The sequence below is a fragment of the Hibiscus syriacus genome, unplaced genomic scaffold (assembly GCF_006381635.1).
Source record: "Hibiscus syriacus cultivar Baekdansim isolate YM2019G1 unplaced genomic scaffold, ASM638163v2 tig00110828_pilon, whole genome shotgun sequence".
Classification (NCBI taxonomy): Eukaryota; Viridiplantae; Streptophyta; class Magnoliopsida; order Malvales; family Malvaceae; genus Hibiscus; species Hibiscus syriacus.
Window position 1 is genome coordinate 980,735 of NW_024062880.1, and position 60,948 is coordinate 1,041,682.

Below are 60,948 nucleotides of genomic sequence, written 5' to 3' on the forward strand. Positions count from 1 at the left end.
CCCAGTAATCATAGAGTGATGCTCCATCTTTTTGTTTAATTCCCAAAATATTTATTTATTCGTAGTTAGCTTGCCTATGCTACTGGGAAATATTTGTCAAGAAAAATTCGTGTTAAATCATTCCAAGTATGAACAGAATTCAGCGTAAGTAGAATAAGCATTCTTTAGTAATGTCAGATAAAGAAAAAGAAAAAGCTCTTAATTTAATTTGGTCATCGGAAACTCCCTGAGATTTCATGCTTGAGCAGACCAAATGAAATTATGACAAATGTTTGTGCAATCTTTCATTGGAATGACCATTGAAAGTGGGAAGAAGATGAATTAGCCTGGTTTTTAGTTGAAACGGAGTTTCACCTTGAGGGAAGGCGATGAAGAGAGGTTCTTGAACCGCGAGTGTTGCGACTAACTGACGAATAGTTCGATTTGTCATCGATTCCGGCGTTTATGCGTCGATTTCGGCTTCAGGTAGTGTAGAGTTTGATTCGGCTTGTGATGCTTCGGGATCCATCGATTCTTCTTGTGTGGCATCAATTTCATTTGATCGTTCGAGATTTGATTGTTCATTTTGTCATCTTCTTTTCTCTCAAATCGTTTGTTCATAGATTCGTCTAGCTCGTGCTTCAATTTTTGAATCAAATTCTTCCAAAGTACTCGGATTTTAAATGGTCATAAAAAAACAAAATATCAGTAATTTGTCGTATTCCCCGGTAACAGTGCCAATTTGACAACGTATCATTTCAGTGTCAAATAAATTTATCTTAATCTCAAATAAAAGAAATAGAAAAAGATAGCACAAAGATAGTAAGGGTTGATCCGCAAGGAATATCATAATTACTGATAAATTGATTTTGTTTCAGGACAAGACGATCTTGCGAAGAAAAATAAGAAAAAAAAGGGTTGTTATTTATAGAGTAATTGAAAGTAAAAATGGAAGAAAGTAATTGAAATAAAATCAAATAATAAAATCAGCCTTGGGCTTTCGCTTTTCCTCGAATTACAATCAATCCTTGAATAGGATTTTACTTCGGTTAAATGTCGGTGTGAGTCCACAAGGTCAATCCTTGTAGCTCAATTTTCCCTTAAGTGATTGATTTTTCTCAAATCTATTTTGGAGTCCTCAAACTTTGTTCAGATTAACCGCGACAATCGAAGTTATATCAAAATAATTCAAGCACTTTTAGAAATTTCTCAACTCGAATTATGCTTCCTCTATGAAAGTCAAACTCATTCTCAATCTCCCCTTAGCGTCTATCGCTAAGTGTGTTCTAGGGAATTCAAATCAATTGATTTTATAATCCCAACGATAAGTCTTAACAACATCCAATTCAAAAATCTATTTTTGAAGTGAATGCGTCATGATCTTAAGAAAGACGATATGTCAATCTAGTTTTTAGAAAATTGATAAAGTTAACCCGAAGGGTATAAGGTGTTTTTCAATTCTTATGATAAGAATTGAATTATCGCTTCAGCGTATAGCCACGAAAAACTTAGATGAGCATAATAGAAATCATAGTCAGTATTTTAAAAATAGGAAGGCTTAAAGAAAAATAAAGAGCGAAAGTAAAAAAGAAAAATATTTTAATAAACTAAAGAGAGAAAAAATATAAGAAATGTTTGATGAACAATAGATGATTTTTCAAGCTTACCTCGATGGGGTATTTATAGTATCTGAAAAATTCTATAATTACATTCAAAATCATAAAAGATAATTTCTTAAAATCAAATCCTAACAAATAAAAATATAATTCTAGAAACTTCAAATTCAAATGCATCGGCTATCCGTCCTCTTTCTAGAATTATTGACTGGAACTTTTGAAAGCTGTTGATTGAACTTTCTAGAAGCAGCTGACGAACTGTCATGTTAGACTTTTCATGCCCAGATTCATACTTATTGTTCCAGTCTTTATTCCAAAATGAAGTTTTCAAGCCTTTTAAGCATATTTTTAAAAATCATTATCATGCACAGAAATCATATAAAAATACCCAAATCATCAATAATAATGAACAATCGATGAATATTTAAACAAAAAATATAACACAAAATAAACTCTACTTAGTGCAACATGTTCAAACCCAGTAGATTGAACCATAAAAACCTTCTCATGCAACTCACCATTCAAAAAATCGTTATGTACGTCCACTTGACGTAGCTTCCAGCCATTACAAACAGCTAAAGACAACACAACACTTACTGTTGTAGACTTTATCACAGGACTGAACGTATTAATAAAGTCTCGTCCCGGCACCTACGAGTAACCCCGAGCAACAAACCTTGCCTTATGCCGAGAAACAGATACATCGGCATTACGTTTCACTTTAAACAACCAACAGCACCCAATTACAGTCCGTCCAACTGGTAACGGGACCAACTGCCATGTCATTTCTCAAGAGCACCTCGTACTCAGCATGAATTGCCTTTCTCCATTTAGGTCTTGACAACGCCTGACCAATCGACACAGGCGCAACAACGTCCATATCCTCGGTTGTAAGAGCAAGCCAAGCTTGAGGTTTAAAAACACCAAGCTTGTTTCTTGTTACCATAGAATGAGAGTTACAAGGAGCACTAACATATGTTGAATGAGAGTTACCCTGTATTACCCCAGGTATCATACTATCACCACATGGGTTCTCATGTAAAGAACGTGAATTATCCACACGTGACTCTTCATGCAGTACATCAAGCTGACAGTCATCATTAGGTAAGACGGCTACAGGCTGTTTGACCTATATCTCTCTTTTTAGCACCGTTTTACGACACTATTTAATCGAATATCTCCTTTTTTTAATATCGTTTGACTTATATTTATTGAAATGACATCTTTTCGGTTGAGGTGACGAAAGGCGCATCCCCGGGAACGTGTTTTACTTGGTTTTATGTTGAGTTTGATGACACGTGTGAAAGGCGCATCCCCGGGGACACGCCTTCATGGGGTTTTGCTGATTCGGTTGCCACGGTGATATTTTTTTTAATAATAAAAATTTTATTTTTATTGTTATTATAAATTAATAATATATTATTTAAATTTTTTCGGTTATAATTTAATAATAATTGAATGTATTTTTTTAATGTGTGTTAAATGTGGTGTGTATTATCTACATTAATTGAATAGAACGATAGCTGAAAACTAGTTTTTATTTTATTGTAGTTATATAAAAAATGTATAAAATTATTATATTACACGTATGATTATATTATTATTTTTTATTTTGATTATCGATCTATTAATTTTATCACATAATTATTTAAATATTATCAATCTAGTCATATGTTATTATTATTTAACCAAAATATTGATGCATAAGTTAATAAAATTAGTTCAAGTTGGCATTTAATCTGTTATTATTATTATACATTGAGAAATTATAGAAAATGCAATTACATTTAAATATTAGAAACAAAAACATTCATTTAAATAGAATATTATGTTACATAAGGGTTAAAGGTTATGTGATGATAATAGAGCTGAACATTTTTTTCCTATTGTGTTCGATGTTTCTACAATGCCCACATTGTTTTTGTTTTGTTGACTTCTCCCGAATATCCATATCACAATGTATTCTAGTAGATTTTGGACGGCCTGAGTCCCTCAATAGCAATGGATCTGGTACAATTGTAAGCCAAGTTTGAATCTCATCTGGGTCTCTTTCGTTTCCTATGGGCGGAAACTCAAATTCGTATACCTTGAATAATTGTGAAAGTTGGTAAACGGGATCAACATAATTTTTGTAGTCCAAATGCGAATGTGAGCAAGCTGCAATGACATGAGAGCATGGATATTTGAGTGCTTGAAAGAAACCACAATCGCACCACCTCTCATACAGATTAACTCTGAAAGAGTTAGCTTCAATCCCTTGCAACGAACGTCGCATTTCAGTTACACGAAACAATTCACGGGTGCGAGAAAAATTTGTAACCAACATCCCATTTGATGCAGCCACTTTTTTCTGTAAATCAGTTACTAGTCTTAGGTGGTAAATATGGTCGTTTTGCATCCAAGTAAGAGCTTGTCCACCAAGCTTTGCAAAGAGTTGACCCAAACGAAAATAAGTCGTTTTAACCAACGCCGTGACAGGTAAATGACGCGCTCCCTTTAAGGTTAAATTTATTGCTTCAGCCAAGTTTGTTGTCATATGACCATAACGATACCCCCCGACATATGAATTTGTCCACATTTCTTTGCTGATGTCCATAATGTACTCGCATCCCTTCTTATTTTTGCCAAACAACTCTTGTAGCATCGACTCAAACCTTTGAGGTAAGAGTTCGTAACCTAAGTCATTAGGAATATATAATAGTTAATATGAAGTATAAATAAGTAATACGAAAATGATTGAAAAATTGGGGAAAAGTAACATACCCATCCGTACGACTAATTGACGTTCATCGTACTTCTTGTATTTTCCGTAATAGTTTGCAGCGATATGACGGACACAATAACGATGTTGAACATGTGGAGGTCTATACATTGTACCCAAAGAGTCCATTGTTGCTTTTATCCCGGCTCCTCGGTCTGAAATAATGCATACTCGTTCCCTGGTGACAACATGTAAACGTAAATTTTTAAGGAAAAAAGCCCAAGACTCAGTGTCTTCTCCTTGAACGAGGGAAAACGCAACGGGAAGAATATTGCGGTTTCCATCTTGGACCACAGTCAATAATAAAACTTGCTTGTATTTCCCATACAAGAAAGTACCATCAACTTGGACAACTGGTTTACAGTACTTGACTGCATTAATACACTGAGGGTAAGTCCAAAAGACACGGTAGAATTGGCAGCGATCGCGAACCACTCGATCATTCACGTAATGATGTTGAGTTTCAAACTCAACAATTGTCTCGGGATTAAGTCTTTGCACAACATGAAACCAACTGGGCAGCTCATTGTAAGATGAATCCCATTTGCCATGAAGTTTGCAAATGGCATTCTGTTTTGCCAACCAAGCTTTTTTATATGAGACGGTGTACCCATATTGTGACTATATAGCAGAAATCAACACTGCAACAGCTATATGAGAGCTTTGCTTCACAATGGGCATGATTGCTTGGCAAATAATGTTGGAGTCCAAGTTGGGATGATCCTGGTTTATACCTCTTGCACAACACGTATGAGGACTGTTGTATCTGGTTAGTTCCCATAAGTTGTTCTTTCTCTTCCTCTTTGATACACGAACCATCCATTGACATCCGTTGTCACATTGGACGCAGTAGCATACATATTTCTCTGTGTTAGATCGATCAACTCGAGACTGAATTGAGTTACGAATATTGTAACTCTTTATTTCCATCATTATTTCCTCCTTCGATGCAAACTCTATTCCAATATGTAAATCACTGTCATTGATTGTTGATTGAAGTCCATAGTTGCCAACATCAGGAATATCCAGAAATTCAGGCTCATACATTGCATCATAATCAGCCCCATACATATGTGTAGGAAGTTCGACTGGTGTTGTATTTATCGGAACGCCATCCTCGTCATCATCAGAATGTACGTTAAACTGTGGTGAGTCAAGTTCAACGAATAATCCCGTTTCAGTACCTGGCTCCCGAAGAGGTTCTTTTGGTGGAGATTAGGGTTCCTCTCATAATCCAATGTTGAGGTCAAATAAGTTCCTACTTGTGTATCCTCCCCTTTAACTTGAGGTCATTGTATCATGTGGGATGTGAATAGATTGTCGTCTCGTTGGCATTTCCATATGTAAGTCGAAAACATTGGCAGATGAATGTCTTCCCCTTGAAGTAGAAGAGATATTGCCATATGGATTATTGGTGAAACCACGTGGGTTAAGATCATAAGCAGTTGCAGATAAATGCCTTCCTATTGAACTTGATAGCGTGGCATCTGGTGTTGGATCTGCCATTAATGATGTGAAATCATTACAAATCAGTTCTGTCAGGCTATCAACTTGATCAGCTTGGTATACAATGCCAAAGTGAGAGGAATATGAGAGACCACGAGAAGCACGAACCTCAATAAAAGTGGCATACATTTCAATAAGAGATTGTGAACTTCCCATATGAGCATCAACCATCATAGAAACATCATCATCGTTTGAAAGCTGAAATGATGTATACGTGAGCGGAAAAAGTTCAGTAGGAAATCTATACTGAAGTGAAGATAGTCTTCTCCGACCTGCTACACACGAAATTTTTGTGATTAACTCCTTAAGAGTGATATTTCTCTTCAAGGTTAAGGGGATATAATGATCTGACTAAAAAAACAATCCCCTCTTCAGCTTCTTTAATTTCTCCATCATACAAAACAATAGGAGAAAGACGACTCATTTTCAGAGAATAGAGGATTGAGATTTTTGAGAAATTTAGAGTTTGAGAATTTGAAAGCTTGTGAACTAAAGTTTGTTTTGAAAGTTTATAATACGTTGCATATAATAGTGTCTGTAACCGGGGTACTATTCACGTGAAAGTGTGTTCCTAGGGGCGCGCCTTCCATTATTTTGTCAGAGAATATATTATCATTGCCCTATTATGTCACTTATGTCCCCCGGGAACTATTCATTTCAATACCTATTATTTCTTAGGGGACCGTGAAGGCGCGTTCCCGGGGGTGCGCCTTCTATTATTTTGTCAGAGAATATGTTATCATTGCCCTATTATGTCACTTATGTCCCCCGGGAACTATTCATATCAATATCTATTATTTCTTAGGGAACCGTGAAAGCGCGTTCTCGGGGGGAGCCTTCCATTATTTTGTCAGAGAATATGTTATCATTGCCCTATTATGTCACTTATGTCCCCCAGGAACTATTTATATCAATACCTATTATTTCTTAGGGGACCGTGAAGGCGCGTTCCCGGGGGTGCGCCTTTCATTATTTTGTCAGAGAATATGTTATCATTGCCCTATTATGTCACTTATGTCCCTCGGGAACTATTCATGTCAATATCTATTATTCCTTAGGGGACCGTGAAGGCGCGTTCCCGGGGGGGCGCCTTCCATTTTTTGTCAAAGAATATGATATCATTGCTCTATTATGTCACTTATGTCCCCCCAGGAACTATTCATGTCAATACCTATTATTACTTAGGGGAATTTAAAGCGCGTTCCCGGGGAACTATAGATGGATGATGAAATCAGGTAAATTATAACCAAAATTTAACTTCTTTTGGAAGTTCAACAAGTTAAGGATAAAATTATACATATAGATAAATTTAAGTTCATAACATAAATTAAAACGTTATGTGAAGTTTGAATAAATTAGATAAAATTGTATGAATAAATTGAATAAATATGAAGTGATAAGTTGACTGTAACATTAAAATTGTATGGAATGAGCATCGACATATTTTTACGAATAAATCATATGTATACGTTTTAATATATATGTTAATGATAAAATCATATGTATGGATAAATTTAATTTCAATTGAAGTACTGTGAACTATAATTTGAATATAACTTTTAATTTCGAATACAATTGGAATATTAAGTTGAATTTAGTATTAAATTTTGAATATTATAATTTATATTTAAATTTTAAATTTTGAATAATATTTTTTGAATACTATAATTTATATTTTAAAAATATTTATTAAACATTTAATGTTAAATTTGAATAAAAAATAACATTAAAAATATTGGCAGTAACAACCATGAAACATTTAAATAACATAACCAACTTACATAAATTTCTGAAATATAACTATTTAAATAACATTAAAATACAACTGGATCACCGATGTCGTCTTCTCGAATGAGTTCCACATGGCGGTGGTTGTCTATTTCGCGGAGGATTTCTTCGTGGAACTTGTTCTTCAGACTCCTTATCTTCACTATCATCATCATCGGCATTTTCTTCATTTGGCGTAGATGACGCTGAAGGGGCTGAAGGGCCTGTATAAAATAACGACACTGGAGGAGTGTTAGTAACAATCCCACCGCTCCCCGGGAACTGTGGAAACATTGGCATCGATGTCTATGATCCAGATGGAGATTGAGGTGTCTGTGGAGAAACACCACCAGCAAAATAAGATGCATATGAACCATATGCTGAATCATTAAACATAGCCGTATATGCACTTCCATATGGTATAAAACCCTACGGGCTAGGCATGTAACCTGGCGGACTAGGAATATAACCCTACGGAGATGGCATATAAACTGGTGGGCTTGGCATATACCCCTGATGAGATGTCATCTGAAGTGGAGGGATGGGCATGTACCCCTGTGGCATCGGTGGATAAGGATGTTGTGGTGGGACTGATGCAGAACCGGTAGCACATTCTCTCTGTCCACGCATCGGGGGCCGATGATATTGAGACGGTTGACGTCTTTCTCGGCGCCTAGGAATGCTAACCCCTCGTGTTTCCGTCGAAAGTAGAAACGACTTCCCATTTTCATTAAACCAGTCCATATAGTTATCCGTAACCATATGACCAGTTTCAGCGTAATATTGTGGAGGGGCCAACTGTGTATACCAGTTCTCCCAAAGCGCAATCCAATCTATGTGTCTCACCACCCAGTTAACCTCTTTCTTTCCTCGTCTATTTATGTTATGTACGTCGTCTAAATTCCTAGGTGCTCCAGGAATATATTGCGTACAACCATACTGACAGAGCACGCGATCAACTAGATGCCACTCAATAATAGCATAACATATAAGAGGTATAACCGACATCCAAACCTCTAATGACCCACTAAGGTGGGGTGGGATGCAAGCCTTCACTTCATCGCTCGCATAAGGTATCCATTGAAACTGAAATATAAATATACAATTCAAATAAATAAAATATTGTAATTATATCTAGCATTTTAAATTAAAATTTTACTATTTAAATAGATGTAAAAACATACCTCGGACCCAGCTTTTGTATTAATAAGTAAACGAATTTCCTCTAACCCAATAGGTATACTTGTATGGTTTTTTCCTTTCATCAACCACTTATGAAATCTAATATAAACTAAATATCACCATATTTAATTAAAAATATTTAAATAAAAATTTAGTTCGAAAATTACCTCAATAATAAGGGAAATATGTATGGTTCATTCACGATTAGGCATAAGAAAGGCATGCGGAACCACGCCCATTATTGCAGAAGTAGAAGACATCCACCGATAGCAGTTTTCTTATAATTCGTCGCCCGACACATTTCTCTAAAGAGAAATGCCAAAACTGCAGCGTCCCAACTATATCTTCCAGCTTCATCAAAATCAATCAGATGCCGCAACCACATATAATGCACCTTGTTGCGAGATTTGTCGGGCATCAATATTCCTCCAATTATTCGTAGAATATATGCCCGAGCAAATGCCTTTGCTTGATCCTCTGAAGCATTTTCATTTAAAACCTCAAAATTAGCTTTCAACCAAAATAAAGATATTCTACCTCCATTAAACTCTGGCGGAGCAGCTCCAAGATAATCCATGCACATTGGCTGCCAATCACCATCCGCCATACCACACATCATATTTCTGTCGATGGGAAGCCCCAATATATAGAGACATCCTCCAATGTAATTGTAGCCTCTCCACATGGAAGGTGAAAAGTGTGTGTCTCGGGGCCTCCACCTCTCAATCAATGCAGAAATTATGACAGGTTCGAGTTTGCAACCGCCAATAATTGTTGCAATATATCCAAACCTGGCAGAAGGCAAATATGACAAAATACGTTCCGGTGTCGGTATACGTGGATTTTTAATAAATGTCTCTAACATAAGATCAGTATCCTAAATAATATGTATTATAAAAAATTAAAATTAATATAAATTAATAATAAATTTAAATTAAACATAATAATAAATATTAAAATTAATTATAAAAAAATATTATCATATCGCTAAAATGTCTGGAGATATGGTCAGCATTCAATCGCAGCAGCATTTCACTTTCCATTATAACTGTAGACAAAAAAAATAATTAGCACAAAAAATAATTAATTAATAAATTTAAATAAATAATAATTATATAAATATTATTTTAATAAAAAAATATTTATATAATTATATTAATATAAAATATAATAATTATTTTAAAAAAATATTAACTTAAAAATAAATTTCTTACCACTAATAAGAAATTTAAAACTCAAAGATTTGGAGAATTTGAGTTATATAAGAGAGGAGAAGATGATTTTGGTGTGAAAAATGAGGGGGTTGAGGAGGTTTATATAGGGAGAGGAAGAGTAGTAGTTGGAGAAAAATCGGATGGATATTTAAGATATTTAATGAAAGGCGAGTCCCCGAGGATACATCTTTCACACTTGGCATCCAACTCAGCGTAAAACTAAAAAAAACATGTCCCCAAAAATACGCCTTTTGCCACCTTAACCGAAAGAATATCACTTCATGAAATATATGTCAAACGATACTAAAAAAAATATTCGTTAAACAGTATCAGTTTAATCAAATCGCCCTCATATTAACACTCACAGCTTCCTACCTATCTACCACGTCATGCTGGGTCTGAGTACAGTCTACTCAAACACTTGTCACATTTATTGGTAAGTCGCCATTCAAATCTGTACAAGCATCAGACTGAACACCAAGCACATCAGTCCTAGCACACAGTACATTCTGGAAAAAATTACCCCTATACATATGGAATTATTATTTCCCATGAAACCCTTCAGCCTTAGGAACTAATCAAATGTGAGACTGAACCAAAGGATATATGCTAATATAAGAAATATGTTTTTTAATCCTAAACCTTGGCACTTATATTTAAACAAGTGGGCGAATGATGTTCCACCAACTTTAATCAAATACCTTACTATAAAATCATGTCCAAACAAACCAACATTTGTTAATCAGCACATTTTTTTAATCAAATATGAATTTTTGTATTCTTCTGTTTCTAAATTACAAATAATTAAAGAAAAATAAACGTGATGGAAACTAAAAGTTAAGAAAATTAATGACAGCTTATTAAAGAAAGAAATATTAGATTATCTCAAATCCCTCCAATCATATTACGAAGAGAAAATAACCTCAGTGACCAAAAATCCCATATAATATACGATTTTAACCAATTTTTTCCGGATTTGCCAAAATGACCAACAAAATCGCAATGCGATCGCTAATTCGCAACGCGATCTCCATTATCGCAAATTCACGTTGCATTTTCGCAATGCGATAGTTGAAAATCGCGTTGCGATGGTCTACAGTATCGTTGCGATTTTCCCAATTCGCAATGCGAATAAGTAAATCGCAACGCGAATTGGGAAAATCGCAATGCGAAAAAGTAAATCGCAACGCGAATTGGGAAAATCGCAATGCGATACTTACTATCGCAATGCGATAATAAAAAATCGCAACGAGATACTTACTTTCGCAACGCGATACTGACTTTCGCAACGCGATAATACATAATCGCAATGCGATTTTCAAAGTGCCATTAGTATCCTGGCCAAGTATTTTATTTTTAAATTCCAAACATGAATATTAATATATTGGAACACTGAATTGTCCACAGTATATCCCGTAATCGCAACTCATAACCTAAAACCTAAAATCACAACTCAGTCCCATCTCCATCTCTCACTCTCTCACCCATCTCCGACGAAATCCGTCCCCATCTCCGGCGAAATCCGTCTATCTAAATCTCTCAGAGCCACCCTCACAATCAGAAATGGAAAATCAACCAAATCAACCAACGAGGGTTAGTTTTTTTAATTATTTTCTTTTTGAAATTTTTGCATTATTATTAGGTTTTTCATATTGAAATTGATGATAAGTTTACTGGTAATTTCAATAATAGATTAACCATTTCACTTAGATTGCTTATTAAATCAACCAAGAATCGCAACGCGAAATGCAAATCGCAACGCGATTTTAGTTTCGCGTAGCGATTCTCTCGTTGCGATAGTCATTTTCGTGTTGCAATTTTCATTTTCAGAAACTATTATTCTTCTGCAAATTGAAACTTGAATGAATTGCATTACTTCAACCAAAAAACAAAGACAAATACGAAATTCACAGTGTTGCATATTTAAGTTTGAAGAATAAACTACTACTATTTATGTTTATTATTGTTTTTGGTATATCTTCACAGTGTAGTTTTTGGTATATCTAATTTAGTATGTTTATTGTTTTTGTAGAACTTTATTCGGCTCAATTGACCTTGAGAAATAAAGTCAGCCTGGCCAAAACAATTGCGTCGAAGCTTTCACCTGCACAAAGAAAAATGTTTGAGGATACATGCTTCGGCCATGGCTGAAAGTACAACATCCCGGAGATGCGATGTTGACACACCTGTTTCTTCAAACCATGACTAGAGATCTACCAGAGACTATACAACATCGTGATGAAGAGATATGGTTTGATTTTCCACCGGCGTATACGTGTTTTGGGCGGGAGGAGTTTTGCTTAATCACCGGTCTACGCTTCGGACACGATGATGTAGGTCGGTACACTAGACACATTACCCGCCCATCATGGCTATCCCGGGTTTTTCCTGAACTGGAGAGGCCGAGTCTACACGTAGAAGACCTGATAAGATTTTTGAATAATAAAGATGGTTTTACTCGGATGGATGACGTCGACGTTGTCCGAGTATGCCTTCTAATTCTTTTGCATGCCGGCTTTTTAGGCAGAGAGGCCAGACAACCTATTCCAAATGATCTAATCAAATTGGTAGAAGACCTAAATGCGTGGAACCTGTTTCCGTGGGGCTCGTATTTATGGAAAGCTACATGGAATAAGTTATCGTCTGCCTTGGATGATCGAAAAAGTTTGCATGGCGATGGTTCCAAATACACTTTGACAGACTTTATTTGGGCCTTTAAGGTAAGAATTTTTATATAATGTTTCCAAAATTATAAGTAATTATTTAACAATTACTAATGTTTGTTATTATATTGTTTGTAGATTTGGATATTTGAGGCCTTTCCCGCCATGAAGACATATGCAATAAAAACTTCAAATAATATTCCCAGGGCTATTTCCTGGAAGAGGAAACGAACCTTGCAATGGGAAGATTTACTACGGTATACGAACCTTGCAATCGCACTATTGGGGTATACGGAGACTTAATAGCACGTGCACGCCGTCTGATGCGTGAACTCTGTCGTGCAAGAAAAACCCGACGTAAAGCATCCACCTTATCGGTCCGCTAAATAAAAATACAAATATCAGTAAATAAACAGACATGATATTTAAACAGTGAAAACAAAGATAAATATATTTCAAACTTTCAACCAAAAGACAAAACAAAGACAAATACTAACTTCACAGTGTTAAAGTAAAAAGTTTAGCAGTTTTGGCAGCAACCGAATAAATTTACTAAGCAATCTAAGTGAAATGGTTAATTTAAGTGAAATTACGAGAAAATTTATCATCAAGTTAAATATGGAAAATATTAAACTTACCTCGTTGCGTAGAGTATGAACCTCATTCTGCAACGATACTACCATCTCACGTAGAGCGGCAACCTCACCACGTAAAGTAGACACCTCCACACGCCATGCACCATCGTTATCGCGTAGAGTACCGATCTCCTCACGCAAGGCATTGACCTCATCACGTAACTCCCTTGACTCATCCCGTGGAGGTGGAGAACAGGGAGATAGAAGTCGTGGCATCTTTTTCGGTCGCCTATCATGAGGTGATGGTGGAGAAGAGACTCGATGATGTGACGGGATAGGTGATGGCTCTCGTTGTAGAGGTGTATAGTCGGGTCGATCAGGTGATGGCTTTGGGTGAGGTGATGGCTCTCGAAGTGGAGGAAGTGGAGGCTGCTCATCATTCGTGCCATCAAAAAAACGGTGACTAGCTTGCCACCAATCAGTGGCAAGCTCAGCCTCCGTGGGTGTCAGTCTCATTAATGGAGTGTTGGCCTCCTAAAAATATAAAAACTAAAACAAAGTTAAATGTCTACTATTAATAACTTGTTTATATATGATAGTATTTGTGTTAACTTACATTATTTATTGTCGCATATGGTATTAAGTCTTCCCAATCCAACATACGTTTCCTCTTCCAGGAAATAGCCCTAGGAATATCATCTGAGGATTTTAATGCATATGTCCGCATGCTGGGGAAAGCCTCGAATATCCAAATCTACAAACAATATAATAACAAACATTAGTAATTGTTAAATAATTAATTATAATTTTGAAAACATTATATAGAAATTCTTACCTTAAAGGCTCAAACAAAGCCTGACAAAGTGTATTTCGACCCATCGCCCCGCAAACTTTTGCGGTCATCAAAGGCAGACGACAACTTAGTCCAGGTAGCTTTCCATATACGAACCCCACGGAAACAGATTCCATGCATTTAGGTCCTCTACCAATAATATTAGCTCCTGAGGAATAGGTTGTCTGGCCTCTCTGCCTAGAAAGCCGGCATACAAAAGTAGTAGAAGGCATACTCGGACAACATCGACGTCATTCATCCGAGTAAAACCATCTTTCTTATTAAACAATTTCTTCATGTCGTCGACGTGTAAGTTCGGCTTCTCTATTGACTCATCAGGAAAAACCCTGGATAACCATGATGGGCGGGTGATATGACGAGTGTACCGGCCTACATCATCATGTCCGAATCGTAGACCAGTGATTAAGCAGAACTCCTTCCGCCCAAAACAAGTATACGCCGGTGGAAAATGAAACCATATCTCTTCCTCACCACGTTGTATACTGTCGGGTAGATCGCTAGTCATGGTCTGAAGCCACAAATGGGTCAAACTAGCATCTCCACCCGGATACTGTACTCTCAGCCATGGCCCGAAGCAGGTTTCTTCAAACAATTTTCTTTGTGCAGGTGAAAGTTTCGAAGCAATTGTAGTGGCTAGGCTAACTTTATTCCTTAATGTCAATGAAGCCGAAAAAAAATTTCTACAAAAAAACAATAAACATACCAAGTTAGATATACCAAAAATTACACTGTCAAGATATACCAAAAACAAAACAATAAACATAAATAGTAGTTTATTCTTGAAACTAAAATTTGCAACACTGTTTTTGTCTTTTGGTTGAAATGAAAATCGCAACGAGATAATGAGAATCGCAACGCGGAAATGACTATCGCAACGAGAGAATCGCAACGCGAAATGACTATCGCGACCAAACAATCGCAACGCGAAATGAAAATCGCAACCGCGAAATAAAATTCGCAACGTGAAATGAAAATCGCAACGCGAAATGAAAATCGCAACGCGAAATGAAAATCGCAATGCGATTTTGGTTTCGCGTTGCGATTATCTCGTTGCGATAGTTATTTCCGCGTTGCGATTTTCATTCTCGAAACTATTCTTCTTCTGCATTACTTCAACCAAAAGACAAAACAAAGACAAATACTAACTTCACAGGCTAAACAGTTTAGCAGTATTGGCAGCAATCGAATGAATTTAATAAGAAATCTAAGTGAAATGGTTAATCTATTATTGAAATTATTAGTAAACTTATCATCAATCTCAATATGAAAAACCTAAAATAATGCAAAATTTTCAAAAAAAAAAAAAAAAAACTAACCCTCGGAGGTTGATTTTCCATTTCTGAATGATTGTGAGGGATTTTTGACTGTGAATGGTTGTGAGGGATTTCGCCGGCGATGGGGACGGAAATCTTCGGAGATGGGGACGGATTTCGCCGTAGAGAGTGAGAGATGGAGATGGGACTGAGTGTTGTTTTTTTGGGTTTGAGGTTATGAGTTGCGATTACTGTGGACGGTTCATTTTCCGATTTATTAAGAAAAAATACGTGTTTGGAATTTGAAAAAAAAAATACGCGTTAATACGAATGGCGCTATGTAAATCGCGTTGCGAAAGTCAGTATCGCGTTGCGAAAGTAAGTATCTCGTTGCGATTTTTTATTATCGCATTGCGATAGTAAGTATCGCATTGCGATTTTCCCAATTCGCTTTGCGACTTACTTATTCACATTGCGATTTTCCCAATTCGCGTTGCGATTTACTTATTCGCATTGCGAATTGGGAAAATCGCAACGATACTGTAGACCATCGCAACGCGATTTTCAACTATCGCATTGCGAAAATGCAACGCGAATTTGCGACAATGGAGATCGCGTTGCGAATTAGCGATCACATTGCGATTTTGTTGGTCATTTTGGCAAATCCGGAAAAAATTGATTAAAATCGTATATTATATGAGATTTTTGGTCACTGAGGTTATTTTCTCTATTACGAAAGCTCATACATACTCCCAGAGGAAAAGATTCATTAATCGAAAGCTTGATCACACCTGACGTACTCGAACTAAAATCTATAGTTCAAAGTTATCAATAAATTTTAAAAATAAAATACCATATCATTTATGTTTTTGTATTATACGAATGTCATTTTAATGATTAAATTACGAGGGTAATTACTTTTTTTTTTATTTCAAATTCGTCATATTTGAATAGTCTATACAATAAACATTGGCGTGTTTAAAATTAGCATAATAGTAGAAAGGGCCATCAATGTTTGTCACTTCTTTAAACGTGCCAATAAAATTTTTCTTTGACAATTTAGATCATAGAATTTCAATTTTTTCAAATAAGTCATTTTCGATGATCATCTGACGGTCAACAATTTGCTGATGTTGCATGATAACATTAAGGATGAAATTGAAAAGATAAGCAAATATTGAAGGGTTTTTTTTACTATTATGTGTTTTTCCACTCTTTATTTATACTTTTATCTCATCTTTAAATAAAATAGCTAGTAGATCTATAGAATAGTTTTCATCCAGGTCTTAGATGCAACAAAACCTAGTGCTTATTAGTTTTAAACTTGTGCATAATATATTACATTTTGATCAATTATAAGTTCCAAAATATAGTGATATTTAAAAATTAAAATATATTACCAATATAAATAAGATTTAAATAATATTAAAATATCAATCGTAATTTTCTTATTTATAATATCATATTTTTTAGTTTAATACATTTTTCATAGTTCATAACTATTCGAATAACACTACTTATATATATACATACTATTCAATACTCTCCCCGATTTAAAATAAAATTATTAATCAATAGTCATAATAACAGCATTTGTTTTTTTTAATTACACTCTTAACGTTTTCATGCCACTTAAAAAAATATTGACAGTTAATTGACTATTCAATATTTAAATTAGTATGTTCTCTTATTAATTTGAGGATTATAAGTGGTAATATATATTTTAAATATTATGTCTACAAATGAATCAAGCATTCAGCAAACCGTTCGTGAATTGCTTGACGGGAAATTTATTTATGTTTGTTTATTTATTAAACAAATGAACATAAATAATATTTTATGTTCGTTTAATTAAATGAATGAACGAACACAAATAAAAGGCTCATTCGTTCATTTATGTTCGTGAACATTCGGTAATCTGTTCGTTCGTTTATGTTCGTGAACGTTCGGCAATATGTTCGTTCATTTATGCTTGTTCGTTTATATTCAACTTAATCTTAAACTCGTTTAAAATATTAAGACCTAATAAATTTTAGCTTTAAACCTAATAATATTTTAAAACTCAATTAATTTTAAACCCAAAAGAATACCCAAATCAATTAAAGAAAAAATAATCCCTAATTTTTTTTTTACAAAAAAAACTTTACTCAAATGCAAATTCAATTATTTTATTTTCGTTCGTATATGCACATTCGTTTGCGTTTGTTTATCATTTTATCAAATGAACATGAACGAATACGAACAAGCTTCATTCCTTAACGAACAAACACGAATAAGAAATTTCGTTCGTTTAATTGTTTGTGATTGCTTGTTTATTCGACAAAATTAAACGAACGAACATGAGCACAACCCCATTCGTGTTCGTTCGGTTAGTTTACATGCCTAGTAAATACTCTCAACCGTTTGACAATAAACATTCAAATATTCTATAGTCATTGATGCTCGAACCTAGAACCTTTAGGGATAATGAACATTCCTTTAACCATTTGATTTTCTTGTCATTATAACTTTAAAATTAGATTAATATGCCTTAAATATATTTCAAATCATATTTAAATTAATATTTAATATTTAAATAATTATTAAAATGATAAAAAAAACGGTTTATATAATATTGATATTTTAATGATTGAATTAAACCGTATTAAAGATACACATTAACTTAAAATGTGGAAAATAATTTAGGACGTGCACAGCAATTAACCCTTAATTGAATTTCTTTTGGAAATTGGTGACTTGCAAGTTGCAATGAAGGTGCCTGCCTATAATTTCCTTCACATAATTTTTTATAGTTTACCAATGGCTTTCAATGGCTGGGTTTTTGCAAATTTGATTATAGCGTGAAATGAAGCTTGGCTCCTACCATTACGACACGTCGCCACCCTTCCCTTCTCTTTTAAATACCAAACTTTTCCCAGAAAATTTCGCTTCATTCCTTCAACACAAAGAAAAAAGAGTACGGAAATGGAAGGTCTTATTCCTTTTGTTTACAGAGCCATAGTCCAATACATGAACGGAAACGAGGAACATCATGTTTTAGCATCATGGTTCAACGACTCACCCTCAGCTTCTTACACGAGACTCCCCACCGGCGATTCCGGTCGGTTTCAGATGTCCGATGAACGAGTCTTCGAATCCCACAATCAAGGTTCTTCGTCATCTCCCATGTCTTCTTCTTCTTCTACTGCAGCTAAGATTATTCTGTCAGCCGGAGTTCAATATCCCGCCGTCTGCCGTTTGCCGCCTCGCCGCGTCCTTGCATGATATATCACCACCGTCAATGGAAGCTATGAAAAAAAATATTGCCACTGCCATGTCTGAAACAGTCTGTTATGTTCATGTATGTATGGTAGGAAATAAGCGTATGGGAAAACCAAAGGGGGAAGCATATGCTTGAAGATGTTTTGAAGGGTGTAGGGAGGCCAAAGCGGTGGCTCTATGCCGTTTGTGTACTGTAAATAGATTTTGAAGGCCAAAGGGTCTTTGTGTTGATTTATGTTGATTGTCGGTGGAATCAAATGTTGTAAGAATCAGCAGTTTGTGTTATGTTTTGTAGTTTTTGAAGTGTCGTGAAAGTGGGGTTTGTTTTTTTCTAAAGTTACTAGGCATTATTTGGTGAATTTCTCCTCTCTTTCTATCAAATACCAGCAGCAGGTTGCCATGGAAGCATGTTTTTTCTCAGCCTGCAGGAATTTAACATATGCAGATTCCGATGGATGAATTTAACGGATATGGCCGATCGAGATTTTGATTTAGGGTTTATCTCTTAATGAAATCATTCAACACTAAATACTGAATCGTTTAATATTTTGCATGTTTGTTTTATACTTTTGAATGATTCAGTACTGACTGATTCAGTAAAACAGTGTTGAATAATTCAACACAAAAGTACATTCTGAATGATTCAAAGTCATTATCAAATAACATGTCAGAATTATTCAGTGTTTAATCATTTTAAAATAAACAAATAATCCCTTAATTAGTTTCTTTACTTTTATAATAATTGAGAGATTATATGTTTAAGTATATTAATATATAAAATGTTAAATTATGCGTTTAGTAAATTATTAGTTTTAATTCGTTTTTGTACATAAAATTTTAATTTTTTTATAATCATATTTAAAATTTAGTTTTTGTTTCATTTTGGTACTCATGCTTAAAAATTTAACATTAAATTTAAGTACTAAAAATGGAACAAAACTTATAGTTATGTACTAAACGCGTTAAGTTTTAACGACGTGGTACTAAAATAAAACAAAAACTAAATGTTAGATATGATTTAAAAAATATAAAATTTTAGATATTAAATGATCCAAAACTGATAATTTAAATATTAAATGAGTAGTTTACCCTATATAAAATTATCATTAAGTAAAACTAAAAGGTTAAGAATTACATATTTCACACAATTTTAAAATTGTTGAAGAGTGAGAATAGATAAATGAATTTATTTTTATCATTTTTCAGTGAATTTTTATTCGTTTTTTAACTATTATTTATTTTTATTCATCCAACGATCTTAAAAAAATATAAAATTAAAAAATTACAGTTCAACAGTCATTTTCTAAAACATGTGAATTGGTAAATATATTTAGAGAGAAGAGAGGTGTTTGATTGAAGGGATTTCCACCAACAAGCTTAAGATGAAGGTATTTGGAACAGTTCAACAGTCATTTTCTGAGGTATGGATAAGTTCAAAAGAAATCATTAACAAAAACAGGGTTTGAGAAGGACATTTAACTTTGAACCAAATAACGTGAGAATTACCTTTCCCTGAACCACTTGTAGAAATTGGTTACAATTTTATTTTCAATAACAATACATATGAGATATTATTATCAATGTTTCATAAATACATTAGTTTCATTTTAGAATTAAAATAATTTAATATTAATACATCAAATATGAGCTTTAAATATTGCAATAGTTTCTACGGATGATATTAACGCACAATTAAATGAGAGAAATAAATGCTCAACACTTTGATCTTGATATTTGTTAATATGTAGAAAGATATTTATGTTTGAAATAGTCATTCAACAACTCTATGTTATATTCTTAGTTGGACAGAAATAAAGTGAAGTTCATAAAAATAACAATTTGAGTACAAATCTCTATGTTTTCAATCACTCATTCTACCTATATAATCTTTAACTTTCATTTTTCTCATAAGAAATAAATTTCAATATATTGCATATTTTAAAATAAGAGTATTATCATTATTATTTTTAATCAGGAGAATTATCATTATTTTTTGTTTAGGTATGATAGAATCATCTAAAAGATTTGTTACTTTTATAAAATTAAAAAATATATTAAAACAATAATTTTATATGAGAAAATAAAAACCATTTGACTCAGCCCATTTGACCGATGGTTTGACTTCTTCTTCTTCCAACTCAAACCAAGCAAAATCCAAAACCCTTCTTCTTCTCCTCCTCCTCCTTCCAACTCAAACTAAACAAAACCCAAAATCCTTCTTCTTCTTTTTCCAAGTCAAACCCTTAGTCTGATTGGGATGGAAGAATGTTGCCAGTCCAAACTCACCAGTCTTGAGGTTTCCATTACAGTCTATCAAGAGATTTGAGCCCTTAATGTCACGGTGCAAAACACCATGACTATGGCAATGGTTGAGTCCTCGGAGCAGCTGTTGCATATAACACTTTATCTACACAGTAGCACATAAAGATTCAACACTTGAACACCCTTAATAACAGAGTCCCTTGTCTTTTATTTGAGTAAAAAAAAGGCTAAATATAATTCTTCACCATAAAAAATAACACATACAAGAAAGGGTGCAACTTTGACAAAAAAAATTGCTTCCATTTGCACAAGCAGCTAATAACTAAAGAAAGGAGTTTCCACCGAATTTGTTTTCCATTTTGAGTCGTAAATTGTAACAGTTATTTTCTACATGCACAATATGTTCCATCAAAAACCAAGGGAAAGTCACTCACAGTTCCTAATGCCACAGGCTTCTTATGAAATTGTTTTCTTCCATCAAGACTAGACTCCTTTGAAGTCCAGAAAATTATAGGATCACAAATTTTATGCTGATCTAAACAACATTAATCAAATAAATATTGAAGTATGAATATACCTGAGCCTCAGTGAACTTAATCTCAGGTGCTGCTAAAAGCTCTGTAAGACCACGCGCCATGTATTCAAATATAAGGTGTAGGCTTCTAGATGCCCCGGAAGTAATTAGACCTTCAAGCTTCATGGCATTAGGATGATCAAGCCGACGCAAAATAATAATTTACCTTGCCATGAAACAAGTACTTTCAGGGTCCATATTAACAAATCGAACTTTCTTCAAGGAAACTAACTTATTTGAGTCAAGGTCACGAGCTTTGTACATACTGTAATGTGTCACATCTTCAAAAACTAACGGGAGGTAACGGAAGGGATCTTATTGAAAACGAACTAAAAGTTCGATGACTGTATTGCAAGTTTCAAAAGTTGGATGACCAAAATGTAAGCGGGCTAAAGGTTTGGGGACTATTTATATACTTTACCCTTTATTTTATTCTCATAAAATTAATGTAGACACTTATTTTCATTCCAAATTTAATTTTATTTATTTTTGTTATTTATTATGTTATTTATTATTTATTGTTATCAATAATTATTATTAACTGTTATTAATTAGTATTATTATTTATTTATATTGTTTATTCTTATTCTTATTTTTTTTGGATCAGTAATTTATATTCCATCCAAAAAAGAACTGCATCTTAGCTACATTAATACAATGCAAGATTTATCTCTATAGCAGTCCCCAACTTATGCACAGACGCCTATTAACAACATCAATCCTATGTATGCAATGACTATACAATTTGATTTTAACATACTCCCTAATACTATTTACAATACAGTAGATTGAACGAGAAAAATCTCTGAATAGGGTTGGAAATTATCCATGGGTGCGTGGATTATCCACCCACCCGCCCCGAATAAATGGATGAAAACTCGCTGTGAAACGGATGTTTGGCAGGTGATGGATGGATCGGGTGATGGGTCGGGTCGGATATGGATGAAATTTTTTGACCCATCACCCGCATCATCCATCCATTAATATATTCATCCATCCATATATATATATATATATATATATATATATATATATATATTATATTATATGTATATCCGTATTCAGTAGCCAACATCCGTTTGATGGATTTCTCCATTTCACCCACTTTGGTTCCCTGGTGATGGAGGAATATTCCAATTCCTTAGCTTTTTTAATATCATTTGCTAGAGTATATAAACTGTGTTTCATTTTATTTTTGTTTGAATTTGATGTATATGTATATCCGTATTCAGTAGCCAACATCCGTTTGATGGATTTCTCCATTTCACCCACTTTGGTTCCCTGGTGATGGAGGAATATTCCAATTCCTTAGCTTTTTTAATATCATTTGCTAGAGTATATAAACTGTGTTTCATTTTATTTTTGTTTGAATTTGATGAAAATTTATTGTTCATTTTTTTGTTTCTATGAATGTTTGAGTATCAATGTTTGGTTTATATGAATATTAGAAGAATTTGAGCTTAGGATGTAAAAATAGGTTTTGTTCATAGTATCATCCATTTATCACCCGCTCCACCCGCGGATGATGGATGGAGCGGATATGGATGACATTTCTGGCGGGTGATGGATGGTGTGGATGGAGATTTGGACCGCGGGTGATGGGGCAGATGAAGCTCCACCCGACCCATCTCCGATCCATTACCAGCCCTACCTCTGAAGCTTCTATAATTGCGTTCCTCCCAAATATAATACAGGTAGCCCGTCCAAGCAAGTTTGAGGATCCGCACACGGAGGGAGTTGCCCCTCAAGCTATCGATTAGCCAGTTGAGGCGATCATCCCAGGTGAACAAGTCAGATCGCAATCCACAGGGAATAAGAACATCATTCCAAACTTCCTTGGCAAACGAACAATCCGCAAAATGATGGTCACGGGACTCCAAACCAATCCCACACAAAACGCATCCAGTATCCATGGTCAAACCAAACCGAATCAGTCTATTATATGAGTATAGATGTTATTTATTCATTTCTACAGGTTCACATTACAAGAAAGCTCAAATTTAAACTGTTCAAGAAGGGAAAATTTGTTCAGTCAGGTGGGTTAAAAAATTGGGCTATTATGTTATTTCTAAAATTAATTTGAGATAAACAGTATTTGTTATATTGATTTAAAACTCATTGATATAATGAATTTTAATAAAATATATTTTTATTAAAATTTATTATTTTGATGTGATAAAATCTAATAAAAAATAACTTTTATTGAAAATCATCACGCCGACGTGATAAGTTTGAATAAAGAAATATTACTTACGTAAACTCGTCATGTGGACGTGATACATTTATCTTACACTGTAACATTTATCGTAAATCTCAAATTAATCTCGAAGATGATCTAATGATTTAATTTTTTTTATCCACCTTATGGGTCAATTTTACCATTCAAGAAGCACCAATTCATTTGGAATCCAAATTAGAAGCCCAAGTATCAGTTAAGGTTTAGGAATTAACCATCATCGCCGCCCAGGTTAGATCTAGGAAGGATACAACGAACGTTGTTTATCGGATATATTAAAAGATATTTAATAAATTTGGTTTAGCGCTATCTATTATATTGACAGACTAATAATGTTTTAGGTAGAAAACATGAAAAACTATTAAAAAATTTGATAACCGGTAAACTTTGGTTATCGGTAAGTATCGATACATATATATAAGTGGTTATACTTATTTCACTGTGGAAAACATTAATTTAAGGTTATCTTTTGAGTGAGTTTTAAGATATTAATTTAATAATTATACGCGTCTAATGATTTATTTTTATGTTACAGTATATATTATTATTAAATTAAAAATAATAAACATAGATATTACATATTTATTATTATCCTTGGTTAAAATTGTTAAATTTAAATTCTAAATAATATTTTGTAAAATATCTAAACAATTAAATAATATTTTGTGTAAATGAAATTATTAAATTAATATTGTAGGCGGAAAACATGAAGCACTATTAAAAAATTTTAAAATATAAATTACATAACTTTCAACAAAGTATCGATATATTTTTATAAAAAAGATCGATACTTTCAACGTATTAGGTAGCTCTTTACCGGTTTTGTCATAATGAAACTGGTTTTGTCATATTTTTACCTGTTATATTGTAAAGTATCGATACATTTTTATAAAAAGGATCGATACTTTCAACATATCAGGTAGCTCTTTACCAGTTTTGTCATAATGAAACTAGTTTTATCATATTTTTACTTGTTATATTGTAAAGTATCGATATATTTTTATAAAAATAATCGATATTTTCAACATATCAAGTAGCTCTTTACCGATTTTGTCATAATGAAACTAGTTTTGTCATATTTTTACCTGTTATATTGTAAAGTATCGCTATATTTTTATAAAAAGGATCGATACTTTCAACATATCGGGTAGCTCTTTATCGGTTTTGTCATAATGAAACTGAGTTTATCATATTTTTACCTGTTATATTGTAAAGTATCGATACATATAAAAAGGATCGATACTTTCAATATATTATGTAGCTCTTTATCGGTTTTGTCATAATGAAACTGGTTTTGTCATATTTTTACATGTTATATTGTAAAGTATCGATATATTTTTATAAAAATGATCGATACTTTCAACATATTAGGTAGCTCTTTACCGGTTTTGTTATAATAAAACTGGTTTTGTCATATTTTTACCTGTTATATTGTAAAGGATCGATACATTTTTATAAAGTATCGATACTTTATAGGCGTTATTATTGCTTTTCTTTTAAATTCCAAAAGTGTCGATACTTATTTAAATGGAATTAATACTTTCAACATATCCGGTAGGTAGTTTAATGTAATAGGTAGCGCCTATTTTTTTTACCGTTTACATTATTAGCAACATTCAAAAAAATTGGTAGGTATTTTAATGTAATAGGTAACACTATTTTTTTACCGTTTACATTATTAGCAACCTTCAAAAAAATCGGTAGGTATTTTAATGTAATAGGTAACGCCTATTTATTTTACCGTTTACATTATTAACTACTTTCAAAAAAATCGGTAGGTATTTAATGTAATAGGTAGTTTAAATTTTGTTAACATTTATTCATAAGGTAAGTTTATCATAACTGATAACAAATTAAGTAAGTAATTACCTATTTTGTTATATAAGCGCTACCTAATATGTTATTATGCTTGATAATGTTTCTAGTAATTAACTGGTTATGTTATCATTGGTAACATTTTAATCGTTTACCTAATATGTTGTAATAACAAATTAAGTAATTAACATATTTTATTGTATAAGCGCTACCTAATATGTTATTGTGTTCGATAATGTTTACAGTAATTAACCGGTTATGTTATCCTTGGTAACATTTTAAGCGTTTACCTAATATGTTGTAATAACAAATTAAGTAATTAACATATTTTATAATATAAGCGCTACCTATTACGTTATATAAGCGCTACCTAATATGTTATTGTGTTTGATAATGTTTTCAGTAATTAACCGGTTACGTTATCCTTGGTAACATTTTAGGCGTTTACCTAATATGTTGTAATAACAAATTAAATAATTAACATATTTTATTATATAAGCGCTACCTATTACGTTATATAAGCGCTACCTAATATGTTATTGTGTTTGATAATGTTTTTAGTAAATAATCAGTTATGTTATCCTTGGTAACATTTTAGGCGTTTACCTAATATGTTGTAATAACAAATTAAATAATTAATATATTTTATTATATAAGCGCTACCTATTACGTTATATAAGCGCTACCTAATATGTTATTGTGCTTAATAATGTTTCTAGTAAATAACCGATTATGTTATCCTTGGTAACATTTTAGACGTTTACCTAATATGTTGTAATAACAAATTAAGTAATTAACATATTTTATTATATAAACGCTACCTATTACGTTATATAAGCGCTACCTAATATGTTATTGTGCTTGATAATGTTTCTAGTAATTAACATATTTTATTATATAAGCGCTACCTATTACATTATATAAGTGTTACCTAATATGTTATTATATGTGATAATATTTCAGATTAAATGATATAATATAACCGATCTAAATTTTAATCGATCTCTTGTTTAGCCGATCATACCATTTTTTAACTGCCGCACAACGGAACAACTCAAATATTGATGGATGCTTATGGTAAAGAAACCCTAGGTTAAACTAGTGTCACACGAATATATTTTTTATAGGTTAAAACCAAATATTAGTCGTTGGAATCATAATCGGCAGAATCATAACGAATGAAAACCACTCATTGACACTTGAGTTACACGCGCGCCAGCATGTTCGCTTTACGCGTCGATCACCCAACAATTAATAAATAAATAAAAACCACAACTGTAATGATCCATAAATATTTTATTAAGAAGAACATGTATATTAACAACGTATTTTTTAATTAAAAACATATTTTATGTATAACTAAAATTTCAGGATAAAATATAATAAAATAATAAATAGTTATTAGAAGAATATTTAAATTTCATGACGATATCTACTCTCACGTAAAAGTAACTCCAAACTGATTGATTATATATCTAAAGATGGCAATATATTAAGTTAGGTCGAATTTTTTGTTAATTCGATTAGACTTGAAAAGTATATATCTTTTCACCTGAACTTGATTCAAAAATTAAATATTTTTCACTCGACCCAACCCAATTTGAAAATTGTATATCCTTTATATGAATTCGATCCGACCTTAACTTTTAGAGTATAAATCTGACCCGATCGACCTCTTATAAAATAAAGACTTAATTTAAAATAAGTAATAATTTTTTAAAGAAAATACATTGTTATTCTCAAATCATGTCGGGTCAAAGTTTTTTCATCATCCACTCGAACCTAACCCGACCCAACCCTTCTCCCTTGAAAAAGTTGACCCAGCCCGATTGGGTCGGAACAAAATACGTCAATTCCGGATTAAATTATCATCAATGTATCTAACACGTGAAATCTCATCTCCAACACCTCACCGGACCGAGGTTCATGACCCACAATTCCCCTTAACCTTGTATACACAAGACTCCTCATGTTCACCGTCATCCTCCTTTCCTCAACAAGTTGCCGTTCTAAAAATGCAAGAAATTTGTGCTTCATTTGATGGGATTCCATGATATGTTGGGTTTTTTTTTCATGTGAAATATTTGTTTATTATTTCCTTAAAGTACTCTAGAGATCCACGGCTTACATGTAAGCTTCTATGGATTGAAACCCGTAAATTGCAAACTACAAGCTCCTTTTTCTTTTCAATGTTGTGGCAGCAGCAGGCTTTGATAATTTCAATGAAGGGTGAAAGAGAAAATACACAACAAATTTGATTAATTAATTAATTAATGAGACTTTATCTTTATACAGCTAGCATAATATGTCAATTAATTTCCTAATAAATAAATAATAAACAGTCTGTAGTGCAGAGCTTCAATTTCATGTTTTCTTCTTATAACTAAATATTAATTATATACACAAGATTCTTAGTAGGGTACATTGTCCCTATTATATCGGTATATCCTCCAATGGAGAGGATCCTATAAAGTGCATTGGAAGAACAAATTTGTGCTATTTGTCAGGTACGAGATTAATATTGAACAACGATCTGTAAAATAGAACAATATAATAAAAAGCCATATTCAATTCAAGCTTGCTACTATTTCTTTAACCGGAAGTCACTATAGCTTCCTATGAAGAAGAAGAAGATGCCACCTTTTTTTATTCTCAATACATTGGCAATGCTGTTCTCCATTGTCATGGCCTTGAAGGTTTGCCCTCACTGTGGTAGGATTCCGGTGCCTTATCCGCTTAGCACCGGACCTGATTGCGGTGACCCCTGGTACAAAGTCCGGTGTAATGAAGGTACACTCTGGTTGGATGCTTTCAATGGATCATCCTACAATATCAGTTCTGTCAATCCAATGACGCAAACGCTGATCATCGATCCGCCAGGTTTGGCCAAGGATACATGCATGTCGGCCGATTTCGTAACACAAGGGCTTCAACTGGGCGAAAATCTTCCCTTCAACATCACTAGCACCAACACTGTCATGATCATGAATTGTAGCGCCACGGTCCTGCAAGAATATATAGCTCTCAATTGTAGCTCAACGAGTGTTTGTCATGAGTACACCAGGGGCAATCCGGAGGCTAATGCCAATTGTGGGGCATTACCAATTTGCCGTTGGTATGTAACTGGGGGGACTATGCATACTTACAGGATCAGGGTCCGTCCTGAAAAATGTTCAGCTTATCAAAGTTTTGTGAATTTGAATACTAGTTTGCCGGTCAGTGAATGGCCTAAGCCAGGGATGGAGATACAGTGGCTACCGCCACGAGAACCGGAATGTAAGCTCCCGAAAGATTGCATCGGTTTATCGAATTCGATGTGCTTAACGGATCTGGTAAACTCCAGACAGAGAAGATGCTTATGCAAGCCGGGGTTTCAGTGGAACTCCATTTAAGGAATCTGTCAAGGTCAGTACAAAACTTCTGCTATACCTTTTTTAATTTAGAATTTTATGTGCTTGAAGAATAGTTAAAAAACCATAGCATATCTTGAAGATCTTCTTCAAGTATCCAACAATAATATGAAACTGCAAGTTGCTAAGCTGGCCACATGTGCAAATGCCTGCAATCACCCTTTTGTAAAGTAAAAAAGGGTGGGCACTCCAGATGAATTTCAAAGGTTGGTGCATAATTTCAAAGGTTGGCACCGAATGGTGTTTGATTCAATGGATTGGCAATTTTTATTGAAAATAAAAATGAGAAAATTATATTTTAGTCCCTGCACAGTTTATAATATTTACAAAATTAATCCTTAAGCTTAATTATAAATATTCTAGCCCATTTAGCTTCAAAATCATCCCAAATCATTTATTTCTCCCAATACTAGAGAGTTTTCTTGTGAGTTGTGAGTGTTTTGTAAACACCTGTAAATTTTCTCTCTTTAGTAAAAAGATTTGCAGTAGTCCGGAGACGTAGGCAAAATTGGCTGAACTCCGTTATCAATTTCGGATATTATTTTCCGCTTTTATTTCGCATTCTCACTAATCTGGTTATAGGGAAATTACTCGTTCTCGTTTTATTTCCCAACAACTGGTATCAGGGCTTTTGGTTGTGAATTTTGTCATTTTTTTGCGAGGTTACTATTAATTACTATTCATTACTATTCACATAAATAGTAAATTTCGTGAAAAGTAAAAATTTTGTCGTCGATACGAATTTGTCGACGGAGGTGTTCTAATACACGATGGTTCGCAAGAATTGTTAGAAACGATCCAAACGAAGCCAGATTCGAGTGGGAGCGATGGCTGCAGACGAAGGGAATGTGAAAATTGAAAAGTTCGGTGGTGCGGACTTTGGCTTTTGGAAGATGCAGATTGAAGATTTTCTGTACCAGAAAAATCTATATCAATCTCTCTCAGGAAAGCAACCAGAGGGCATGAAGAATGAAGACTGTGCTCTTCTCGACAGATAAGTCCTGGGAGTTATCCGACTGACGTTGTCCTGGAATGTTGCTTTTAACATAGCAAAGGAAAAGACCACGGCAGGTATTATGACGCCTCTCTCTAGTATGTATGAGAAGCCATCAGCCTCAAACAAAGTTCATTTGATGAGGTGATTATTCAATTTGCGGATGGCGAAAGGGGCATCAGTGGCTCAACACCTAAATGAACTCAACACAATCACAACCCAGTTGAGTTCCGTGGAAATTGGATTCGATGATGAAGTTCGAGCTTTAATTCTCTTATCATCTCTACCAGACAGTTGAAATGCTACTGTTACAACAGTCAACAGCTCGTCGGGAAATAGCAAATTAAAATCCGATAATGTTCGAGATCTGGTATTGAGTGAAGAAATTCGACGGAGAGAATCGGGTGAAGCATCAAGCTCCTCAGCCTTGCATACGGAGTCTAGAAGGAGAACTTCAGAAAGAAATTCAAATCGTGGCATATCGAAATCCAGAAGGAGAAAATCAAGAACGGGAAATAAATATTTTACCTATTATAATTGTGGCAGGAATGATCAATTTAAAAGGGATTGTCGAGCACTGAATAAAGATACCGGCGCACAGGAATCTGCCAACATGACAGAGGAGACAGGTGATGCCATAATTCTAAGCGTCAACAGTCCGATTGAATCATGGATCTTGGATTCATGGGCATCTTTCCACTCTACCCCATGCAAAGAAATCATAGAGAACTATGTCAGTTGTGATTTTGGGAAGGTTCATCTAGCTAATGATGAAACCTTGAAGATAGTCGGAAAAGGAGACATCCGACTAAAGTTGCCAAACCAGACCACCTGGAAGCTGACAGAAGTGAGACATATTCATGGCCTTAAAAGAAATTTGATTTCTGTAGGACAGCTTGATGGAGAATGATATAACACAACATTTTTAGGCTGTGAATGGAAGATTACCAAAGGAGAACTCGTTATTTCTCGTGGTAAGAAGATTGGTACTCTCTATGTAACCACAAATTTAGAGAATATCATTGCAGTAGCAGATGCTGATGGAAAATCAAACCTATGGCACCAAAGGCTTGGCCATATGAGCGAGAAAGGGATGAAGACACTTTTGTCAAAAGGGAAGCTGTTAGATCTAAAGAATGTAGATGTCGGACTTTGCGAGGATTGCATCTTTGGCAAACAAAAGAAAGTCTTTTGCAAAGATTGGCAAGACACCCAAGGCAGAAAAGTTAGAGTTGGTTCATACTGATGTATGGGGACCATCTCCAGTTCCATCTCTTGCAGGCTCACTATATTATGTCACCTTCATCGATGATTCTACAAGAAAGGTGTGAGTTTATTTTCTGAAGAAGAAAACATAAGTCTTTGATACTTTCAGAAAATGGAAGGTCATGGTGGAAAATGAGATTGGCTTGAAAGTCAAGCGGTTAAGGTCTGATAATGGAGGAGAGTACATAAATAATAGATTCAGAGATTTCTGCACAAACAATGGGATCAAGATGGAGACAACAGTTTCCATGACACCGCAACAGAATGACGTAGCAGAGCGCATGAACATAACTCTGAATGAACGTGCCAGAAGCATGAGGATACATGCCAGATTGCCCAAATTGCTATGGGTTGAAGCTATCAACACTGCAGCTTACCTGATCAACTGTGGGCCCTTAGTTCCCTTGGATGGCGGAATACCAGAGGAAGTTTGGAGCAAGAAAGAAATAAACCTTTCACACTTGAGAATGTTTGGTTGTATTTCTTATGTACACATAGATTCTGCTGAAAGAAGCAAACTTGATGTCAAGTCCAACAAATGTGTCTTTGTTGGTTATGGTGGTGATGAGTTAGGTTACCGGTTCTGGGAATACGAAAATCGAAAGATCATCAGAAGCAGAGATGTCATTTTCAATGAGAATGTGATGTACAAAGACAGGTCAAGCACAGAATCAAGTAGCTCCAATACCGATACTGAAACAAATGAATTTGCTGAGTTTGAGGAGATTTATGGAAATGATGTTCAGATCAGTCCTGAAGAAGTTCAGAAGAAACAAGCACACCAGAACTGAGATGCTCCTCCAAAATTCCTAAACCAACCCAGCGTTATTCGCCTTCTTTGCACTACTTGTTGCTGACTGATAATGGTGAACTAGAGTTCTATGATGAAGCAATGCAAGTGGAGGATTCAGTCAAGTAGGAGTCTTCCATGAAAGATGAGATGGACTCGCTTATGTCAAATCAGCCGTGGGAATTAGTTGAATTACCACCATACAAGAAAGCGCTCCATAACAAGTGGATTGACAGGATCAAAGAAGAGCACGATGGGAGCAAACGCTACAAAGCAAGATTGGTTGTCAAAGGTTTTCAGCAAAAAAAAGGCATTGACTACAATGAAATTTTCTCTCCAGTAGTGAAACTATCTACAATCAGACTAGTGTTGAAAATTGTAGCTGCAGAGAATCTACATCTTCAGCAGTTAGATGTAAAAACAACTTTCCTTCATAGTGATTTGGAGGAAGAAATCTATATGAGGCAACCAGAAAGCTTCATAAAGGCATATAAAGAAAAACCTGATATACTGGTTGAAGAAGAGCTTGTATGGTTTAAAACAAGCTCATAGACAGTGGTACAAAAAGTTCGATAGTTTCATGGGTAGCAGTGGTTTTACGAGATGTCAAGCAGATCATTGTTGCTACTGTCGAAACGATTTTTAAACGGAGGCGAGGGTGATTTGGAAAACCACGTCATTTTTAATTATTCTCTTTACGATTGAATTTTAATTAAAAAAACAGTGCGATTTTAGAAAACCTCTCGTTTCGAAAAATTGGAAATTCCTTTACGATAAATAAAAATGTAGGTTCGAGGAGTCGCCACCAATCTTTGATTAGGGTGTGATTGGGCACCCAAAAACGTTGTCATTTTAAATAAAAATTAATTTTAATTAAAACGACAAATTTACGGTCTACGTTACCAAAATCCAAGTTCGGGAGTCGATTACGTGTGTGGGGAAGGATTAGCACCCCCACAACGCCCTAAATCGGTACCTAGTCGATTAATTAATTTCTTTGCGACGAATTTCACAAGTTCAAATTTAATTTGATTAATGATCCCTTTAAACAACAAACATGCAAATTTGCAACATTCAAAGCAACAAAATAGATTTAATTTAAAATTACCAAGTCATTAGAAAGATAAAGAATATTCGATTATTTAAAAATATCGAGACCAGATCTTTAGTTCAGTTCTAACGACCTTTTCTCGAAAAGTTTAAATAGTCGAATATTTCCTTTTCTTTCGCTCCCAAATTTTACAAGGATATATCCGAATTTAATTAGGCGTTACTGACGGGATAGCATTTTAATTTAAAATCGTCAAAACAACTTTCCCGTAAGTTAAGAAAAGCCATTATGACAGCTTTAAATTAAAAGGGTATTACCCTTAATCCGATTATGTGCTTAAGTTGAGTCATGCACAAGAGGCCAACATGCGTAAATTAATAGAAATAATCACCCAATCAACAAAAATATATATATATAATATTTCAACAATGCAACACTTTAAAATAGAAATTATGTACATATTTTATTACCACATATTATATCATATATATATATATATATTATATTAATATGAAATGCATAGCTATGACTTAAATGCAACAAATAAAAACATAATAACTAAAATGCAATTCTCAGAAAATAATTATGTTTATTTAAATAAGGACCAAAGCATATTAACCCAAACATTAATGCCGAAAATATAAACAACAATTGGAATGGGCTAACACAAGAATAAACCAAAACACAAAAGCAGGACTAAATAGTAACACACAAGAACTTAAGGCTCAAATGTCTAAAACAGAAAAGATTCGAAAACAACAATACTTTGGACTTAAATTAAATACGGAACAACATGGAGCCAAAATCAGAAATAAGAAAGCAACGATTTAAGGACTAAAACGAAGCATACGAAAATTAAACGTAAAATGTCTAAAAACATGGAAATTAAATACATTACCATAGGACTGAAAATTAACCTTGCGTAAAACATAAAGACCAAATTAGAACATTAAAAACGAATTTAGGACTAAAATGACTTACAAGGAAAACCTAAATGACTCAGAAAATGAATAAACCAAACCCCCAAAACGGGTGCCTAAACCGCTCAAACTACGTCGTTTTGATAATCCAATATATATATGTTATTTAGGTTAAACCAAACCCTAACCCTCATTATACCATCTCCCTCAGCCGCTTCTCTTCTTCTTTCATTCTCTCTCGACGCAGATAGCCCCAACGAGAGCTTCCAAGGGTCTCACGACCTCAACCGGCCACCGCAAGCCGGTGATCAAAACTCACCTCACTGCAAAGCCAAAACCTAAGACAACCTAGACCACCACACAAAACCGAGCCTTCAAACTCAAAACCCCGGACACCAACGACGGCTGAGCAAGCCAAATGACCTCCAACAGTCCCTCAAGTCTTCGATCTACTCTCTATTCCCTGAAACAAGACTTGGCCACCACCCCGACGCCGGCGAGAGTACCCGCTAAACCCGACGAGGGGCTAAACCCCCTAAGGTAAATGACCCTCTTCCTATCCTTTCTATTAACTCATATTTTTTTACTCTAGACACACCCCAAAATGTTATGCGTTGAAAACGAAATATAAACAAAATACCTCCACGATTTTGTATTTTTTTTTGTTGGAAAAAGGGAAAGATCCCTGTTACAATCCTTTTTTAAGGAAAGAATCAAAAACCCCTTTTACAATGCTTTTCCCACTGTATGATTACCGTGCTTTCTCCTTGCTAATGGTTGATCTTCTGGTTTTTGGATGTTGCTGCCTACTGTTGGAGAATCCCTTGCTGTCCGTCCAAAAAACCAAGAAAAATCCCCTTCGAATGGTTGTTGGTTCTCCTTGTAGTCTCTATTGATCCTCGATTCTGGTTGTAGATGATTTTTTTTGGTTCCCCCCTTTTCGTTCTGTTTCGTGGTGTATTTCTCCTCCTCCCTCGCTGTCCGTGACCCTCTGTTCTGTTTTCGTTGATGCCCGTGTTTTGCTTTCCAAGGTACCTCGGTTCTCTCTGCCTCGTTCGTGATGTTGCAGGTCACGGGTGACGACCTCGAGGGACTTTCCGTGGGGTGCTCACGCTGCTCGAGAGGCGTGGATCCTGGATGCTGTCGACTCGTGATCAGGGTACGTGGGGAGCAGACTTCACGTGGGATGCTGCTCGGTTACAGCTGGGAACCGAGCCTCGTCTGCTCGGTTGTAGTGCTGGCAGGACGTGGTTCACGAGCTGCTGTTGGGCACTCCACGTGGGGGACAAAACATGGGAGCATGGGAAGCATGGGGCATTGTGGAGCCAGCTGGTGGCAAGCGTGGACCGCTTGGCATTCACGTGGGCAACTCAGTTGCTGCAACCGGGTCGGATTGGCGCAACCGGGTCGGGTTGATGAAACTGGGCCAAACTTGGGCCTGATCTGCTTTGTGGGCTCCGGATGTAATTGGGTTTCATGTTGTTGTTGGGCTCTGGATTGGGTCGTAATTATTTGTAATCTAATTTGGTCTTGTAAGTGGACTTTAGACTTGATTTGGATTTTGGATTGACTTTGAATTTGTATCTCGATTTCCAAAATGAAAACGTATACGATATCAATCCAATTAAGCACCAAAGTTTCCAACTGCAAGCTTCCACGATTCATCACTTGAATTAATCCTTCATCGAGCACCTTCATATTAATTTGATCATCTTCAAATGGATTCAAATGACCCGGACAAAATTAGGGTATTACAGCTGCCCCTCTTTGCTCGTTGTTGTGAACACAAGAACGTAGCAAAGATAAAAAAAATGACCTAATTTTGTCTGACTGCAGCATCCTCTTCCCTTCTTCAGTCTTCTTCTTGACTTTTGTCTTCATCTCACTTGCACGAACCCTTTTAATGGATTGTTTCGCTTCTTCATATTCGAGAATCTTCGATTTCCTCTCACATCCGATGACCTGATGGCTTGCTCTAACACTATTCTGAAAAAGGCTGAAGGTTTTATGGATGGTTTGCTTCACTGCTGTTTCAGGGTGAGTCTTGAAAAGAATTTTCTAAAAATAAGTTCGCTCCCTATTGCTTCCAAGGAGTATGGAACTCGAATAATCTTTAACAATCGTGTCTGCCCCCTATTTCTTCAGAGAGTATAAGACCCACAATCTTCTTCAATCGCGTCTGCCCCCTATTTCTTCAGAGAGTATAAGACTCGAACAATCTTCAACAATCGTGTCTGCCCCCTATATCTTCAGAGAGTATAAGACCCACAATCTTCATCAATCGTGTCTGCCCCCTATTTTTTCAGAGAGTATAAGACCCACAATCTTCATCAATAGCGTCTGCCCCCTATTTCTTCAGAGAGTATAAGACTCGAGCAATCTTCAACAAATGGGTTCACTCCCTATTTCTCTAGGGAGTATAGAACTCGAACATCTCTTCAAACGGGTTCGCTCCTTCTTTCTTTAAGGAGTATAGAACTCGAACATCTTCAAACGGGTTCGTTCCTTCTTTCTTTAAGGAGTATAGAACTCGAACATCTTCAAACGGGTTCGCTCCCTCTTTCTTTAGGGAGTATAGAACTCGAACATCTCTTCACGGGTTCGCTCCCTCTTTCTCTAGGGAGTATGGAACTCGAACATCTTCAACTTGGTTCGCTCCCTTTTTCTTCAGGGAGTATAGAACTCAAAAATCTTCTTCTTACGGGTTCGCTCCTTCTCTCTTTAAAGAGTATAGAACTCGAACATCTTCAAACGGGTTCGCTCCTTCTTTCTTTAAGGAGTATAGAACTCGAACATATTCAAATGGGTTCGCTCCCTCTTTCTTTAGGGAGTATAGAACTCGAACATCTCTTCACGGGCTCGCTCCCTCTTTCTCTAGGGAGTATGGAACTCGAACATCTTCAACTGGGTTCGCTCCTTCTTTCTTTAAGGAGTATGGAACTCAGACATCTCTTCAAACGGGTTCGCTCCTTCTTTCTTTAGGGAGTATGGAACTCAAATAATCTTCATTTGCTTCACCACTTTATTGTGAAGGCTTGAGTTTGATTTGCTTCAAAGGTCGAACCTGAAAATCAAACATTATCAATCATTAATGTATGCTTGAAGATTCGAAAAACATTATACTCAAAAATTTAGAATTTAAGAGAATCTTTTCGAAATCATTTCTCTTGTGAGAGCTTGTCTCGCCGCAATTGAATACGAGAGTCTTCCTTGACTTGACTGCCATTTGAACCTCTCCCTTTCTGGGACCTTGAATCGGTTAATGACTCCTCGCGCGTGTTTCTTTTTAATCACTTGATCAGCTTCTTTGTACTCGAAAACTTTTTCTTTTTCTCCTACATCTGATGGTCGGATGGTTTGTTCCAACACTCTTCTGAGAAGGCTTAAAATGGATCTGCTTCACTACTTTTGGTGAAGACTTAAGATGCTTTGCTTCACTACTCTCTGGTGAAGACTTATGATGGTTTGCTTCACTATTCTCCGGTGAAGGCTTCAGATTGATTGCTTCACTATTCTCCGGTGAAGGCTTCAGATGGTTTGCTTCACTATTCTCCGGTGAAGGCTTAGGATGGTTTTTCTCCAATCTCATGTGTGCAAGTCTTTCTTCATACATGAAAATCTTCGTTTTTCTTCTACATCTGATGGTCTTCACTTCAAAGCAATGATTCTTCTGTGGATTAGACCTCTCTGTTCTTCAGGGTATGCATTTTTAAATGCAACTCTTTGCATTTGAGGTTTGAAATCTCCCTTTCAATCATCGGGATTTCAACATTCTGCATCTTCTCTCTTCAATGGAAGACCTGTCAAAATCATGTGTTTATGCATAAATCATTAATGCAATTAAATGTATCTGTGTCATGCATTTTCTTTTATGCAGATGATGTTCTCATGAATGCATAAATGTTGAATCAATCTTTGTTTGCCTTCAAATTGGCGAACTCAGTCTTCTTCTACTTGATCATTCTTTCCAGGGTCTGTTTTCTATACTCGTGTAGCAACTCATAGTTCCCAACTTGCATCATTGAAGATCAATTTAATCTTATTCTATATTCTTGTCGTCTTTGTCTTCTTTCTTCATTTCAAAGAAAGTGTTTTCTCTCTCAACTTCTTGCTATGGCCAGAAGCATGATTGTGTTGCCCTATTTTTTTGAGACTATGCATGACTATGCCGGACTCCACAAAGATCAATGGGATAGCAGCACCTATTCTGATTTGACTCTTGCAGCACATCCCAAGGAGGATCTATCCCAATTCTTCATGTCACCACGTCATTTCTCATTTTAACCTTGGAGATGCGTAAGACAACCTTCATCTTGGGTAATGGAAACAACACATGATCACAACATTGATTCAACATCATTTTTACCGGTTCGTAAATCATTTGAAAACATATTCATCTTTTCATGCGGTTTCTGCTCATATCTTTCCACCAGAGAAGCTCTTTGCATAGCGTTCAGTGTTTTTGTATGGTATTACAAGGATACCAAAACTCAATAGAAATTAAGGTGAGATGTTTTGGCTTGCCAACATTAATGCATGTGAAATCACCAGAATGATGCAACTGATGATGGACAAAATGATCATATACTGTAAACCCCAGTGTCACTGTTTCACTATTTTCAGCATTCATACATTTCTATCCCATTGGAAATATTTGTTCATTTCAATGATTTCTCCACAGGCCTTCATTGGCTTTCAAAAATGTCCCACATCAATACCTCTGGCTAAAACAGGCCTTCACTAATGTCGCAACATTATTTTATTCTGGTACGAGCCTTCAAAAATGCCTCAATATCTCAAATTATAAGGCTCATTCTCAATGCCTTCTTGGTCTGAATCTTGTCATTTCAAAATGATGGGGGTTCAATCGTGCCCCAATGTGGGTATTCATGGCTCCCTTCGCACCAAAATCTCTTAACTTCGAATGCTCAAATTCTAGTGCCACCACACAACAGTGCGACCAAATGTCTTGAGGGCTTCTCTTCGCGCCTCCATCGATGCTTAAGGAATGATCAACCTTTCTAACATAATGCCTTGCATTTTGTTACGAGCTGGGATACGTGCATCTCCTGAATGATGAGATCATCTTCTTCTTGATGGGCTACTGACAACGTCACAAGGAAACATTACAAGTTCTATCCATCCACTTTGATATCTTGGACCATCTGCTTCAAGATTGCGGATTGCTTCATGCTCCGACATTGCTTATTCTTCTTCTCAAAAAGAGGCACAATGAGCCTCATCAACTTCAAGGACCTTCCACATTTGAACTGTCCTATTTGAAAATGTTTTTTTCATTTCTCTTATTTTAGGGATCAAAGAATGAAATAATTTTATAAAACATTGCCCCCTAATTCAAGCTCACAATTGAATCAAATCATAACATGAGTTCACAGAATATCAAAAGAATCAATAGCTCTTTAATGTTTTCTGGGTTATAGCTCTTTGACACATATCAAAATTGAGGGGTTGGTTTCAGGTTGGTTTCCTATTTTCTAAGGTTTCGGCCAACAAAATTTCATTTCTTTCTCAATCATTGTGAACATTGCAACATGCCCTTCTTTTTGGCTTGGTATTTTAATCGGATGCGGACAAAATGATGCAACTAGCATAATCGATTACTAAACTTTCTAGAACATTTTTATTTCAGTTCTCTAAAATCTTCCATTTGTTCAAGCTTCGTAGAATCCTCTAGCCAAGGCAGTGCAGAAATATCGATCTAAAAATGAAATTTCTGAGTGCTTGTGTGAAATTGACTATAACAGGTGTTCCTTAACTCCCTTAGTCCATCTTTACCGAAACTCCTTATTTATAAAATTGATTTAATTTGCCATTGTCTGGCTAGCTGAAATCAGCTTTATTGTAATTTGCCTTTACCGGGCTAGCTGAAGGATTCATCTCACCACAAAGTCTTTGACTTGACAATCACAGTGGAGCATACACCGAATTGCCAAGTACCCGATCAAGGTCCTGGTTTGAATATAATCTATTCATAAAGCCAGGGCGTTCGAGTTTCCTCTATAACCAATTGCCTTAGTGGAATAGCTCAACTTTATTGTATACACATATTATATATATATATATATATTTTGGGTATACGGATTCCATTTCTTAAGCTTGTCAAGGAGAACCTGTTATAGTCTAGGTGTTGTTGAAAGTCAGAAAATCTCATCGTTAGAGTTCAATTTCCAAGCAACAAACCTATACTAGATTCACCTACTCGACTATTCCATCCGTAAAGATCATAATCATCATTGAACGTCGTCAACAAAAATGGTCTAGTCAATTTTGTAATGTCATACGCAAAAGATGCCCCATGTTGTCCGCTCCTATGCATACCTGAATACCAAGCCTATGGTTCATTCCCTTATGATAGGAGAAGGCTATATCGGTTCCTGCAAGAAAAGGGTATGGTGTTCGATTGTATCTTCTGGGGGTAAGGTCAAGGTCCTTGTTTTATCGGGTTTCAATCTTGTCATTTTGTCAAAGATTTATAACTCTAATCATTAAAGAGCTTTTAATTCAATTGATATTCAAAGAATTTCAAGTTGAAAATTCGATTCAATGCTCACCATCCTTAAAGTAACATGAATTCATTTAAAATATCCTTACAAACAGAAAGATGAGAAAGTACAAAAAAACATGTTCAAACAAGATGCCGCAAATGAAAAATGCGATTGTGGTGGAGCACAACCTTCACTTGTTCAACCAAAAGGCCCTACTTTCCCTAGAATAGTGGGTGCCCCGTTGGATTAGGGTTTTTACCCTCACTTACTCCCCATTTCTCGATCACTTCTCTTGTCAGGACTCCTTTGTCAACGAGCCTTTCTATCTCTTCCATCAATGGTATACACTTATCAGTGTGATGGCCCAATGCCCCTAGATGAAAATCGCAAGCACTATTCGGGTCATAGCCATAAGCGGATGGGCTAGTCTTCATTCTTAATGGCCTTGGAGTGAGGTATTGATTCTTGATTAAAGGGGATAGCAAGTCAGAAATGGGCACTTGAAAAACCTTGAGGGTCGTATTTTCCCAAGACATCTTCTGCGGCCAGTCTCGGACTACCTCTCCTTTGACTTTTATCTTGTCACTTCCCACTTCTATCTTTTTTTTAGTGTCAGAGAGGTCTCAAGAGTTGGGTAATTTATCTCTGCTTCACATACCTCGATTTCCTTGACTTTGCTCTTCTCTTTTTCAACACTCTCTTCCGTATGTACTTCACTTGTTTTGACCCCGTCAACTCTATTCTGGGGATTGACTTTCAGCTGTTTAGCATCCACCTCTATAACTCCTTGAGCCAAAGATCTCGGACTTGTCGTTTGAAGTTGCTACAATTATCGATGGAGTGTCCTCGGGCTCCCGCATGATATTCACAGGAAATTTTCTCATTATACCAACTCGGATAAGGGGGCAACAAAGGTTTGGCCAGACGTGGAGCAATCAGCTGGGCTTGGAGCAACTTGGGATATATCTGGCTATATGAAAGCTCTTTTGACCCTACTTTCTCCTTGCCGTTATTATGATCATATTGAAGACCCTGTGACTGACCACTGGAACGTTCACTTTGAAGGTTTAACGTTTGACCAACATCTTGGGAGAGACATTGATTTGCATATCTCCCTTCATCGACAAGTTTTGAGCTTCGGGGAGCTTAGGTTTCCATTTTCAAAGCATAACAACCCTTCCGTGATGAAGTTTTGAACTTTATATCTCAGGATCGTACAATCTTCTGTAGAGTGACTAAACTCTTGAGAATGATAACCGCATGATCTTTTGACACCTTGCCAGTCTGGACGCAAATAAGTATTATACCTCGGAGGAAAAGGCTTTAGGAGCCCACTTTCAAAAAGAAAGGGTAACAAGTCTGAATATGAGATCGGAATCGAAATCAGAGACATCCCCTTCTTTTCTATTCTTTTGGCCTTCTTCACTGGCATTTGAACATCCTCTATGCCTCTCTTCTTTGAGTCCGGCTCTACTTTCGCATTAGAAGTTTCACCCTTAACTTCTGCTTTTCCCAGTATGATCTCCGTAGCATCTTCTGGAATCTTACTTGATTTTTGGAGTTGACTTGAATTACCACATCCTCTAACAGGTTCTTGATCATTGCTATCATCAATTGGCTGCAGCGCTAACCTTCAGATTCTCACCGAAGTCTTCATCTTTTCTTGTGTAACAGGGTCATCTGATTATTTCTCCCCATATATCACTGTAATCATCATGCTCATCAACTTGGACATTTGTTCCCTAGATTCAACTTGGAACTTCTTTACTTCATCAATCATTTCTTGTTGGGTCTTTACGAGCCGTTCTTGAATTCTCTCGATCCTACTAACTCGTGCTAATATCTCATTCATTGCTCTCTATCTTTCCAGAAACACGTCTCGGGGTAACTTCAATTTACTTTCAGAGCTTCTGCCACATCATCATTCACGAGTTACTCTCATATTTTCATGATTGATGCATGTAAAAATGCTTAAATTAATACATGCAATGCGAAAATGCAAAATGCAAATGCAAATGCACGAGGTGTTAATCCCAAAAGTGACCGCTTAAGAACAACCGTTCACTTAGACAACAAGAATTTCGTAAGTACACCATGTAGTCAAAATACAACTGCGATTTTTCATCTCTTCATTTCCTTGAGTCGTACTCTTCATGGGATCTGGTATCGCACCTCCAAAGTTGTTGGCGTATTTCATCACCTTTGATGACGTCGAATGTCTTTAAATTGAATCTTGAAATCTCCATTCTCACCTCCAATGTGAAGTGGTCTTCATGTCGTTATGAAGGGTCTTCTCGTCCTTGGTATGACTGTATCTATCCCTTGAGTCAACATCTTGGCTTTTGCAGCTTTAAAGGATTTCTTCAATCAGCTTCAGATCTCTTCGTTCATCGGATGTCCTCCTTCATGGATCGTTTGAACATCTCTGGATCTCCCGGTTTTGACTACATAGTGGAGAATTTCTTACCTCAATATGTTCAGCCTTCTTCTTTGTCAATCACTTGTGAATTAACACCCCTTGATGACATGAGATGCAATGTAATAAAATCAAAATAAAACAGACATAGAACAAAAACGGGTTAGTACACGCAAGATAAACAACAAGATAGTAGATACCGTAAACATCACATAAAACCTATCCTCACATGCTGGCTACCCAATCATGCTTTAGTAAATCCTACCCGACATGATATCTACCCACATGTTTTGTCATTCATAAAAGATCCTAACCGCATGGTATCTAATTCACATGTTTTGTGCGAAAATATAAAACCTAACCGCATGCTTTTCTAGTTCTCATACTTATTGCAAAAATAAATTCGAGGAAAAGGTTAGAATGAGTTTCCCCTTCGTGTCTGCAGACAGAGATTCAACATAAGATGGGCAGAGTTTCAGTATTTCTAAAAGGGTCCTCGAATTGTCCTTTGCTGGTGCCCCCTTGGGCTTGCCAGACCCTCGATTCTCACCCATTATAGGCTTAAAACGAATCAAGTTCAATCCGAGAGGATACATTTCCCTATAACCATGCGAGAAAACTCAATGTTTTTCTCGTAGACATAAAGCATGTACCCCAGAGGTTAATTGCTAAAGCCCATGCGGAGAAAAGTAATTTTCTCACGTAAGCATAGCGTTCACCCCTACCTAACGGGACAGAGCACAGTAAGAAGGCTCTAAATATCAAAATGGTTGTAACGACAGTGAGGGGAAACCCATAGTCCTTTGCCTCGATCCAAGAAAAACAATAGATTAAAACGAAGGTCAGAAAACTGAAACATGTAGATCACACGTTAGTACAACTATTTATTTGTTAATCAAAACGCAAATTAAAATGGAAACAACAATTTAAAACAAATCAGGGATCAAAAACCAAATTAAAGTGAACTTACAACTTTCGTTTGCAAAGACAATTAATTAATCGACTATAGGCCTGACTCTCTAAAAAGTCCCCAGCGGAGTCGCCAAGCTGTCGAAACGATTTTTAAACGGAGGCGAGGGTGATTTGGAAAACCACATCATTTTTAATTATTCTCTTTACGATTGAATTTTAATTAAAAAAAACAGTGCGATTTTAGAAAACCTCTCGTTTCGAAAAATTGGAAATTCCTTTACGATAAATAAAAATGTAGGTTCGAGGAGTCGCCACCAATCTTTGATTAGGGTGTGATTGGGCACCCAAAAACGTTGTCATTTTAAATAAAAATTAATTTTAATTAAAACGACAAATTTACGGTCTACGTTACCAAAATCCAAGTTCGGGAGTCGATTACGTGTGGGGAAGGATTAGCACCCCCACAACGCCCTAAATCGGTACCTAGTCGATTAATTAATTTCTTTGCGACGAATTTCACAAGTTCAAATTTAATTTGATTAATGATCCCTTTAAACAACAAACATGCAAATTTGCAACATTCAAAGCAACAAAATAGATTTAATTTAAAATTACCAAGTCATTAGAAAGATAAAGAATATTCGATTATTTAAAAATATCGAGACCAGATCTTTAGTTCAGTTCTAACGACCTTTTCTCGAAAAGTTTAAATAGTCGAATATTTCCTTTTCTTTCGCTCCCAAATTTTACAAGGATATATCCGAATTTAATTAGGCGTTACTGACGGGATACCATTTTAATTTAAAATCGTCAAAACAACTTTCCCGTAAGTTAAGAAAAGCCATTCTGACAGCTTTAAATTAAAAGGGTATTACCCTTAATCCGATTATGTGCTTAAGTTGAGTCATGCACAAGAGGCCAACATGCGTAAATTAATAGAAATAATCACCCAATCAACAAAAATATATATATAATATTTCAACAATGCAACACTTTAAAATAGAAATTATGTACATATTTTATTACCACATATTATATCATATATATATATATATTTAATATGAAATGCATAGCTATGACTTAAATGCAACAAATAAAAACATAATAACTAAAATGCAATTCTCAGAAAATAATTATGTTTATTTAAATAAGGACCAAAGCATATTAACCCAAATTAATGCCGAAAATATAAACAACAATTGGAATGGGCTAACAGAATAAACCAAAACACAAAAGCAGGACTAAATAGTAACACACAAGAACTTAAGGCTCAAATGTCTAAAACAGAAAAGATTCGAAAACAACAATACTTTGGACTTAAATTAAATACGGAACAACATGGAGCCAAAATCAGAAATAAGAAAGCAACGATTTAAGGACTAAAACGAAGCATACGAAAATTAAACGTAAAATGTCTAAAAACGTGGAAATTAAATACATTACCATAGGACTGAAAATTAACCTTGCGTAAAACATAAAGACCAAATTAGAACATTAAAAACGAATTTAGGACTAAAATGACTTACAAGGAAAACCTAAATGACTCAGAAAATGAATAAACCAAACCCCCAAAACGGGTGCCTAAACCGCTCAAACTACGTCGTTTTGATAATCCAATATATATGTTATTTAGGTTAAACCAAACCCTAACCCTCATTATACCATCTCCCTCAGCGCTTCTCTTCTTTTCATTCTCTCTCGACGCAGATAGCCCCAACGAGAGCTTCCAAGGGTCTCACAACCTCAACCGGCCACCGCAAGCCGGTGATCAAACTCACCTCACTGCAAAGCCAAAACCTAAGACAACCTAGACCACCCACACAAAACCGAGCCTTCAAACTCAAACCCCGGACACCAACGACGGCTGAGCAAGCCAAATGACCTCCAACAGTCCCTCAAGTCTTCGATCTACTCTATTCCCGAAACAAGACTTGGCCACCACCCCGACGCCGGCGAGAGTACCCGCTAAACCCGACGAGGGGCTAAACCCCTAAGGTAAATGACCCTCTTCCTATCCTTTCTATTAACTCATATTTTTTTACTCTAGACACACCCCAAAATGTTATGCGTTGAAAACGAAATATAAACAAAATACCTCCACGATTTTGTATTTTTTTTGGTTGGAAAAAGGGAAAGATCCCTGTTACAATCCTTTTTAAGGAAAGAATCAAAAACCCCTTTTACAATGCTTTTCCCACTGTATGATTACCGTGCTTTCTCCTTGCTAATGGTTGATCTTCTGGTTTTTGGATGTTGCTGCCTACTGTTGGAGAATCCCTTGCTGTCCGTCCAAAAAACCAAGAAAAATCCCCTTCGAATGGTTGTTGGTTCTCCTTGTAGTCTCTATTGATCCTCGATTCTGGTTGTAGATGATTTTTTTTGGTTCCCCCCTTTTCGTTCTGTTTCGTGGTATTTTCTCCTCCCTCGCTGTCCGTGACCCTCTGTTCTGTTTTCGTTGATGCCCGTGTTTTGCTTTCCAAGGTACCTCGGTTCTCTCTGCCTCGTTCGTGATGTTGCAGGTCACGGGTGACGACCTCGAGGGACTTTCCGTGGGGTGCTCACGCTGCTCGAGAGGCGTGGATCCTGGATGCTGTCGGCTCGTGATCAGGGTACGTGGGGAGCAGACTTCACGTGGGATGCTGCTCGGTTACAGCTGGGAACCGAGCCTCGTCTGCTCGGTTGTAGTGCTGGCAGGACGTGGTTCACGAGCTACTGTTGGGCACTCCACGTGGGGGACAAAACATGGGAGCATGGGAAGCATGGGGCATTGTGGAGCCAGCTGGTGGCAAGCGTGGACCGCTTGGCATTCACGTGGGCAACTCAGTTGCTGCAACCGGGTCGGATTGGCGCAACCGGGTCGGGTTGATGAAACTGGGCCAAACTTGGGCCTGATCTGCTTTGTGGGCTCCGGATGTAATTGGGTTTCATGTTGTTGTTGGGCTCTGGATTGGGTCGTAATTATTTGTAATCTAATTTGGTCTTGTAAGTGGACTTTAGACTTGATTTGGATTTTGGATTGACTTTGAATTTGTATCTCGATTTCCAAAATGAAAACGTATACGATATCAATCCAATTAAGCACCAAAGTTTCCAACTGCAAGCTTCCACGATTCATCACTTGAATTAATCCTTCATCGAGCACCTTCATATTAATTTGATCATCTTCAAATGGATTCAAATGACCCGGACAAAATTAGGGTATTACAGCTACATTAAAAAGTTCGACAACAACTTCATTATTTTATTGTTGTACATTGATGACATGCTTGTTGCAGGTTCAGACATGCAAAATATCATAAATTTGAAGCAAAAATTGTTGAAGCAGTTTACAATGAAAGATCTGGGTGCTGCAAAACAGATTATTGGGATGAGGATTAAGAGAGATACAAAGTCGGGGACTTTGATTTCATCACAGGCTGAGTACATCAATGAAGTACTCTCCAGGTTCAACATGCAAGATGTTAAACCAGTAATTATACCTTTAGGTGTTCATTTTAGACTCTCCAAATAACAGTCGCCAAAGACAGAGGAAGAACGTGCACACATGGTGAAGGTATCATATGCCTCAACAATTGGAAGTCTGATGTATGTCATGGTTTGTACCAGACCAGATATTGCTCATGCAGTGAGAACTGTTAGCAGGTACATGAATAATCCGGGCAAGGTACATTGGGAAGCAGTCAAATGGATCCTCAGATATCTGCGGGGTACTACAAACAAAACACTTTATTCAAAGGTGAAGATACGATACTGACAGGCTATGTAGATGCTGACTTAGCCGGAAATGTTGACATCAGAAGGAGCACTACATTGTATGTCTACACTCTAGGAGGTATGCAGTGAGTTGGGTTTCTCAACTATAGAAGATAGTTGCTCTCTCCACAACTGAAGCAGAATATGTCGCTATTACAGAAGCCAACAAAGAGATGGTCTGGCTCTAAAGTTTCTTGGAAGAGTTAAGCAAGAAACAAGAAAACAATGTCTTGTATTGCGACAGTCAAAGTGTCATCCATCTAGTGAAGAATCCGTCTTTTCATTACAGGACGAAGCACATACAATTGCGATATCATTTTATCCGGTCTCTTCTGGAAGATGAGATTTTGAAACTTGAAAAGATTAGTGGAGCTCAAAATCCGGTAGACATGTTAACAAAGACGGTGACTACGGACAAACTGAAGTTGTGTTCAACTTCAATTGGCATGCTAGAGTAACGAGACCAGAAATACTGATGCATTGATTGAGGTGTGAAGACAGATTAAAATCAGTCTTCAAGTCAGAGATTGTAAAGTAAAAAAAGGGTGGGCACCGCCGGATGAATTTCAAAGATTGGTGTATAATTTCAAAGGTTGGCACCGAATGGTGCTTGATTCAATGGTTGGCAATTTTTATTGAAAATAAAAATGGGGAAATTATATTTTAGTCCGTGCACAGTTTAGGATATTTACAAGATTAGTCCTTAAGCTTCAACTATAAATACCCTAGCCCATTTAGCTTCAAAATCATCCTAAATCATTTCTTTCTCCCAATACTAGAGAGCTTTCTTGTTAGTTGTGAGTACTTTGTAAACACCTGTAAATTTTATCTCTTTAGTAAAAGATCTGCAGCAGTCCGGAGACGTAAGCAAAATTGACTGAACTCCGTTATCAATTTCGGGTATTATTTTTTCGCTTTTATTTCGCATTCTCACTAATTTGATTATAGGAAAATTACTTGTTCTCGTTTTATTTCGCAACACCTTTCCCAAGAATCCATAAGTTCGACTAGAACAATGTTGGAAACATCAAGAAGAAATGTCAAAGCACTTTGTTTTATAAAATAATGTTCTCAGATATCATTCTTTTTCATCATAGGTGTCCAATGTACACATGGGAGGCACTGCAGGCATCACAAGAAGAAATCTATCCTCGGAGGTAAATGACTGAATGTCGTCGTATTAGAGATAGACGATAGTAATTTTAAACCGATATGATTTAGCGATAAATAAATTTGGGTATTCTTGTAATGTGTAGGTGCAGCCATTGCAGCAGGTGCAATCATAATTGGACTCACTGCCATCATTATTATTGTCTACAAGCAACAGAAGCACTGTGAGAGAGAAGCTGAAGTGAGTTTAACCAGCGCACATAGAGATCTTTTAAGCTCCAATAGTGGCAAATTGGCCAAGTTTTTCTCCATCAAAGAGATAGCTAAGGCAACAAAGAGTTTCTCCAAAGACAACCTCATCGGCTTGGGAGGGTTCGGTGAGGTTTTCAAGGGCATTCTCGACGATGGAACCGGCATAGCCGTGAAGCGACCTAAGCTTTGGGAACACACAGGGCATTGATCAAATCATCAATGAGGTCCGAATTCTCTGCGAAGTTAACCATAGGAACCTAGTCAAGCTACTTGGCTGTTGTGTTGAGCTTCAACAACCGCTATTGATCTATGAATACATCCCCAATGGAACCCTCTCTGATCATCTTCATACGACACGTAAAAATGTGACACTTTCTTGGCATCGTCGCCTTCGTATCGCCTACCAGACCGCACAAGGCCTCGCATATCTCCATTCCTCCGTGGTTCCACCCATATACCACCGTGACGTAAAATCGAGCAACATTTTACTAGACGAGAACCTCGACTTCGGAGTCGTTCTGTTGGAGCTGCTAACGTCCAAGAAAGCCATTGATTTCAACATAGAGGAAGAAGATGTGAACCTGGTGGTCTTCGCAAGAAAAATACTCAAGGAAGAGAGATTCATGGATGTAATTGATCCTTTCCTTAAACGACAAGCTGGGAAAATAGAGTTGGAGATGATCAAAGCTATGGGGTTCTTAGCAGAATCGTGTTTGAACGAGAGAAGGCAGAATCGACCTTCAATGAAATCAGTTGAGAAAGAGATTGAGAGTATCATGAGTGTCGTTACAAGTGAACAAGTGTTTGAAAGTTAAATCTTCATAAAAAAATGGATACAAGTTTTTAGCACTTAACATTGCTTCTTAGCCAGTATAGAATAACCAGAAATGTTTCCAAGAGCTGGGGATTGTAGCAACCATGTGCATGTAGTTAAAACTTATAATACGTCATCAAACTTTTAATTCGTTTTCATTTTAATCCCTGTCGTTACCTTCGTTATTTTTTGCTGACGTGGCATTAACTTCCGTTAATAATTCCCCTTCCTTTCTTAATGCGTGATTCAAACTAAACTTTTGATTCTTCTTCGGTCTTCAAGTCCATGGCTATGCATGACTCAAACTTTTGGTATTCTTCTTCGCTCAAAGTCCAGGGCTTTGCGTGATTCAAACTTTTGGATTTTATTGTTTTGTTTGTTTTACAACAACAAACAGTTTTAGGTTTTGATATACATTTGAAAATCTAGATTCCAAGTTTAGCATTAGCTAATCATGTCTATTCCTCATTGGTGCTTTTTCTTGATGTTTTAAAGTTTCATTGTTTCAACCAACAGGAAAATTTTATTGTGCTACCTCCGTCTTGACCCTCACGAACATAAGATTTCAAAGCAGTATCGATGACAGCAGCAACGAGCTCTTCCTCGTTAACCACAAAATGGACCGGTCCAACAAAAACAAAAATCTAGGTTATCGATGGGGGGAAAGTACTGCAATTTTTTCAAATGGATTTGTTGTTTGTTTATGGGTCAAGGCCGAGACGACGGTAGTACCAGCCTTCTTTGCAAGAACCGAATATGAAAGCAGAAGCGGCGGAAACAGGGAGGAGTGAGATCGCCCTGGATTTACAAAGAGAGAGCATCAAAATACTAGAGCTCCAAATCGTTTCCATCATTCACAAAAATACCAAAAAATCAAATATTTTTATTCCAACAAAAAGGGGAAAAGAGCTAGGAAAATAAGAATTATGAGGGTTTAGGATTTTCCACAAAAATCCATAGCCATGGACAAATATACCCGGTGCTGGAAATTAGGGACAAATTTTAAGGTTTACATGGGAAGTTTTTTTGGGAAAAAGAAGAGTTGGCAGAGGTAAAGTGTCATGTCATTTGTAACTAACGGAATGAAACGTAGGATATTATTAAAAATGAATTAAATGTTTAATGATTATATTATATTTTTTAATAATTGAATGATCAAAATATAAAAATCCTAAAAATTTAGAAATTATTTATATATTTCACCATAAATTTAATGAGACGGATGGAGCATATCTTTGACATTTAAAATTTTAATATTCGTTGAAGATATAGAGATCCAAAGCAATGGACGACAACTATCCAATCTGGATTTTTTTTTAAAAAATTATTATTATTATATTACTTATACCTTGAAAAACTTCTTTCCACTTGTTCCCTTGTAGTTATTGATATATGGCCTTATCAAGCAACTTGATTGAGTTAGGTGACCATCATTAATACATAGAATAATAGAATAATATTAATATATCGACAAAATAATTCAAATTTAATTTGTATTTTTTAAAATTTAAACATTCAATTTTCTATACGATTAATTAAGCAAATTTAATAATGGGAACCAATAGAGTTAAATCTTATATATGTTTAATTAATATAAAGAATGATCATTGATTAATTCCAGACATATAATTGATTGAATTAAATAGTAAAATTGTAAACATTACGTTATTACTTTAAATTTGAATCTACAAAAATTTAAGTCTACAAAAATAATGTCAGACATAGGTAATATTTTTTATGCAAATAGTAGTGGTTAGTTTTATTTTTCAAAATTATAATGACGGGTTATGACTATAAGTGTAAACTAAATATGTAATTAGAACATTTCATATGACAATTGGCATAAAACTAGTCACTTAAGATTATATAAGGATCATACAAATAAAAAGGTAAATTCATCAAAAAAAACTCGAACAAAATAAAGATTTGAATAGATCTGATTGCATCAGCAAACGAACCACAACATGAGATCAAGCTACTAAAATACCATTGACAACCGTGAATCAAAATTGAACGTCGTGAGAAAACTATATTTAAATGCAAACCATATATCCAAATTCATCCGAGGGTCTAAAGCAAATCATATCAACATGATAATAAATAAACGTCATCTTAATCAGTCACAATAATATCAAATTCATCAATAATAAAATTAAACAATAAAATTTATTAAAAAGTCAAAATTTGTCAAAAGATAAAAAAAATGTGTCAAAAACATACGAAAACGTATCAAAATATATATTAAATCGTGTCATGAAAGCAAAATTATTAGAAATTGAAAAATTAAATATATGATATAAAAAATAAAAATAAAAATAATGAAAACTAGCTGTCGAGAGCCAATTCCAAGACCAGTATTATCGTCAGCTAATCAAAGCGGAAAAGAAGATAAGTGACGGAAAGTTGAAAAAGAAAAACTAGGGTTATAAATATCACCTTAGACGTGAGTAATATTTAAATTCACAATTTAAATTATTACCCCTACTCTATCATTAAAATTAAGACTCTATGGTGTAGTTTTAAAGCGTACTTTTAGTAAAAAAAGTCATTTTTACTGTAAAAGTAATGTCAAAGGGTATAAAATAAAAAAATATGATGCCGGTGGAAGCAGGTTTTAAATTAATCGTAAAAGTTATAATTTATAATTTTTCATTTTTAATTTTGTGATTGGAAATAAATTATAATTTTACTTTTATTAATGCACGAGTTCTACTCAATTATGTATTTACATTTTATTTTAATAATTTCATATTAACATCCTTTAAAAAATAATTTATTATTTAATAATTTATTTTAATTATTTAAAAGTAAATAAAATTTATGGTTTATATATTGAAATATTAATAAAATATTTATATACAAGTGTTAAAAAGTATTGATACTATTTTTTCTTAATAAAATATTTTATTCTTAAAAATATTATTAATGAGTTATCTTAAAATATTTTTTATAATATTATTATAATTTAAATGATATATTTTATATATTATAGTATTTATAAATGTAAATATAATTTAAATTCTATATTATAATGGATATTTTATGTTTTTCAATCTTACTTTTTAACAACAAACTCAAACACTTAAATTTTAAACTGCATTTTTAAACATCACTTTTAAAAGTTTTTTCCTATCACACTTTTAAAAATTACCTTTCAAAATCTCTACCAAACTGGCCCTAATAACGAACTATTTATATTGTATCTCATCTATTATTTATGTGATTTTGGTTTGGTTATTTAAGTTACTTTTGGTAAAATTATATATAATATTATATAAATTGTTAAGTTCCTATTAAAACTTAATGAATAATGTGATGTAACATTATATATTAATAATTTTAACTTTTAAAATTTATACATTTTATCAATTTAATTTTATTTTGAAAAATTAATAAATTCAAAGTCTAATACACTACTCCATTGAAGCTTCAAAGCTTCAATGGAGGAGTGTATTATATAATATGACATGTGAGGTTTTTAAACTTTTATAAAAAATTAATATGATATTCAAATTATTTTTATATTTAATGTGACCCTTAAACTTAGAGAGAAAATTTAATGTGATCTTTTGATTAACGATTTCTATCGTTGATTACTATAATGCCGATATGACAGTTCACATTATTGGTGTGACGATCCAAAATGTTGATGTGGTGATCCATGGTGATTGATGATGTGGCTCATATGGATTGAATAATTTTTTTAGTTAGGTTCGAAGACTAAATTATTGTTAAAGTTCAAGAGTTTATTAATTTTTTAGAATAAAATAAAATTTATTTTGAAATTAAAATATGAAAATAAAAATATTCAAATATTTTCAATAAAATATTAGAATATTAAATTTTTTTAAAAAATATTGACCCGCTTTAAAAAGATTTATCTCCACCAACAAAAAAGAAAACCTTTTTATAAAATTTTGTTTCCTTCCAATTAAAAATGTATAAAATCTGCCACCACCTACTTAAGAGAAAATCGCCTCAGTGACCAAAAAAAAGTTATAATATACGATTTTAACCAACTTTTTTTGGATTTGCCAAAATGACCAACAAAATCGCAACGCGAAATAAAAATCGCAACGCGATCCCCAGAATCGCAAATCAGTTTCCAAAATCGCAACGCGATTCTTGAAAATCGCAATGCGATAGTACAAATTCGCATTGCGATTTTCCAAAATCGCAACGCGAATATGAAAATCGCAACGCGAACACATAAATCGCAACGCGTATCCGTAAATCGCAACGCGTATCCGTAAATCGCAACGCGTATGGGTAAATCGCAATGCGTATCCGTATATCGCAACGCGTATCCGTAAATCGCAACGAGAATCTGTAAATCGCAACGATAATCCGTAAATCGCAACGAGAATCTGTAAATCGCAACGATAATCCTAATCGCAACGAGAATCTGTAAATCACAACACTGAAATTTTGGGTATATACACTGAAATCATAAACTAAATCCCTAAATCGCAACTCATTCCATCTCCATCTATCACTCTCTTCGGCGACATCCGTTCCTATATCCAACGACATCCTTCCCAATCCGGCAACAGGTTTTAGTTTCGCAGCTCGTCTGTTTAGTAAATTAATTTACAACCATGAAATCATCTAATGTTGATCATGTTTGGATAGATTTGTGTTTTGGAGGGTCATGGGATAATGTTCATGGTGTTTACATATATGCCTTTACCCATGAATCTTCAACTAAATTGTCTTTACAAAAGTTAACTTATGAAACTCTAATGCTACGTGTTTCAAATAAATTGAATTTAGAGCCCCTAAGTGGATTTAGGCTATCTTATCAGAGAAATGGTAAAGTTTATTTGTTAACCGACAATGAAGATGTTGAACGATTCATTGCTTACATTAGTGTTTCACAAGATGATGTTACATTGTATGTTGTTGAACCTAGAAGTAGTATTGTTGGGTCAGTAGCGGGTAGTAATCAACTAAGTTTTCTCAAAACCCACAACCTTTCTCTAATCCAAATCCCAATCAACTTTCAGCACCAAATTCCGGTTTTCGTATTGACCAGTTAGACGATGATGAGCCAACAGAAAAAATTGTGAGTACTAGTCAGTATTCGAAATTTGGTCTTGGTCAATATCCGGACTTTGATATTGGTCAATACACGGATTTTGATGATGTTTCAGAAGAAGAAACAGACCATGTGTGTAATGATTTTCATATTGGTCAATACCCGAATTTTGATGATGAAACACCCGTTGCCGAGGAAGATGTTGTTGATGATAATGAGGAGGAAGTTATGACTGTGAATGAACATGTTGAACATCCATTCTGTAATTCATATAATCCTGAAGAAGAAAAAGAAGAAGAAAAAGTCCCCGAAGAAAAGAAAATGCCACGGGAGTATAACTGGAATATGCCAGAATTACTTCAGTTACCGAAGAAGAGTTGGCAAAGAAAGCAGTTGATTGTTACACAAAAGTTATTCGTGTCAAGAAAGATGATTGTTTGATACAAAGGAAGACTTGAAGATAGCTTTGTATACGAAATGTGTGGAAGATGGCTATCAACTAAAAGTTAACAAATCAAGCAAAGATCGTTTCGAAACAAGGTGTATGATTGACAAAACTGTACGTGGCGTATGATTGCAAAGAGAATAAAAGATTGCAAAATGTTTCAAGTTAGGACTTTTATTGATAAACATACATGTTCAAGAACCCAAGTTTTTCCTCACCATAGACAGGCAAACAAAAAGGTGTTGGGTGGTTTTCTGGCTGAGTTAATGTTTTTGAATGGCATGGTATATCGGGGACATGAAATTATGACTGACATGAATGCTCGGTTCAAGATTAGTATCATATTCTCAAGCTTGGAGAGCCAAATGTTATGCCTTGGAATTGTTGAGGGGTCGCCAGAAGCATCGTTTGCCCAACTGCCGGCTTATTGTCACAATTTAAAGCTGAAAAATCCTGGGTCGGTAACTCATATCAAAACAGATAGAGATGGACGCTTTGAGTTGCTGTTTATCGCCATTGGTGCTACGGTTAGTAAATCAATATTATTTTTTTGACTCATTTTTGTTAGTTACATGCATTTCACATTTAAATGATTATTTCTTGTGTATATTATTTTGTAGATTCGTTCGTTTATTACTTGCATGCGCCCAGTTATTATAGTTGACGGAGCACATTTGAAAGGTCGATACCTTGGAGTAAACTTATTAGCAGTAGCCATGGATGCTAACAATGGGATATTGCCAATAGCTTACGGGGTTGGCAAATCTGAAACCTCTGATTCATGGACATGGTTTATGGGGCATCTTAGGGATTGCATAGGTCCTATTAGCAATCTGACAATCATATCCGATAGGGCAAACTCAATTGACAACGCTGTTAGAAGGTGTTTCCCAGATGCTTTTCATGGACTTTGTGGTGTTCATTTGTATAGAAATCTAAAATCAAGGTCTGCTGGTATAAAAAACACAAATGGACATACTGGAAGGCTGTAAAAGCTTATCGGGAAGTGGATTTCAATAAGCATATAAATTGTTTAAGACTTGTTTTGCCTCAGTGTGCTCAAACACTAGAAGATGTCGGGTTTGAAAGATGGTCAAGAGTACATCAACTTGGAGCAAGATATGGTTTCATGACGTCTAATAGTGCAGAATCAATCAACGCTCTAAGTCGTCATTCCCGGAAATTACCCATTACTATGTTAATGGAGTTTTTTCGAGCCTCTATTCAACAGTGGTACTACAAGAAAAGAAACCATGCAGGTATTATTTCTTTGAATTCGTAACTTATCATATTTATATTTTACTAAGTATTGTTTATTTAAATTTACAGGAACATTGGAACATCGTGTTACACCATGGACTGAAAAAAAGATAACGAAACGTGTTGTGAAGTCAACGTCATGGAGAGTTGAACCATGTTCAAACACTTTGTTTCAAGTACTGGATAATAACTTAAATGGGCTAGTCGATCTAAATGCAAAGACGTGTAGTTGTATGAAATGGCAAACATCTGGTTATCCGTGTGGCCATGTTATAAAAGTTGCTCTTCATTTAAACCAAGATGATTCAAGCGCATACGCTATGGATTGCTACACTACAGAAGTTTATCGACAGACTTATGCCGAGATTGTCTACCCTATTCCACATCCTTCTGAGTGGGACATACCAGATGACTTACAAACAGTTTTGCCACCAGCCATGGACAGAAGGCTACCTGGCCGACCAAAAAGTCACGATCGTATACCGTCTAAGGGTGAAGAGAAGAAGAGATCGACATGTAGTCGGTGCAAGGAAAGTGGTCATACAAGGTTGACATGTGGATCACCAGTGCCATCAAAATCATCTTTTCCTCTACCAAAATATGGATCCTCATCAAAATCCAAAGCTCATATGGTGTCAAGCAAAAGGCAACCATCTTTAAAATCCCAATCACAATTGGCTTCACCTTTTGGGACTGTTAACTTAGGTGATTTTTAAATGCAAACGTTGTATTATGTGGGATTTTATGTGTGAACTTTTAACATTTTCAGTTGAATTAATGACTCAGGCCAACCATTTTGACTTAACCAACTCTTGTTATTCAGTTGTTATCACTATTAGGCATGCATTTGACTATCGCAACACGGAAATTACAATCGCAACGAGAGAATCGCAATGCGAAATGAAAATCGCATTGCGATTCTCTCGTTGCGATTTTCATTTCCGCATTGCGATTTTCATTTCGCATTGCGATTTTCATTTCGCATTGCGATAGTCAATTTTGCCTTCAACATAATGCAGATTGAAATCAACAAAATCAACCATTACATTTCAATCAATTAAACAAGCACAAATAAGAATTATATTCGCATCAATTACAGAAATCAACTTTTACAAATCATCTTTTACAAATCAATTAAACAATCAAAAAATAAGCAATAATTCTTATTTCCGATCATCTACTATTGAATCAACTTTTACAAATCAATTAAACAATCAAAAAACAATCAATTAAACTATTGAATCAACTTTTGCAGCTCGACATCATTTTCACGCAGTTCACTTCTGAGATTAACCTGCAGAAACCAAACATTTGTTCAAACAACACTTTCTACACATCTAAAACCTACAAACAGCAAATTATTGAATTCTAGGTACTTAACCAACATTTTCAAACCAAAAGTATATAACTTACCAATTGTTTATGGACATTTTTATAACGCGGATGCAGGTAGGCAGCGTCTCGTATATATCGATTTAGCCATATAATGCCGAAACCACAAGCCTACTGCAGCTTTATCTCTATCGGTGGGAGGTAGATACTTGATGCTTCCCGTCGTCAAACGCTCCAACGCCAAGCATACGAGAGGACCACAATCTCCTCTGGCTCCGCTCGTTTGTTGTGGCGCGGTCTCGTCTCTAATAACTGTAATATTGAGCTTCTTTGGCTTCTTGTTTCCAGAACGAGTCCAATAATTGATCGCATCCAAGAATTTAGCCAAATGAGAGCTCCATCCCTTAATAACATCTCTTAAATCAGCCAATGATATGTAATTTATCATGCTGTCATACACTATTGTCTTAAGGGATGGGAGCTGAAGCTCGACGAGAATCCAATGTTTACGTTCCAAAACAGGGATAAACACCTGCAATCATAAGTAATAATTCATTCATTTGCGCACTTATTTCATAAAACCTTTAAACTCAATCTAAAATAAATACTAACCTTATCGACCTCCCACCATGCAGGATAAAGTTTAGCTTGTCCATTGCCCAAATCAAATGATTCATTTCGTGCATTCTTCAAGTGAACGGCGTGAAAAGACGTCGGCATAATTGTATATCGTATATTTTTATTTTTCTTAAGTTTTCTTATTATTAGAAGACGTGTCACCCACGCATCGATATGCTGTTTTACAAAAAAGACATATATTAGTGACTTACATAAATTTAAAAAAAAATTAATCAAATTGAAATATAAGAAAAATATAAGACTTACCCCCCCATCGAAATAGCCATTGTCTTCGACCCCTAATAATACGCCCCACCAAGACCGATCAAGCAACAAATAGATATCATCGGTGAGCTTGCATATGTCAGTGAAACACCCCTGGCTCCGCTCATGTAGATAAAAATCAACAGCGGTCTTAGCCCAAAGGGTGTTATCCAGAATTGTGTCCGGTAGTTCTTCCCTCTCCTCTTCAGATACCGGTATGGTACTGGCCGGTAACTCATACAAGAGCCAACTTGAATCCATCATGTCCGGCACGTCAGAGGGTTTCTCAAGAAGCCTACATATGACGCCATGTGAATCGGGCTCTTGAATGGTGGGAGGGACCTCTTCAATGATGACAGTGGCCTCTTGAACGGTGGGAGGGGACTCTCGAGGAATGATAGGGGGGGCCTCTTCAACGATAGGAGTGGACTCTTGAGGGATGACAGGCGAGTCGGGCTTCTTCTTGCGGTGTCTTCGCACTATTGGGGTGTACGGAGACTTAATAGCGTGCACGCTGTCTGATGCGTGAACTCCGTCGTGCAAGCATAACCCACGTAAAGCATCCACTCTATCGGGCCGCTAAATAATTAAATACAAAAATCAGTAAATAAACAGACATGATATTTAAACAGTGAAAACAAGACAAATATGTTTCAAACTTGCATTGTATTCACCCAAGTCATTATTCTATCATAGTTCACAAAATGCATCAGATAACAAAGAAAAATATGTTTCAAACTAATACCCTGAAGTTAGTATTTGTCTTTGTTTTGTCTTTTGGTTGAAAGTAAATTTATCCATTCAAGTTTCAATTTGCAGAAGAAGAAATAGTTTACTTTCGCAACACGAAACTTAAAATCGCAACGCGAAACCAAAATCGCAACGCGAAATGAAAATCGCAACGACATAATCGCAATGCGAAATGAAAATCGCAACGAAAGAATCGCAACGCGAAATGAAAATCGCAATGCGATTTTGGTTTCGCGTTGCGATCTTGTCGTTGCGATTATGGTTTCGCGTTGCGATTCTGTCGTTGCGATTTTCATTTCGCGTTGTGATTTTGGTTTCGCGTTGCGATTTTAAGTTTCGTGTTGCGAAAGTAAACTATTTCTTCTTCTGCAAATTGAAACTTGAATGGATAAATTTACTTTCAACCAAAAGACAAAACAAAGACAAATACTATTTCACAGTGTTAAAGAATACACAGTTTAGCAGAATTGGCAGCAACCGAACAAATTTACTTTCAACCAAAAGACAAAACAAAGACAAATACTATTTCACAGTGTTATAGAATACACAGTTTAGCAGAATTGGCAGCAACCGAACAAATTTACTTTCAACCAAAAGACAAAACAAAGACAAATACTATTTCACAGTGTTAAAGAATACACAGTTTAGCAGAATTGGCAGCAACCGAACAAATTTACTTTCAACCAAAAGACAAAACAAAGACAAATACTATTTCACAGTGTTAAAGAATACACAGTTTAGCAGAATTAGCAGCAACCGAATAAATTTACTAAGCAATCTAAGTGAAATGGCTAATCTAAGTGAAATTACGAGTAAATTTATCATTAAGTTAAATATGGAAAATCTTAAACTTACCTCGTTGCGTAGAGTATGAACCTCATTCTGCAACGATACTATCATCTCACGTAGAGCGGCAACCTCACCACGTAAAGTTGACACCTCCACACGCCATGCACCATCGTTATCGCGTAGAGTACCGATCTCCTCACGCAAGGCATTGACCTCATCACGTAACTCCCTTGACTCATCCCGTTGAGGTGGAGGTGGAGAACAGGGAGATAGGAGTCGTGGCATCTTTGTCGGTCGCCTATCATGAGGTGATGGTGGAGAAGAGGCTCGATGATGTGACGGATAGGTGATGGCTCTCGTTCTAGAGGTGTATAGTCGGGTCGATCGGGTGATGGCTCTAGGTGAGGTGATGGCTCTCGAATTGGAGGAAGTGGATGCTGCTCATCATCCGTGCCATCAAAAAAATTCTGACTAGCTTGCCACCAATCAGTGGCAAGCTCTTCCTCCGTGGGTGTCAGTCTTTGTAATGGAATGTTAGCCTCCTAAAATATAAAAACTCAAACAAAGTTAAACGTCTACTATTAATAACTTGTTTATATATTATATAAAAGTATTTGTGTTAACTTACATTATTTATTGTGGCATATGGTATTAAGTCTTCCCAATCCAACAGAGTTTTCCTCTTCCAGGAAATAGCCCTGGGAATATCATTTGACGTTTTTATTGCATATGTACGCATGC

At 35.6% G+C, this 60,948-nt stretch overlaps 1 pseudogene; it reads left to right on the forward strand.

Moving 5' to 3' along the window:
* The first annotated feature begins 27,391 nt into the window (after window positions 1-27,391).
* Window positions 27,392-49,712, forward strand: LOC120142349 (annotated as a pseudogene).
* The last annotated feature ends 11,236 nt before the right edge of the window (window positions 49,713-60,948 follow it).